The 72,089-nt window shown below is 37.6% G+C and overlaps 3 protein-coding genes across 3 annotated transcripts; 1 reads left to right on the top strand and 2 right to left on the bottom strand.

Annotated features, from left to right (window-relative positions):
- Positions 1 to 23,142: 23,142 nt before the first annotated feature.
- On the bottom strand, positions 23,143 to 32,244 carry LOC113038321 (NEDD4 family-interacting protein 1-like). The gene is made up of 8 exons (XM_026195647.1): positions 32,043 to 32,244; positions 29,651 to 29,738; positions 29,335 to 29,465; positions 25,826 to 25,913; positions 25,539 to 25,663; positions 25,188 to 25,254; positions 24,872 to 24,977; positions 23,143 to 23,735 (listed from the first exon to the last, which is right to left on the bottom strand). The coding sequence occupies exons 1-7, from the start codon at positions 32,070 to 32,072 to the stop codon at positions 24,874 to 24,876; spliced, it is 633 nt and encodes a 210-aa protein (XP_026051432.1). The 5' UTR covers positions 32,073 to 32,244; the 3' UTR covers positions 23,143 to 23,735; positions 24,872 to 24,873.
- Positions 32,245 to 36,893: 4,649 nt separating this feature from the next.
- On the bottom strand, positions 36,894 to 53,755 carry mpp1 (MAGUK p55 scaffold protein 1). The gene is made up of 12 exons (XM_026195633.1): positions 53,372 to 53,755; positions 47,208 to 47,336; positions 46,973 to 47,051; positions 46,805 to 46,890; positions 44,993 to 45,061; positions 43,174 to 43,370; positions 42,951 to 43,057; positions 42,478 to 42,558; positions 41,916 to 41,996; positions 37,897 to 38,099; positions 37,690 to 37,764; positions 36,894 to 37,565 (listed from the first exon to the last, which is right to left on the bottom strand). The coding sequence occupies exons 1-12, from the start codon at positions 53,492 to 53,494 to the stop codon at positions 37,389 to 37,391; spliced, it is 1,407 nt and encodes a 468-aa protein (XP_026051418.1). The 5' UTR covers positions 53,495 to 53,755; the 3' UTR covers positions 36,894 to 37,388.
- A 13,666-nt stretch (positions 53,756 to 67,421) lies between these two features.
- Positions 67,422 to 69,239, top strand: gpr34l (G protein-coupled receptor 34 like). The gene is made up of 2 exons (XM_026195636.1): positions 67,422 to 67,639; positions 67,774 to 69,239. The coding sequence occupies exon 2, from the start codon at positions 67,853 to 67,855 to the stop codon at positions 68,834 to 68,836; it is 984 nt and encodes a 327-aa protein (XP_026051421.1). The 5' UTR covers positions 67,422 to 67,639; positions 67,774 to 67,852; the 3' UTR covers positions 68,837 to 69,239.
- The last annotated feature ends 2,850 nt before the right edge of the window (positions 69,240 to 72,089 follow it).

Genomic DNA, 72,089 nt, shown 5'->3' with positions numbered 1-72,089 from the left:
CTCCCCCAACCCGCCTCTGACCCAGCTGTAGCCTCTGCACCGCGCCCGAGGAGGAAGAGGAAGAAGAAGGGGCCTGCCGGTCCTGTGACCCTGTCTCCTCCCGAGTCAGCAGCGGTGAGCGTGCCTGAGCCAGCAGCGGTGAGCGCTGGCGTGCCCGTGCCAGCAGCGGAGAGAGCTGGCGTGCCCGTGCCAGCAGCGGTGAGCGCTGACGTGCCCGTGCCAGCAGCGGAGAGAGCTGGCGTGCCCGAGCCAGCAGCGGTGGGCGTGCCCGAGCCAGCAGCGGTGAGCGTGCCCGAGCCAGCAACAGTGAGCGTGCCCGAGCCGGCAAAGAAGAGAGCTGCAGTCGTGAGAGCGGAGGAGAGAGCCGCGGCCGACTCTGCAGCAAAGACTCTTGTACAGTCGGTCTCATCCCATAAGGAGCTGCCTATTATCCTAGCTGCTAAAGCTTTTTCTGATTATTTGTCCCGTCTTGTCCAAATTTTAGAAGTCCCCGTCAGTCCTGTTTTGTCCCCTGACCCTGTGCCCAGAAGTCCTAAGTGTCCAGCCGTTGTCTCCCCGTGTCCCGTTGATGTGGCCCCGTGTCCCGTTGATGTGGCCCCGTGTCCAGTAGATGTTGTATCCCCGTGTCCTGCTGTCTCCCCGTGCCCTGTAGATGTAGTCGCCCCTCGTCCTGTAGATGTAGTCGCCCCTCGTCCTGTTGATGTAGTCGCCCCTCGTCCTGTTGATGTTGCCCCGCGTCCCGTAAGTGTTGCCCCGCGTCCTGTGTCTGCTCCTGTCAGTTATCCCGAGAACCCTCCCCGCCCCTCACCACCCAGACCTGCCCGTACCCCCCGTCGTCAGCCTTCGTCCTGTCCTCCTAGGATTCCTACCCCACCCACCCGCCCTGGTCTGTCCCCCATGAACTTTGTGGTCCCGCCCCCTCCCCTTCCCTGTTTGTTTTTTTTTATTTGTCACCCCAACCCTGCCGTTGTGTACTCATGTTTGCCTTTGTTGTTATTTGTCATGTCCTGTTGGTTTGTGTCTGTGTCCCAGTCTGTCATGTCAGTCGTGTCCCGTATTTGATGTTCCCTTGAGGAGCGTCTGGAAGCCGCTCCTTAAGGGAGGGGTTCTGTCATGATTCTGCCCTCGTGTCCTTGATTTTTCCTAGTCTTGAGGCAGGATCATGACAGACCCGTGTTTTGTGTACAAGCGCATGGCCTTGTCTTTGGGCCATGTGCTTGTGCTGTCTCGTTCCCTTGCCCCGCCCCCCTTGTTATCCTAGTCGTGTCGTGATTGTTCTATCTGTAACACCTGTCGTGTCTTAATTGTTCCCCCTATTTAGATCTCCTAGTGTGCTCTGTCCTGCGGCGGTTCATTGTGTTTCTCAGATGTGTTCTACTTATGTGATCGTGTGTGAGATTGTGCTGTACCTGTGATTGTGATTGTTCCTTAAGAAGTGTTTGTATTACCGTGAGTGTTTGTTTATAGTTAGTATTTAGAGTCCTTGTTTATCTTGTCAGTCCAGTCCTGTTTTAGTTATTTAGTCTTTACCTTGCTCCGTGTTTTCCCCCTCGTGGGTTTTTGTTTCCCCTTTTTGTAATAAACCCTTTGTTTGAGAATCCCTGTCTGCACCTGAGTTCCTCCCTTGCCAAGACCCTGACAGTATGCATTTGACCAATAATCATAAATGTCTTAATATATTCTAAATTCTATTCTGTCTTAATTATTAAATTATTAAATTAATGTTTTAATAATCTGAGTTTGTCAAAAATTTTCAGAAAAGTATCTTCCCTAGTAAAAGAGTAATATGTTTAAAGTACATTTACTAAATGTAGTTTAAATCTATTAACACATTTACTGACATATCACTGGAGATTAATTGATCTTAAATATTAAAACACTTTATTTAAGTTTTTTAATTTAAAACTTTATTTGGAGTACTACTTTAATACTGAACCTAAAATGTGTTTTAATGTTTTGCTCTATTGATGAGGATCATATGTTCTTTGAATAATAGCACAACCAAATACTTATTTCCAGTTTGGCAGACTTTAATAAGTACACCACACTGAAAAAAATTATACTATTGCAATCAATTTATTTTAGCTACATTTAAATAAACATATTTTCAGCAAAATGGGTTTATTTAAATGTAGCTAAAATAAATTTGTTGAATTTAAATAATATATATATATGTGCAATTTAGTACACCAAAAGTACAATTGCAGGGTATTATTATTAAGTACATAAATATGTACATGTATTTGTAGTATACTTTGCATGTAATAAATGTATTTTAATTACATTTTAGCATATTTATTTTTCACTACAGGCCATTTTCCCAATAGCAAGTTATTATAACAGTTAACATTTAAATGGATATGTAATTATGAGACCAACTAAAAGTATAAAACATATTATGACACACAGAGATTTTGGTTGGGCCATTCCCAACAAGCAACTGACCAAATGGTCTAGGAAAAAACAAAATGTTTAAGGAGGCTTTGGACAACTTTGCAAAGAAGCCATGCAAAGCAATAATGCTCCGATGCTGGCCTGCTTTGTTCTGACAGCAGGAGCGCAGGAGTGGCTGTTGAAAGCAGCTCTTTTTTGTGCTGGGTTTGTTTGTTATTTGATGTAGCTCAGTCTACAGTCTTGTCAGTTGACCATAACTCAAGTGAACGTTGCTGGGGCACTCCAGTCAATTATGTAGAGGCAGTAGACAGGGTTAGTTAGTGTTGGATAGGTGGGAGAAACTTGGGGTCAAGCCCCAATCAACACTTCCCCCCTACTGGTCTGTCAAGAGCCATTTTCTACTGACGCCAATGCCATAAAACTCAGCTGAGGTTTAGGACACACAAAATGGCTTTTATGGCTTAACAGAAATTGTTTTACAATAAGACTCAGCACTCAACATAATGACATTCCCAGCTTCTGAGATTATCTGGGGCCCAATATGGATGGCTATCAAAGGACATTTGGATAACTGTTATAAAATATACATATTCATCCGCACAGAGTTCTTACTTAAATAAGTCAAAGTAAACTCAACATTCATGCCAGCCACCACTGTGTTATTCTCTAAAAAGTCAACATTAACATAGGGCATAAACAGCTTCCTTTGGTTCCGGTGGTCTCTTCCATGTTGTCCCAGTGTCCTGGCCCCCAACAGAGAAGGCAGGCAACGGGGGCCACCATGATCCCAGCATGTTGCCGCGGGATATGAGCTGGAGCCAGCTTGGCTTGTTTAAGGCTTGTTTATGGCCTCCGAGAGGCAGGAAGTGCCACCAGGGATTCCTGTTGGACCTGTCTTGTAGTTAATTTTACAGCAACTTTTTATTTACTGATAGTTACACTTGGGCCCTTGTCATTCATAAGGAAACATGCAGAGTTTGAGCTTACGAATGACACCGCCGACCACTCTGTTCCCTCTATCCTTCCTGAACTCCTTAAAACCCTCTTCCTCTGAATAAAAAATTAAAAAACCTGTTTTTATGATGCCAATGCGGCAATATCTTTGCTTTCAATCAGTGTGTCGAGCCCAGACAGTTATTCCTGGTCATCGGAGCAGATTGTTTATTCCTGTCCTAATGTGTTTAATTCTGTGGAGGATGTTTTGATTTGCCACCAGGTCTGTTTTTCATTGGAAGTTCATCAGCTAACCACAACCCACTGCCCTGTAGATGGGATGAAGCGACTGAACAGATTCTGAGAAGTGTCCTGTTGAAAGACACAATAAAGACTATACTCCACATGTTTAACGTCCACATTTTTTAATGAAGGATCCAGAAGCTGAGTGATGATTTAGATAATTGGTCTAATGGCAACATTTACATTTTGGCAGATGAAATATTGGTTGTTTAGTGACGGAAAGCATATTCCATTTCCTTAAATCGCTTCTTTTTATAAGATGTAATATTGGTCTTGGGTGTCCCCAGAATGTGTCTATGAACTTTCAGCCCAAAATACCCAACAAATAATTTATTATAACAGCTGAAAAATGTCATTTTTGGGGTGTGTCTAAAAAAAAAGAGAGCTGTTTTGGAGTCTATGGCTTTAAATGCAAATAAGCTGCATATTCCCGGCCCACATCCAGAAGAGGGTGTCGCGAATGCAGTACGTCTCCCTGCATTGCATAGCTACAGCAATAAACAGCTGGAAGATGCAACATAACTGAGAGTGTGGGAACCGGTGTTTAGCCGTACATAAGGGAAGCCAAATACACTGAAATTGGGACCTGTCATCGGCGCAGATCTATTGAGCAAGTTGCACGACTACGCTACCGAATGAATCTCGTACTATGAATGGCACAATCTAATCTCACAAGTGCAGCGCTGATCAGTTAAAATATACTTAATGTATGCACACAAATACAGTAAAAAACGCTAAGCACTATAACGACATGGCATTCACAAAGTATTATGGAATGATACACATATTTAGGTAGATTTTGAGGTGCATTACCTTGAAAAATGAAAGCAATCCACAGCATCTTTAGCAGCTCAGATGTTGGGAGAAAATGAAGACTCTTATGTTAATTCTTACATCCGAATGCAGAACACGAATAATGATTGCTTGCAAAACATTATAAATGTTACAGCTGCTTGAGTGCAGAGAAAAAGGAGGAGAGCGTACAATACCCGACCACCTTTTGTGTGGTCATATGTTCAAAACCAGTCATTAATACATTTCCATATTTGGAATAATGGAATAATGGAACATATTTAATAAACCTCTCAGAACAGAGATTCCAAAAACAAAGCAAGCAAAAATATATTCAGTTTGAAGGGCGCTGACTTCGATGCATCACTTGATAGGAATTGGAGGGGGAACAACTGTCATTATTTTCAAAGAACTAACTGTCCAAACCACTGATCTATAATAGAGAACTAGATTTGTTTATAACGTCATAAAAGTGAAGTCACCACACCGCCATATTGGTATTCGGAAGTATTTCCAATCGTTCTATTGTAGGAAATCCTACTATTTTAATAAGAAAACGTCACCTAAGAAGTAAGGTATCCCTAAAGTATCCCTGTACATTTGTATAATGCAAACGTCCTAAGAAAGTAAATGGTTCTTTGTTTAATGTCAGGAATTTCCCCTGCTTGTTAAAGTTATGTTCATATACATTACAGAATAACGTCAGATGAATGTGAACATCAGAAAAACGAGATCCTCAACATATGTAGGCTACCTTTACAAAAAAGAAGTTAATTCAAGTGTTCTATTGGTTTACTTCTTTTAAACTAAAAATAGGAAAGTATGCTTTTAGTTTACTTTTTATGTACTTCTCAGAAATATACTTAAAATATAATTTAAGTATACTTGACTTATACAAGGCTTAAATATATTTGAGCTATACTTGCGCTCCTAGAATCCGTGTTTTCATTGTTATACAATAGAGGGCGCTAGTACACATCTTCTGCACAGAATTTCCAAAAAAACACAAATGAAGAAGAAAAAGAAACAACAGATACTAACACATGTAATCTAACACGATCATCTGACATGAAACAGCATCAAAACTAACGTTATTGAAAAAAATTAATGATGAAGAGGTAATAATTACAGTCAAGCTTTGGGGTGTTGATGGACTCCATCTACATTTTGATTATCATTCTGAATCCAATTCATAGTCTTTTTTTAAGCTTTTTGTTCAGAACGTTCTTTATTTATTTTTCTTTTTTTTATGAAATAAAAATTGTTGAGATTATAAGAATGCATGAAGCTAGAACAAAATGTTTTTTGTTAACAAGCAGATACCCTGTTTATCTTTTGATGTTTTGTATGTTCAGATATTCATAACAAAATATTTACAAATTAAAACCGAAATAGGGACATAGTAGTAATCTTAAAGTATGATGTAAAGTTCACTTAAAGAAAACTTATGAGTATACTTGCAGTATAAAACTACTAGACTTTACTGACTAGTTTACTGAGACTATACTTCAAAGTGTACAAATTATTTAATTAGTAAACTATCAGTATACCTATAAGTTCACTTTTAGTATAATTGCTGTACAAACTACAAACATAGAGGTAAACTAGTTGTGTCCTCAAAGTTTGCTACTGTTATACTTAACATATACTTAAAAGTATACTTTTATATACTATAAAGTGGGCCAATTTAGTCCCAAGGAGTATTGAAACAGTACACTTACAAGTATACTACTAGAACACTGAAATGTGTATACTTAAAGCTACATAAAGTATACTTGAAAAGTATACTTAATAAAATAAACTTGAAGTATACTACTTTTTGGTGAGGGTATTACAAATCACAAAGTACTCATTCTGAAATCTGAATAAAGATTTAGGCTTTTTTTTACACACATAACTTCATTCATCTTGTACAGTTATTCACTGTTTATGCAATTTTGTGATAGTGTTTTTATTCGTACAGTGTTTTTATTCGTACACTAATCGCAAATGTTTCAACAATGATTTTGTTGACAGTTCATTCTGAAGCAGGAGATGATTTAACGTTTGTTAAATTCATTATTCATTTAACATACGTAACATATTACGGCATATTTGTGTGATCTTGGAGAGTCTGAAATAGATGTTGCTCAAACAGAACATTAAAAATATACACATCATAACTTATTCACAGAAATAACGCTGACTACATATGGTATGGACTTGACACAAAGCTTTATTTCCAAGATGACGCATGGTAAGCCTTTCATTTCAATAAAAGAGCAATATAACAGAGATTTGTATCGTATTATTCATTGTGTATTAGAATCAATTTTTGGATACTAATACCAGATGTTCATGTTTAATTATTCCTGCATGATTACGTACATAAAGAAATATATTTTGTGTTGGATCAGTTACCTGTGTTTGCAAGTGAGCAGCTGACACACCAAACTAAACTATTTAAAAATATCACTTGTCCTGCCCAAAAAGACCAGTTTGTCCATTCATTTGAGTACAGTATTGATCAACTTTATTATTACTGTTATACAAACTAGAGTATTTATGAATGGTTATGGTGATGACTATTACATTTGCATACTCTCCTGAATAGGTATTACAAAGTAAAAGTGTCATATTTATGTTACTTAATTTACCTGTGTTTACTATGCAGCTGCACTTGGGAAAGAAAGCACATGAGATGAGATAGAAATCAATTATTGATACCATGGATTAAGAACAGATATGCACATAGTTAACCAAATCAAAATGTATTGTCATATTGCATGACGGTTACAGTACAGCTTCAAATCCGTTAATAATAGCTGCAATAGTCATACAAGTATACACATATGTGTTGACCATATTTATTAGATACACATTGTGAGTTCTGAATATGTATTGTATGTGTATTTTACATTTGAAAGTAAAGTAAATGACTATATTTATGTATGATATGTGATCTGCATGACCTTGTAGTCAGTGAAGCCCACTTGAACTGGTTTCCTGTTTATGGAGTAGAGAGCAGAGAACAGTGTGTACTAGGGACCCTGTCAACTGGAATACACCTAATGACTGTGTGTGTGTATACTAGTAGTGTTATACTGCAAGTATACTCATAAGTTTTCTTTAAGTGAACTTTACATCATACTTTAAGTATACTACTTTGTCCCTATTTAGGCTTTAATTTTTATATATTTTGTTATATGAATATCTGAAAGAACAAGGTATCACACTTTAATAACACTTTAATGTGGGTTTCATAAAAAGAATAAACAAATAACATTTTGAACAAAAAGCTGAAAAAAGACTTTAAATTGTATTCAGAATGAAAATCAAAACATAGATGGAGTCGATCAACACCTGAAAGCTTGACTGTAATTATTACCTCTTCATCGTTCAACATTTTATTCCATAACGTTACAGTTTTGATGCTGTTTCATGCCAGATGATCGTGTTAGATTACATGTGTTAGTATCTGATATTTCTTTTTTTTTGGAAATTCTGTGCAGAAGATGTGTACTAGTGCCCTCTATTGTATAACAATGAAAACACGGATTCTAGGAGCGCAAGTATAGCTATTTAAGTATAAGTCAGACATACTTAAATGTCATTCTAAGTATATTTCTGAGAAGTAAATAAAGCCCATTTCTGAGAAATACATAGAAAGTAAACTAAAAGCATACTCTCCTATATTTAGTTTAAAAGAATTATACTAATAGCACACTTTAATAAACCTATTTTTCATAAGGGTTGTGGGGAATTTTTTTTTTATGTTTTTGGAAAATCTTAAGGGGTAGGTTTAGGGTAAAGAGATAAAAAGAAATCTGTTTCTACAGTATAAACACCATTACTCCTTTTAAATGTCCCCATAAAAAACTGAATGTTTGTGGATATGTTTGTGTGTGTGTGGGGGCATGTTTTTGTGACATATCAGGACTAGAGCTGAAGATCTTTGCCCGAACCCGATGGGACCTGTTCGGTCGGGTTCAGGCTTAATTTCTATCATCTTACACGGGCTCGGGCCGGGCTCGGGCTTGCGCTCCGGTTTGTGAGGTAAACGAGCGGTCATGTGATGTGTTTCGATTAGCGCGAGAAAGATGCGAAAATGAATGCTGAGCAGGTGTAACGGAGGCTTGCCTCTGGTAATTACGTTTTGGTTGCACCAGCAACTAAAGCAAAGTCTGAGGTGTGGAAAAGTTTTGACCGTGTCTATAATGAGAATAATGAGTGAATAATGACGCACCATCAGTGAGCGCAGGAATGCGCTGAGGACATCTACACTGGATTCAATCATTTTCCTCCACAAAAACATGTAGACCTAGACTAATCTCTGTGAGTAAAGGTTTTTCAAATGATAACTAAATATTCATCGAGTCTTAAATGCATAATGTTGACAGAGTATTTACGCGAATGTTGGCATTATTCTTTTATTAAATAAAGCAAATCCGGCGGAGTCTTTATCTTAATTTCGTTATTGCCAAATACCCATCCTAATTTAAAATTTATCTTAATTTAATTTTTTTTTTTTAAATGACTCGTTTTTATTGGTGCGTTGGTCTATTTATAGTGTTACGATGTCACAGAGGACTTATTTTATTTCTTTATTCCAACTTCCAAGTGGTCTAGTCTACGTTAGTTATGAGTAAATTGTGTTAAAACATGAATTAATTACTCATTGTTGACAAAAGGCAAAAGAGCTGTGTGCGTGCGCACATTTGAATAATGTCGGGCTGTAAACGGGTTCGGGCTTTAAAAAAGCTGTCAATCAAAATATACTTGTCGGGCTCGGGCCGAAACCTGTAGGGCTCGGGTCCTGTCGGGCCTAACTTTTAAGGCCCTATTACAGCTCTAATCAGGACACAACTCTGTATAATGACATGGGTATGACACAGGTATTACAAGGAGAGGGTGACTTATGAGGACATAACCCATGTCTCCATTTTTGAAAACGCTTATAAATCATACAGAATGAGTTTTTTTGAGAAAGTAAAAATGCACAAAGTTTCCTGTGAGGGTTAGGGTTAGGGTTAGGGTTGGTGAAGGGCGATAGAATATACAGTTTCTACATTATAAAAACCATTACGCCTATGGGATGTCCCCACTTTTCACAAAAACAAACAGGTGTGTGTGTGTGTGTGTGTGTGTGTGAACTAAGTATTTATGCAGTTCTTGTGTGTTAGAGTGTTAGAGAATTAATTAAGTGAGAATTAATAAAATAATTCTACATTCTTAATTGTTGTGCATTTGTTTTTATATGCATTTTAAAGTTTAAAAGTATGATGCAAGTTGCTTTTTATGTTGTGCTCACATCTGTCCCATGATTCACTAGTCCAGGAACATGTTTATGTGACCGAATGGCCCTCATGTGACAGATAAGGGCAGGCAGGGTAAACAGGAGCTAAGATAGCATGCTGATAGAGTGTTCCTGTCCTTCCGGTGCTGCATATTTGCCATCTGATCAAGTGGGCAGTGAGTTGTATGAGTGTGTGGGAGTGTGTGGAACGAAGACTAGCAGACTTGTGTCATCTGTGCAAGGCTTCTCACCTGATAAACCCCGGCACAAACACTGTCAGATTCCAGGGCTGTGAACCATACAGAACTGAACTGTTCAATACAAAATGCACTTCCTGAATGATTCCTGTTTTAATTCTAATGCAAGTCACATGGCCAATTTAATTAAAATTCCTTCTTAGAATAAAAAAAACCCCTGGCAATTCTGAAATCTTGAAAAAGAGTCAAACTGCAACATTCCCTTCCCTCTACTCCTAAATCTGTGTTCTGGACAGTAATGTTCCCACATCCAACTGGGTCATCAATCAAGCTAAAGAACAACAGTGCAAACTGATCTCAGATCTGCTATTTCACCATCAAAAGCTGTAATTATGTGCCTCAGGTTAAACTGTGGACTACAATCCTGTCACTCCACCTGAACAAGCAGCAATAAACACCACAGCAACTAGATGTGGACCTTTAGGGCATGGGTGAGGGGAAATAGACGGTGAGATGGTGAGAAAGACAATGTAATGAAAATATTATCCCCAATAAACAATTTCGTGAAAAAAATTCCCATACGTCTGTGTATTGACAGCAAAGGTTTCTCATTGAATGCAGTAGAGTACATTGCACACTGACAAATGATGCTAAAGGTAGTGAGGATATGTTGTCATTTTTATCCAATCTGCTACTTCCAAAGAGTTGCTAAATTAGCTGGTTTTACATATTGCTGGCATCGCTTTCAGGTAAAGGGGGTTTAGTTTGTTCCTTAAAGCCACCAGCACCTCCATCACCAAGGTTCTCCTTTTGTTTTCATCCTATCGAGCCTCGGTGGAGTGTGACAGTCAAGGCGTGAAGACAGAGTTCAAAACAACAACATACCTTCAGAGTCGAGAAACAAGAGAGGATGCCCTCATAGAGCCGAGCTGAGCTGCTCCTGGGACTTCACAAAGACTTGTTTAGCTTTGGAGAGCAAGTGCAAAGATTATGAAGATTCTAGATATATCTCTGAGGATGATGTGAAATAAAATTATGGTAAAAAAAGAAAAAGAAAATAAAGCTGACTGTAGTGTTTTACTGTATAACAAAAATGATTCATCTGGTAACATCTTACTGGAATAGTTTTATTCAAGTAAAAAAAAATCCAAATACATTATCCCACACAAACAACAGTATCCGGAATAGCCACTCTTTAAGATTACAACTGCACATTTAATTTTTTTTAAATGTAGGAAACTGAAATATTGGTTCCGTTATGAAACATTTGAACTAGTTCTTTTTCACTGCGCGTTTTTATTGTATGGTCACATGTAAAAGCTTGTTTTCTTTTCCTCTTTCTGTACTAACAGCAGCATGTTCAGGATAGAGCCTTGAGGTCCTGCTGGAAGCACAGCTGAGCCGAATGGAAGGGTGGCGGATCAGTGTGGGAAATTGGGAATGTGCGGTATGCCAGATTAGAGGAAATCTGCCGGTCGTTCTGATGAGCACCGTTAGAGCTCTGCTTGGAAAGAAACAAGCAACTTTGCATGAGCAACTTTCAACATGCTCGAAAGTTTGTTTTGAGATGGGTAATGCAAAAAAATATTGTGCCCCTACTTTACTGATGTGTAGGTTCACCTGTGTAGGTGCTGTTGCCCTCAACGCACTTCTTGAAAAGCTTTATTTATGTAGTACTGCTGTTAAAATCCACCTCAGACTGTTAATCATCACTATTCTGCTGTGCTGTAAACAGACTTGACTCTAGCATGGAACATTGCACATGTAAGGCCACTCCACACAAACAACACAAAGTCACCAGGAAGTGCCAACAATACAGACAAGGCTGAAGGGGTTAAATGCCTCATTCATTCTTGCTCAAGGGAAAAAGAGAGAGAAGAAAAGGAGGGGTGGAGGGGAGAAAAAAAAAGAAAAGACAAAGAAGCAGGCACAGCCCAGCCACCTGCCACATTCCCCGACAAGAATTGAGCCAGCAGGAAGGAGCCATTTCTGCAGGAAGCCATGGCGGCTCAGGAGAGCCTCTTAAACCCATTACGGTGGCGAGAGCCAGCACGCTTGACTAGAGGATTTCAAAGCATGAAGGAGCCTCAGCCATGCCCACTCTGTCCAAAGAAAGAGAGGGAGAGATTGATTGAAGAGAGGGCTGAACTAATTAAAGAATGAGTCTAACCACCAGCAGCAGACTTCCTTACACCTCACTCCACCAAGAATGGGTTCCACCAAACAAGCTCAGGTAGTTACTAATGACACAATTTAGATAATCTTTGAAGGCAACGGCCCCATTTGTCTTCAACCTGAAACACACCAGAGCTTTTTGAACGTTGTGGAAACTCAAAGAGAACCACAATGAGATGCTTGTGTCAACTCAGACCAGTTTCCAAAAACCACTGAACCCTAATGCTCACCTCCCAACAAAGGTGTCCTCTCAGGGGTGGTACGGACATTGACATGAGCTAGTATTAATCTAAATGTATTCTGAGTAGTAGGAAAGGAGAAGAGAGGGAAAGCGAGACTGAGGGTAAGATGGAAGGGAAAAAGCACAAGCAGCATGCGAGAATGAACACTGCAACTGTAAAATGAATTGGAAAGTCCAAGCTTTTTTTAGTCTATAACTACAGCTGTCACACTCTGTTAACACTGTCAAGTTCAGGAGGCAACGTGTACATCTGACGTGCTAGGGTAATCGTATTTGTACATCTACAAAAATCATAACGTCAGAACAATTCCATGACTAATGAGGCTCAGTATCATGTTGCAATTTATGCTACCGAGGACAGTGTGCGTCCGACTATTGCCCACGTACTCCAAAGTGTCGAACACACCAATCTCCACACTAGAATCTCAATAGCCCACTAGCTGCGCTTGCCAAAAAAAGGGGAACAAAGCTCCACACAAAGTCATCCACCCCTTTCATGTTTTGTTAAGCGGTTGCCTTGTGATTGGCCTTTATTTTCAACCATTACAGTCCATTTTAAATTGAGCTTAAAAGCCTAAGAGCATTAAGCGAAGGAAGGAAGACCTGCAGGTGTGAACGGTGCAATCAAGTTGGTGCATCCATAAGCCTTAAGTTCACACCCCTTGACCCATCCACGTCACATAGACTCCCAAAAATTTGAATTCAAGAGCTGATGGCATTTACGCAAGCTGGCTAACTACAATTACCACTACCTTTCTTTCTCACTTCCCCCTTCCTCTCCTCCTCCACTCCCCTGTTCCCCTACTCCGCCTTCAGCACCTGCGTCCCTCCGGAGGGGGAGGTTTTAGAGAGGAAGCCCTGCAGGCGTTTTACAGATGGTTCCCAAATTACACCTTCATTACCCCCCCCCCCCCCTCAGCTCCCAACCCCTCCTTCACTGCTCTCCGCATCACCCCTTCCGTTTCTTCTGTTTCACACCACCTCCTCCACCCCCGCCACCACACCTCACGGTAAAGAATAGACCCATTTCTGCACAGCAGTTTTACCCTTTAAGTGAAGATGGGAATATCTTTGGGCAACCAGGTCAAGTGCTGAGTATCGTAATTTCTTTCAGTCACTTTTGTCATTATGGATATATCTATAATTTTCCGGACAAAAGCTGAGGAAAACTTATTTGCAGCCCTGTTCGCCAAATTTTAAAGTGTCACATATTCTTTATAATAGGAATCAATTGTGAGTTGAGTCTCCTTGTGGAGAACTTTTTTGATTGTTTATTTTGATTTTGCTGCCTATGCAGGCCATGCAGTAGTTAGTTGAATCCCTGTGTTTCTTCCATGTGTTATCATATTTTCTATAGCAGTGGTTCCCAACCATGTTCCTTGAGTACCCCAACACTGCACATTTTGCATTTCTTCTTTGTCTGACACACTCATTTCAGGTCTTGGAAGTCTCTATGGCCACATTTACCTACATATTTTAAGTGATCCAATTCCAACTGTCTCTGTCAATGCAAGTCGTCTATGATTGAAGAAATGACAGTGGCAACTGACTTTTCCAAGCAGTGTTGCCAAGTTCGCAGTTTTCCCATGGAGTTGGGCTACTTTTACACTGTTGACACACATTATTTTTTAGTCTTTGGGTTAAAGCGTTCTCTTCCCATGAACACGATTCTTAATGGTGGGTTTTTTGCTAGCCTTGATTAGCAATTGGGCTAATTTTATTTTGCAGACCTGGCATCCCTGTTTCTGTGTCAGTATGTCTATCATTGGTTGCTTTGCCAACTTAATTAATGTAAATGCAGATATCGGACATAGGTCACATAAGCTGATCATCAAAAACAAAACAAAAAACTGGTTATAGTCTTTGGCATCAAGTGTAAATGCAGCCTACAGAGCTGATGAGTTGAATCTGTTGTGTTTGATTAAGAAGACATGGAAAATGTGTTGAGGTACTCTAGGAGTGAGGTTATTCTATAGTTATAGGAGGTTTCTTTTTTTTTTTTGACAGCTTTTAGGAGTACACTACAACATTGATGGAATCAAAGACAATAGATATGGAGACACATACAGCCTTCATGTGTTCAAATAGTAATAATTCATTTTCGCCTGATAAAAGTTAAGTGGTTAAGAAAAAAGGTTTCATTGCATTTCATGGTATTTATGTAACCTGTCAGTGCTTTTATGGGACGTGATGCAATGCTCAAACAGGACTAGGGTCAGGCTGTAATACCTTTCTCACTCTGCTATCACCTTGGTTAAATGTGCTGCTGTCATAATAACAAGCACGAATGACCTCTTCCCACAATGCATTTTGACAGTTTAAGCTACCAGAGTTACCACATCCAGTTTCAGACTTAACCCATTAGGCAGTGATCAGGATCCTTGTGTAATGGTTCATATAACAGGGTTATGTCCCCTACTGAGAATACTGTGCCCTTTGCCTTGAGCTGTCTTGCTAGATTAAGTTAACTACTAAGTCCTACCTGCAACTCTTTTATAAAAAACTTTGCCACTGTTAAAGGGGAATGCAAAACTCCATCAGATTCTCAGGGTCGGTTGCTTTGGCCTCTTAGAGGATGATACAGTCTCTGGTCAGGATGTCATTACAAAGGAATGCATTCTGCAAAACAAGATCTATAGGTTCCATATGCGATTGCAGCTGGAGGCCAGTTTGCCGTAGAAGAGAGAGAATACTAATGTTAAGTAAACAGCCCTCTGTTTTTCCTGCTTGCTGATTAGTTATTCCTGTGCTGGAGTTGATATATTGATATTTAGATGTGTTCGGATATAAAGTTGCTCAGTTCATCTTGCGTGTTTACGGATCGAGTAGAGGGCAGAGAAATAATTTTAACTTTGTGCAAACAGACGTCATCATTAGCGCCAATTCAAGTAAAACTTATGTTTTATAAATTAATTTGCTTTGAACACAAGCCATGATTACTATCTCATAAAACAAAACAAAAACATGGTTCGTTTCATATTGTACAATGACGTTTTTTTATGCTGACAAACTTTTGTCCCGGATAATGTGAATAGACAACAGTAAGGAAGCACATAGACTTAGAAAACAACACTTTGTTTATTTTAGCGGTCCGTCATGTCAATGAACATATGTGGTCAGCTAATAATGCGTATTTGGGGTGGGACCACCTGATTGAGAACAATGAAAAAATATTTGAAATCAGATTCCATTTGGTGCTACTAGTAGTTGTATCTGACCTCCAAGAAAACACGACCTAATATTACGATACACATTGCATTCATAAGGAAACTGAATTTTATTTTCTATGTCTGGGTGTAATATGTTCAAGATGATGCATTGAAGACTCCTGTGGAGGCATGAAGACCCAACCAGAGATGGGTTAGTCAGGCAAGAATAAGTGATTCCATGGAGACTCCACTCCTGGCAGAGAGGAACAGCAGTGGGGGAGCGTATGACTCACTGTCCATCCCGGGAAGAGATTCCACACAACAGCAAACAGTGATACAGACATGATGAGTTGAGGGATATTAGTGTGACCTTAAAAATCCCAGTTAAAAGCAGGATACCATTGCATATTGAGCGCCAAAACTGTATTAAATACTATATAAACTGCTTCCTGGAAAAAACTGAAATAATTTATAATAGCTCACTATAAATAAGCATTTTAAATTGTAGGATGTGAGAATTCTCTAATAATTATGTGAAACATTTGTGCAGGACAAATCCACCTCAGGTCAGATGTAATCGTAGTCACCGGAGGTTCCTTGAAATTGCTTTGTTTGTTGGGCCGCTCTGCAGTTTTTGAACATTTAATAGCTTTGGAAAGGCAGAGAGGGGCCTCTTCTCCCACCACGAACTCACAAAAACACATTTTGTTTGGGAGTAGTTTGGGAGGACAGTCAGAAAACACACACCAGTGAGTGATTCTGGGAGGCAGCAGTAACATTCTAGGTTTACTCATTAGAGATTCCAGCCCAGCATCTATTCTTCCTTCTTTTTCTTTCCAACCATCTTTCTCTTTCTTTGTCTCAGTGGAATGGTATTCTGAAGCATTTGGTTAGATCATTCTGAGGCCATAAGTTGTGCAGGCGGCTAATTATAGGCCACACTGTAGACCTGAGGGCCGGATGTGACAGCAAGCAGTGTGTGTGTGTGTGTGTGAGAGAGAGAGAGAAATCATGCATGCGAGTATGTTTAACTGGGTTTGCAGCAGGGGATCCAACCTTAGCCCCTCCCACAGAGTACTGCAGCAGTGACTCATTCAGGATCAAGGCAGAGAGACGGCCAGGGTCTGCACACGCAAACACATTCCTCCAGCCTAACACACACAACTGATACACTCAGATACACAGTATGAAGTCATTCACAAAAATCCAATACATAGCCTTATGTTAGCAACTGAACAACTAGATCCTTCTTGGCATCTCAAGTGAACAGAATTGAATAGAATAGAATAGAATAAAAACAAGCCAAACAAAAAGAAGCAGAACATAACAGAAACATAATTGAATAAAAAAGAAGAACAGACAATAAGTATAGAACAAATCTGTGTAGAACATAATAGAGAATATTAGCAGAATAGAACAAAATACGAATCTGGTAGAACATGATAGTAGAGTAGAGCTGAATTTGAGCAGAAAAAGGTCATTGGATAAGATATATAGAATATAACAGAACAGAATGGAATAGAAACAGAACACAGGAGCAGAATAGAATGGAATAGGAATGGTATACAGAACAGAGCTAAATAGAACAAAACAGAATAGAATAGAAATAAATTTGAATATGGCAGAAAAGAGTGTGAGCAGATTAGAAGAGAACACAATAGAACAGAAACAGAATACAGCAGGACCAGAAAAAAGCAATGGAAATAGCTGGAAATGAATTGGAACAGAGTAGAATGAACAGTATAGAACTGAACTGAACAGAACAGAATAGATGTATAACTGAACAAGGTATGAGCAGAATAGAACACAAATGGAATACAAAAAAAGTAGAATCGATCACAATGGAAGGAGAAAAAGAAAATCATAGGATGAAAATTCAACTGAATAGAAAAGAAAGGGAGCAAAATAGAACACAATAGAAATAGTATGGAAGAAAATAATAGAAAATGAACAGATTGAAATAACAACAGTACATAAGAAAGCTAAGTAGAACAGAATAAGAGCAGAGCAGAACAAAAATATATTTAGCTATTTAAATCACATCTGACATTACAAATGTACAAGGTTTGTTTCTCATTACACTGTAGACATGGTTCAGTTCTGCTTCTGTATACGGTCCACTTAATAGTTGTGTTAATGCAAGTGTCTTTAATTACAATGCAATAATCATGAAACAATAGCTATTCCATTCTCATTGTCTGTAATGAATGACCATGCAGTAGTTAATGATGTATATCCACCAGCACACACACAGAATAAAAACGCTCGCTTGCTGTCACCTTTATGCACACACTGCCTACATGTGTGACAAAGAGTGAGATCAGCACGCAAACTCATTTAAGTTCTATTCAGAGCTGCTGCCAAGGAAGCCAGCAGACTTTTTTCTCCACTTCCTTTTTTTTTCTCTCAATGAACGAGTGACGTGCTTCTGCCTCTCTCCACCCAAACCCCCTCCCAACAGGGAACAGAGCGGCCCATTCATACAAGCGCTCAGCCAATCGGCTGCCAGGGAGAAGCGGGGGTGGTCTGTGACGAATAGGTCACCTGTATTACATCACTGGGCTTCAGGAGCAACGATCGAGAAAGAGGAGAAAATCAGAATGAAGAGCGAGCCCTCCCCACTCTCTCTTTCTCTCAGTTTCTCCAGCATGAGTCAGAGGCAGTCTGATTCCCTTGATGCACTGCGGAAGCGTAGCATGACGTCTCCTCGCTCTTTCTGTGTGAGTGTTTGGAGGGCGGATGGTTGAATGAGTCCTCTACAGCCAATCGCAACATCCCAGCCTTCGCTGTCTCACCTCATTCATAAAAAAATGAAATGTGGATGTAGATAGCTGGGTAATATGGCTGGCCAACATTTCAGCATCTCTTGCATCGCTGCATGATTACTGCTCCATAGAACCGATTCCCATCTAGGGGTATCATTTTTCAAATGTTTTGTAAAAGGGAAAGCTCATCCCAAAAATTATTAGCAAATCTTTTTTTTACCTTTGAAAATCTAAGTAAAATATGTTCAAATATATATCCATACACTAAAAGTCAGTTGGGTCCAATGATGTTTGGAACCACAATGACTTTAATGAACAAAACAGTTGAAATATTATTTGGCGTAAAATATCTTCACATAAAAAACTTTGGGTGAAATATAAAAATGTATATACATTACAGTGAATTTCAGACTTGCTTCTATGGTATTTAAATTCCACAGCATAAATATGTATACAACTTTTTAATTCTGTTTTAATTTCTCATTCACTTAGTGATAGTTGCCCTGTATTTTTATTATTATTATTATTTTTTTTATTAAAAAGTGAACCAATGATATACTACTACACCTTTTGTTGATATATTGTAATAGATTTGATCATATTCCAATGCTGGATGACAAAATAACCATATAAACTTCATTCACTAGACAATAGAGTACATAGTGCTTAGTGTATAGTGTTTACAACCCAATTTGGGACACATATATGGTTATTTTCATAAAAAAAAATTATGTCATATGATTTCCTGTAGAATATGACTCGAAAGTTGCACATTTCTGGTTCAGTGTTGATGAAGAGGTTCTTGAGCTTTCTTGATGGGGCTGTGGGGCCTCATAAAACCAAAAAGGTTAGGAAACACTGACCTATAGACCGTTTATATGATGGTTGCTGATTGCCAGAACAGAAGACAGGTGATATAAGATGAGCAAAAATACAGAAATCCTGAACGGCGTTCATAAACAGAGCGATGAGAGAAAGGTGCAGAAAGCAAGTGTGAGCAGAATACAGCAGCCGTCGATGAGTCACCAATCGCTCGGCCGTCACTGCCGGCGGTAACCAGTCAGCGAGAGTCCTTGCGCCGTTCGATTGACTTTATCAGCACTGAGGCAGAGACACAGACACACACACACCATCAGAACATCTATGCCAAATGTGTGTGTATGGAGAGGGGGCTGTATGAGTCATAAGTGACTAAAGCCCCCCGCCCCCACCTTTACTAAGTGCTGAGACGGTATCATGGTACAGCCATTGTATCAGATGGTAATAGCATGGTACTTTGATCCATCCCATAGTATTGGGTGATTACCATATTATATATGCTATTTACACATGTCCCTAAAAAGGTACAACCGTGGTATGAAAAAAAAATGATGGTATAACTATGATACATATTCTAAAATCCATGTTCTCACCATGGCACATTTGATGGTATTGCAAGGTACCAGAATGGTATTTATACCATTGTACTGGATGATTACCATATATCATAGTATTTACAAGTCATATGTAAATAACCACATGTGTAAAGACTGGTATTGCAACAAAACAATGTCTGAAAAACTGCACTGCCACAGAGCATGTTAAAAATAAAATAATAAAATATAATCATGGTGTTACCATGGTTCATGTGATGGTATCAGATGGTGATGGCGTGGATGGTACTAAATGATCACCAAATTTATCATCTTATTTACAAAAAAAAAAAAAAAAAAAATTGTGACCATGGTACATATGCAACAGATATAAGATGGTCCTTCCATAAAGTACCGTTATTATCATCTGATCCCATCATTGAACCCACAATAGAGTGGGGGAAATATTTATTTGATTCCCTTCTGATTTTGTAAGTTTGCCCACATACAAAGAAATGAGAGGGCTGTGATTTTTATGGTAGGTTAATTTTAATGGATGGCGACATAATATCAACCAAAAAAATCCAGAAAAACACACATTATATAAATGTTGCATTTCAGTGAGTGAAAAAAGTGTTTGATCCGTTACCAACCAGCAAGAATTCTGTCTCCCACAGATTGGTTCTGTGCCCATGTGGAACACAGATTAGTCCAGACACTTTGAGTTACTCTTCATGTCAGCTCGTTAGGTGTTTAAGACACCTGTACACAATCTGTATCTTCCATTCCAACCTCTCCCAGCACCATGGACAAGACCAAAGAGCTGTCAGAGGATGTCAGAGACAAGACTGCAGATCTGCGCAAGGCTTGAATGGGCTACAAGACCATCAGCAAGAAGCAACTGTTGGTGTGATTATCTGAAAATGGAAGAGATACAAAACAACCATCAATCGGTCTCAGTCTGGAGCTCCGACAAGATGTTGCTTCATGGGGTAAGGATGATCATGAGGAAGGTGAGGGGTCAGCCCTAAACTACACGGGAGGAGTTTGTTAATAATCTTAAGGCAGTTGGAACCACAGTCACCGAGCAAACCATTGGTAACACTACGCCGCAATGGACTGAAATCCTGCAGCGCCTGCAAGGTTCCTCTGCTCAAGAAAGCACATGTACAGGCCCGTCGAAAGTTGGCCAAATAACAGCTAAATGATTCAGAGAAGGCTTGAGAGAAAATGCTGTGGTCAGATGAGACCAAAATGTAGCTTTTTGGCTTTAACTCAACTTGCCAGTTTGGAGGGAGAGAAATGCTGACTATGACCCCAAGAACACCATCCCTACAGTCAAGCACGGAGGAGGAACCATCATGCTTCTGTTGAGGGTACAGGACGACTTCACCGTACAAAAGAGTGGCTTTCCCCCACTGTATTATGGGTTAAATGATGGGATCAGATGATAATAGGGTACTTCATGGAAGCATGGTACGTCTATGGTACATTACCCCACCCCCCACCCAAAAGAAAAAAAAAAACATTGGTAGTACCACATGTACAATGGCAGTACCGTCTTATATTGGTTGGATATGTACCATGGTAATGGAATGTTTGTGTGTGTGTGTGTATGTGTTTTACAAACTCCTTGTACTATTGTGAATAAGATGGTAAATATGGTGATCATTTAGTACCATCCACGCTATCACCATCTGATACCATCACATGAAGCATGGTAACACCATGATTTTATTTTTAATATGCTCTATGGGAGTGCAGTTTTTCAGACATTGTTTTGTTGTAATACCGGTCTTAAAAAAAAATTCCCCCACTGTATTGTTATGGTACACGCTAAAATAAAAAAAGGTTAATATTTCCATTGCACCATGGTTATTAGTTACCTTAGAAAAAGAGATATAAACTAAACTTATTTTATATCTTGTCCACTGTATATTTTTGGTTTAGTTTAAGTACAAAAAAAAAAAAAAACCTCTTGTAAACTAAATAGATATAAATAATTATTAAAATGACAATGTCTGAAGCTTTACAATTATAACAAAATATTGCTTATATATTAAAGTTAATACTAGAAAATAAGTTCATTGGGGAACCCAAAATGGCTCTTCTATGGCATTCCTGCAAAAACCTCCTTTTGGAACCTATTTTGTAGAATGTATGATCAGATTAACATGAACAAATATCAACTTTTCCCCCACTCGTCTGTCACAGTCACACTCCACCTCCCTCCGTATTCAAAAAGGACTCTGGTCCCCTTCTTGGAAAGCCATCCTGGATATATTTAGGTCTCCAGAGCATGAATGTGTTTGCGTTTGCGGAGATGATTGTCGGTGGTAGGAGAGTGTTAGGTTATTAAATGCTGTGCGCTTCCCCCAGGAAGTCACACCAGAAGGAGGAAAGAGAGCTGCTGGTTTCACACCTCGAATGGACGGCACAAACAGGCAATAACAGGAGACAGCCTGTGCCTGCTCCTCAAACCCACACTCACATACACACAACTGCACTGAGCTCAGGAGCTATTAGATGGGCAAAACCCTTCTGTTTAATATTTTACATTCCATATGATTCATTACTTTCATTTCACTGACATGATATATTGCCCGTCGATAGATTCCAGCCGCAACCACAACAGAAATTTGCCCTTGTTGACATGAATATTTTCCCTCTACATCCAACCAATGAAATCAGGTCAGACTAGTTTTATTGGTTCAACGACTTCAGGAAGGGCTAACAGTCGAAAACAACCCTTCAGTAACAGATGATTCTTTCTCAAAGGCTTTTGCTGTTAGAAAAACGGTCAAAGACACTTAAGAGCGCAAGAAATCAAAATCAAAAATCTAGTTGAAAATGCAAGTAACAGGTGCTTAGAAACATTTATTTGTATTGATATTATCCTCATGTGGTTTTAAAAGTATTTTATTATTTTATATTATATTATTCTGTATAAAGTGTAACTGCTAATAATGTTTACTCAAATTTCTTATATATATATATACTGCACCCTTACGAGAAAGATGCACTTTTCCAGTAGTCGTTGAACGCCAGAGACGTTTAATAGCAGTATCTTATTCACAAGCAAATGCATGTGCACAGCCGCTGGAATTCAAAGGGCGACCGCAAAGCTGCATGAAAAACTGAACACAAAAGACTAACTTCCTGTGTCATGGACGAGACCCAAGGTGACAAGAGCAGACAAGCCACGGCAAAATCATGCATGATTAGACAGCGAGAGATCAAACAGGCCCCTATCACGGCCACTGCACAAGGTGAGGGAGAGGCATCCGGCTTAATGTATATTCAAAGGACGGAAAAATGTGCAGTGCCATCAGCCGCGTTGTATAAAAGAAGAAACGTTCAACTGCAAATATTAACGTTTCCTTCAATTAAAAAGTTGCAAGTACTCAAACATGAGGCCAAATGTTGAGTGCAAAGAAACTAATTAGCTAATGACCCCATTCATGTACCTTCTAGATCCTTTTACAAATATTCAATGATTTGAAGTTATTAATGCTATTAATAAGCCACTCGAAAATCTACATGGCCAATGAAACATCAAAACTGATAACTTAAAAACAGCAACTTTAATTTCAGGTCATGTAGGGAGCAAGAGAGAAACAGTAGAAGAGAATAGAAGAAAAGCATCGTCCGTTTTAGATTCACTTCATTTCACACTGCCATTCACAAAGAGAAAAGCTCTTCATGAATGGAGACCAGCAGTGACTGGTTGCTTCACTGAATGAGATACGGAGACACAGATCAAAACGCAAGACTTCCCCCTACTGGTTAACAGGGAGGACAGTGCATGCCTTTACTATAAACAACATCTCATACATAAGGCTTTTTTAATACATTACAGACTTGAAAAGAGCAAATAGCACTTGACATCAAACCACTAATGGTGTGGGACAGTTAGCATCCACTACTTTACATTAAGAAACGTAAAAACAGTATCTTGTTATCTGGCTCCCAACCTGCTTTTTCAAAAGCAGAGGGTGGAAAAAACGCTCTTCCTCCATCGCTCTGGAATTCTGTGGTCTTCCTTTTCGATGAGTAGATAACAGACGGAAGGATTTTTTTTTTCTCGTAGATATATTTTCACTGCTGGTTCAACGGCTCAATGCAGGCCTGTGAATGTGTTTTCAGTTCCAGCAAGTGACTAGAGCAGATTGAGAAAAAAAAAAAAAAAAAAAGCATTATTCATGTGTTCATTTTTTTGCTGGACAGTCATAATTATAAACTCTTCCATAGCTGTTCCAAAACGCATGCTTGCTTCTTTTTTTCTTTATGGTCATTGCTGTATTTAACCTATATGGCATGTGCCATTAAATGGCACACACACACCCCCCCACCCCCAAATGCAGGTGTCTCGGCGGAAGAGAGGGGCAAATCTTGTTCAGTCCATGAGGATGAGTTCATGGTGTGAAAAATGTAGGGCTGAATTATATTAGGTTTTTACAATTAATTCTTGCTAAAACTGTTTTTGGCTAACTCTCACAGGGTTAAAACATGCTTTAGGGTTAACAGGTTTTGGCAGAGAGAACATGCCGGAGGATCTTCTCCCTGTATTAAAAACTTGCGCGTCATCCTGGAATGACTTATTCTACAGCTAAATTCTATTTCAATAAATAATCTGGTCCCTTCAGTTGGAAAATTGACAGAAATGTCTTTTTAAAACAAACAGGCCAGAGTTGACGGAGTTTATTCAATGTATATAGATCACACTCTGTTTGCCATTTGTTATTAACACAGGAACAAGTGATTGGTTTTAAATCCATTCCAGGTCTGCCAATAATGCATCTTTTGCCCCTGAGGATGGGATGCACTGTGGTACTTAAAAGCAGCTGGTGGCCACATAAAATACTCAACTCAACTTTTGATATTAACCCCCGGTTTGTTCAATGCCTCATTATTCCATTTCAGTTCGTTAAAAAAGCCTGAGTAACCTTTTCAGTTTGTCTAAGTTGTTTAACTACGCTAATACTAATATTTACATGTTAAGATATATTGCTGGAAATAAAAGCAGTTGAATGTTAGAGGACTTTTTTTTTTATTTTAGGCTGAATAATATAATTCATTGTATCCTGAAAAGAGGTTGTTGATAGTGGGCTTTTAATGTAACCTTGCATACATTTTTAAATATTCATTTTTTAAAACATTAAGCTCACAAGGGAATCATTATATGATCATAATCATCAATTGAAGGCAAACCTGGAGACAATTACGCTTTAGAGCTTCATTTAATAAACACAAAATAGCTTTGTATTCATATAGAAGAGGCTCAGAAATATCAACCTTTAATAGATGAAGAGAACTCTGGTCCGTGGAAGAGTAGAAACAGAGTCTGCCATTTTTCGGATCTTGGCATAGTTAATAAAGCCTCTGAGGAAGAGCAGGAAGCCTGCAGGTCATACAAATTCATTTCAGTGCTCTTATTTCTAACTGGGCCGACAACATACAATGTTATTCATGCATACGATGCGCTTAAAATTAAGAATGCCATTGTACTAGATAAACATCAAACTAATGCTTAAGAATCTACTTAGACGGATCATAAACCTGTTTGACAAGTGAAACATTTCACTCAGGGAACTTCAGTTGTGATACGTACCGAGCACCAGGAACACCCACCATAACCAGTACTGTCCCTCAAAGTACCCAGGGAAATAAGCAGAAAACTGGGAATGAAAAGAGAGAGGAAGAGTGAGAAAGAGATGCACGGATAAAGCACCGATCGTGTCCGGGCTTGTAATGTCTTGAAGAAAACACATTACATTACATGACAGCATGTTCGAATCATTTAGTCAGATTTGAGCAGTTGTGGTGATTACTAATGTGGGGTAATGTGCGTCTGGAATGTTCTCACTAACCCAGCCAAGCCAAAATGGTTAACCAGTTGATATGTTATCTAAATAAATCATAATGTGTCAGATTAGCTGCGGATGTCTAGGTGGGAGCGTACCCGTACGATGAGAATCCATTTGATGATGGACAGACCAAACCCAGATATGGCGCCATATCGCCCAGCCGCTGAGGTTGTGAGGCAGAATGACAGAAAGAAGCCAATCCAGTTGAAGAGGAATGCCACTGAGGAAAAAGAGATTTTCATATCTAAATATCTGATTTTATGATTTATTTGTTTGGTAACATTCATACTTTATGTTTGGAAAGTCCTGCTTGACGGGAAGGACATAAAGGAACACGGGCATGCAAAAACTGTAAAAAAACTGAATTCCTGAAAACACTTACTGAAACATGTCAACATGAAAATGCCGTCATTGCCTATCTGCAGCTGGTCAGCATCCTCAAAGTCATCTCTGGCCACAAAGTCATCATCCTGCAGGAAAATATACAGACACAGAGAGCCCATCAACTCTAAATGTGTAACAGAGACAGAAAGAGGGAAGCGAGGTTAAAACACAACAACCGTGGGGTCGATTAAAGGGGTCATTACATGAGAAATCCCATCTTCAATGTGCTTGAGCTACTCCAGTCAAGAGAAAAAAAGGAAGTACAGACCCCAGAAGGACCCCAGCATAAGGAACAAGTGGAGGGTGTCAGGAGGAGTACAGGATGTTTGTTTGGAGCATTTGACTGCATATTATGCAAATGAAGCACAGTAATAGAGAGTTTGAAAAAGCCACTTTTTGTGGAAAGATGAAGCAGCCAACTGTATTGGATCTGACAGCAGCTGCATCGCAAACCAATACATCATAAACAATTTGACAAACATTGGTTTGTCTGTTAATAGTGGTTTTATATAGATCGTGATCATGCAAAAGCAGGGGTCATTGATACTATTTCCTATGCAATGATGTTAGTCAACAATTACAGTTGCATTTCCTAATAAACCTGCTCTTTAAAAAACAAATAATTTCAGACAGAGGATCAGAATCATGCCTTGACCCCTTTAAATGAGAAAAACGAGAATTTGATAATGGTAGGAGAAAGTGTGAATGGATGCATTGGGCCTCATATAATTCACAGAAACATAAACCAAAAACACTAAAGTAACAATAAAGCAACACTTTAAGAGCAGACTTGGTAGACATGTAGCTTCATGGTGCTTTCACACTTGCTTTGATTGCTTGGTCTCAACTATACTAGGATTGTTTACCCGTCCCCATGCTGTCTATGGATTCTGTTAAATTTTATGGGAAAAGCACATCTGGAAAACAGCAGAGGATGTAAAGTGAGCTGCTGCAGGAATATTGCATGACTTAAGGCCGTTTCACACTGAATGCAATGCAGAAAAGTGAGGCGAATCGCTGACGAACGGTGTATTCACACCAAGCACGAAACGAGTGATCCCCTTCTGCTAATTCACGCCTGCACGCTAGGTGGCGCGGACCAACAATGCATTTTTCCTCAGATATGTATCTCATATATGGATTAAACATTGTCCGCTGCTCAATATACAGCATTAAATTAAAACAAAGTTTGGTAATGCTTATTTTTTATAATGCTTAAAAGAATGCATCGTAAAAATTACTTAAAAGCACAATTAGCATCAAGCTACACTTGAAAATGTACTTATTAATGTATTTATATTCAAAGATGGAAAGTAATGAATTACATTTACTTGTGTTAGTGTAATTGAGTAGCTTTGTGTACTTTGTTTTGTGTACTTATTTTACTTTGACTCAAATATATTTAGTTTGAAGTATTGTACTTTGCTACATTTTAAAACACATTAATGAGTAAAAAAAATATAAAAAAATAAATAAAAAATAGACAGGCGTTATGGTGCAGATGATAATGGTGAAAAAGAAACCCCGTCGTATTCTGCTGGAGTTGAACTCAAAGGAAATGATTTTATGCTCTATTATGCAGTGCAGCCTAAGCTGTGTTTGCCTAGGGAGACCAAACTAATAATCATTTTATCATCACATCGCAGCCCTCTGAATTATTAAAGATTACTACCCCTAGGACATGCTGAGATCAGATCACATGATGCATTGTAGAATTAAAATTAATTATATTAAGAAAATGAGAATGAATCTGTCCTCAGATACCAACAAGAACTCATCATCCACTCTCTTCTGACTTGCAGGATGCTCTTCTTCGGTGCTTGTTTGTTTACAGTGATTTTCGAAACAGCGCCACCATTCTAGCTGATCCAGACATGTGATCTTAGCTCAAATCTGATTGAATGGCCCGTTTCATTGCTGAGGGATGAAAAAATTTAAATAAATTGACAGACAGACAAATAAATTTTTTGTTATGCCTCTAAATAGTTCAGCACAGAGTCACATTTTGTGTAATACCACCCCTTTTTGGGGCGATTTCTGTCAGACTGAGAATTACCCGGGCGCTCTCATTGAATTCCATTCCATTTGTCCGTGTTCACTCCATCTCAAATCACACTTATGGAAAGTGTTTGAGAAATTTTGTCTCTTCCGCAGCTTCATTCAACTAGTTTTTTATTTTGTCTCGAGTAAGAGACTGTATAACATTCACATTACATGATTTGACTGATTTATATGTAGAAGAAATGGGATAAGCGGTTTTCATAACGGCTGGCCGAATTAAAAAATGTACTAAAATTAATAAATCCTTGAGAGCAAGAGGGTTCCCTTGGTGTTTCTGGGGACATATGCAGCTTTCGTAATTTGCATATAGGGAGGTCAGACAGTTAAGATTTTGTTTGCTTGCTTTTGTTTTTCTTTATCATTTTAATTCAGCAATTTTTACTTTTACTTTCAAATAGTAAGCCAACATCTTATATTTTAACTTCTTTTTGCAATCTTTATTTGCACAATGCCTTTCTAACATTCACTATAAAATGTATCCCATAGTGTAAATTCACTAGATTTCTTTTTACTGCTTTCAAATTACACATCATTTTGAGGACAACAATGGGCAGGATGTGGAATAACTATTTAGTAAATTATGGATTTTTCTTTCTTTTTTTTTTTCTCTTTTGATCAAGATTTTTGATGGTTAAAGAAATAACGAACAGATTAGTTTAATTGTCAAACTTGTTAGCTGCAGTCCTAATTACACATGATTCAATTTCTGCTGGAAGGAGGCAGATTCATGCACTCAGGTTCCCATAACCCGTACCCCAGACCAGCTTTTAAAACTGGACTCATGCACAGCTCACGGGTGCACACCCAAGTTTGGGAAACAAACCGAACTCTGCCATCAAATGAACCCCAGTGTCTATTAAAAGTGCTTGTGTGAAAGTACCATAAGGCAGAACAAGTTCTTAAATCAGTCAACATAAAAAGTACTAGGAAGTGACATTTCTCTGGATTTTTTTAGGGGTGCTCCGATCACGATCGGCCGATCGTTATGCGCATCTCGTCAAGCCGGTTCTCTAATCAGGGGTTAATTCCATCAGGTGCGTGATTTCACATAGAGCAGCTGTTACTACACAGAGCCGTTGTTAATAGAGAAGATGCGCAAATCCACTTCATTTTCAGCGTTTTTTGGCGCATTTTCTCAGTTAACAACGGCTCTGTGTAGTAACAGCTGCTCTATGTGAAATCACGCACCTGATGGAATTAACCGCTGATTAGAGAACCGGCTTTACTGACGAGATGCGCATTAACGATCGGCAGATCGTGATCGGAGCACCCCTAGATTTTTTGCTGACTTTTAAACAACAAAAGTTAAAATTTTGACATCACATGAGTCTCATCCTAAAATTTCTGCTAGCACTGGGATACTAAAGTTACAAAAATAAATATACAACTATATCGTAACGGGTTCAAGCCAGGTTGGAATTAGTGGCTGAGATTTGCGATACTTACTCGGCCTGAGACGAGTGGGACAGTCGCCTCTGCTTTGGTTCGCTCTGCCTCATCGTACGAGGGTAGAGATGTGGCTACGTTGTAAGATGGGGGCTTGGGAAATGCTGCATCATCTTTGTAATCAAAATATGCTGAGAAGAGTGGAAAAAAAATGTTGATTGCTATCTCATAATATGGTTTGAACAAACAAATAAAAAAAAATGTTGTGCACAATGATTTCCATGTTCATTTAAATTCAATATTAACCTTTAAAATACAACCCAGAATAATTAAAAAGGAAAACACAGGAAAAATAAAAAGATTTTACATACAGTACCTGTGCTGTCAGCTGTGATGCTACTGTAAGGGGGCGGAGCATCACTGGCCACCTGAGCTCCCTCCTCTGGCTCCTCTTCATTGGGAAGCTGGTGACACAAGAGAATTAATTGACTGCATGAAATCTTTAACTTTGACTCCCCAGTTTGACTGTGACATGGTTGCAAATACAATTCTAACAAAGGCAAGTGGAAATATGAGATGATCTGGTACAAGTACAACCTTGGTGTCAATGTAAATGCATACACCATGACAGTGTAAATCCATCACAAATGTAACTAAGTTTAAACTCACGTGACTTTTCATACACTCATCACATTGCCACGCACTAAACACTCACATCTGTTCCAGCAGTGTTCATCTTCATCATTACACAAATCAGGAACAAAAAAAGGGCTGCCAAACTGCCCTTTATTAAAGGGGTCACATGATGCGTTTTCATTTTTCCCTTTCTCTTTGGAGTGTTACAAGCTCTTGGTGCATAAAGACAATCTAGAAAGTAAACTTGATAAAAGTTAAGACTCGTCCTACACCCCCCCTTAAAACTTGCTCTAACACGCCCCCACATGGTGGGAAGATTTGCATAACGCGGCCCAGATGTTCACGCACAGAAAGAAGGTGTACCCTTTATTCTCGGTGTACCAACCATGTGGTATAGACGGTGTGTGAATCACTGTGAAAGCGAAACTACTTTATTTGGCCTTCCAAAAGAGGACACGACTAGAAATCATGTTTAATTACGTTTATAATGAGTTTTAGTTTTATGTCTCGTCGCTCCGGCCAGACAGGGGATCACAATATGTAAAGGGGCGTAACATTTCCGTCACACGCTTGAGGTATTCGGCCAATCACAATGCACTGGATAACTGGCCAATCAGAGCACACCTCGATTTTCAGACCGATGAGCTTTGTAAAAAATTTACGCATTTCAGAAGGCGGGGCATAGAGGAGAAACATTAATGCACAGTCTGTGGAAAATAATGTTCTTTTAACCTTAAAACGCATAAACATTTCATTACACCAAATAATGTTCTTTTAGCAGCATCATATGACCCCTTTAATGATGAGCAGATGTACTCACACTACATAAAACAACTTCAATGAAAAAAGTTTTATTCATTAAATGAAAAATTAAACAGCCACATAATAGGGATGGAATAAAATTACACCATTCTGTAAATGCAGTATTATTACTACCCCTAAATATTACTGCATTAAATCTGACATGCATTTCTAATGGTCAAAACTTTACTTCTACTACATGTACTACATGTCTTCTGCTCGCTGATGGATAGTTTATAGTTAAATTCCCTTTTAGTATAACATCTGGTCAAAATCAAACTGATTTACATTAGAAGCTATAACAATTTCTTATTTTTCAACTATGTAAATAACAACATATGTACCAAATTGCATATTAGCACTCAATTTGGGCCTCTGAGAAAAAAAGAAAAAAAAACTGTGATGCATTTTATTAAAATAAGCTCCACATTCTCTCTAATATTACAGAATATTATTTCAGGTTTTATATCAGGCGTAACAGAAATTTATGTAACATGGTTATATACTTCAATACCATACATGGTTACATTATGTACATCTATTTATTATTACATTATTTTATCTTTTAAACATATTTTATGGTTGACCATGTCTCCAGACACTCATCATTGTAATGCCATGGTTTATGGGACGCTGTATGTCCAGAATCGTAGTTTTATCATAGTTTTACCTCGCCAGAAACAGTTTTTGAAGTAGATTGTACATGCAGTTCTATAGCAGTTGATCAAATTACCATGGTATTACCATCTGATATCAAAACTGTACCATATAAAGGTTAACGTTAGTGTAATAACCTTGAAGATGTAACCAAATAGGATGTTTCTTAAAACAATATAATAATAATCAAACATACTTCTGCTAACATGTTTGCTGTAGGGTAGTATTACATTACAAAAGCCTCTACTAACGTTAATTCAGTGTTCTAACCAAATATATATATAACGTTATTTTATTTATTTTTTTGTCAATTTACATGTCTACATAAACATCTGCAATATATTTTACTCTTCTTGCATGGGTAACTTACTGTAAAAGAGTTAAGTAAATTATATTGTATAAATAAAAACTTTGACGTAAGCAAGAAACAACTGCATTAGCAAGCATTCTTAAATAACGAACTGGTTAAACGCTATATGTTCACAGGGGAGCGCAATTTAAACGTTATGTCATGCCGCTGTCATTTAAATGGACGTGTATTTAATTTCAAAACATTGCGGCCCGCATCCTGTCAGAGCCTCGGTGTTTCCCGACAACATTCCCCGCCGTGGAGGCGTCTGCCTCGGGTCTGCTTTCCTAAAGAACCGTGCCGAGTTACAGTGGAGTTCACTCACCTGCTGATATCCCCCACTTGGCTCCGCCATCGTCAGCGAGATTAAAAAATTAAGGATGATCCCAGTATAGAAACAATTCAAACAGCAGACTGTCTAAATAAAATTCTATATCTAGTTGATGTCAAAGCCACAGCCCTCATCAGATCAGATTTGTCTTGAGCTTCCTGTGATGTCAGTCAGACAGTTGTGAACTTTAGCGCTCTCACAGGACGAAACCAGCACTACATTCACATCAACACGACATTATATATACTTATTACATATTATATGCATTGGTTTAAGAAGCTGCTTCGAAACGCCCGTATAAAGCGTTATATAAATAAACGTTCCATGACCTTAACATTTTCATACTACTGCAAAGGTGCTGAAATGTCTTTTATTTGTTTTAACATTCCTTCTTTATTGATTTCAAGCATCATTTTGATTAAGATGTTTTTTCTGAAGTAGGCCTATTTGCTAAAATTATTTAGTTAAAGACTTCATCTATATATTGCCTACACAGGCCTACAATGTGTCTGTGTCAATGGAACTAAATGAAGTGCATTTACAAGAGAGAATCTATGAAAGAGAGCAAAACTGATGTGTCAGGAACACTTAATGAGGTCCCATTAGTTAATGTTAGCTAACAAAACTATTTGCACTCCCATCGGCACTTTAATGGATTTGCAGTCTTATTTGCCCTGTTTAGTAATTCTGGTCCCTTGTCTGTACTATATTAATTTTTTTTTAAATCATCATGGATGTACAGATCAGGGTAGTTTTGAATGTGACAGAACATAACACAGGCTTCCTTCAGGGGTTTATTCCAGGTGCTTTGGAGCCGTGGAAGGAAATATGTAGAAACTCATCATCTACGCTCTGCATACATGACGTGAGAAATATTAATGCATGACATGACAGATATCTGATACAGCTGAAAGATGTGTCCTTTCCAGCAAAATCCATGTTTATCATACCGACGACCTTAACATAATAACAGAGCGGCCGAAGAGCTATCACACAATACGAACACAAATATTTATTTCACATAATATTTACAGCAATAATAAGAAAAATGAATTATAAATATATAGATAAAAAAGTCTTGCTATACATTAAATATGTAATCTTGTTAAATGTAAGTAAATTAAAATTAAATTAAATGTATTTAAATATCATGCCGCCTACTTCCTGCCTAAACAAACAAGCAAACAAACAAACAAAAACATTCCTCGTGATAGCTATGCCTGCTTTTATAATTTCTTGATTGGTCTATTGTGATTCTCTGTGTTGTCCCATGTTGCTTGTTTACAACTGGTTCAAAAGAAAGGTCACAAGGTCATGCCATTCCCTTTTTACGAGCTCTTCATTGGCTTCCAGTTCACACAGGATTCATTTCAAAATGCTCCCGTTTGTGTATAAATGTTTACACCACATGCCTTGCTACCCATCTGAATTGCTGCTTCTCTACGGTCCTTCCAGACACTTAAAATTAAGTATTCAAAACCTATTTCTGGTTCCCTGCAGGAGGCTGGGATCTAGATTGTGGAACAGCCTGCAGCCAACAAAACCCAGTCTCAAGTTGCTCCTTCCCCATCTGTTTTTAAATCTCTCATGTAAAAACACCTGTTTTCTGTAGCTTTCAAAAGATGCCGATGCTCTCATTTTTTGTATGCTATTTCCTGTTTTGACTGTCTTTGAACAGTGCTTTGGTCTGTCCTGTGACTCTTTTTGAATGTGCTTTATAAGTAAAGAACTAGAACTAGATGATAATATGTAATGTGTGAAGCAGGGACTTCTGGGAAGTTACATAATTTGAACATTGCTTTACAGTGAAACTAATAATGCAGTGTTAAAACATTTTTCACCTTTTTTTTCTCCATAGATTTCCATAGAGATCCCACAGGGCCCTCTAGTGGCAATAATTATAAAATGCAATTGAACGTAGTTTTTTTCCTCACAAGAGGTCAGCGGAGACACACAATGTATAATAATCTATTATTATGTAAAAAATAACTTAGAAGTAAGTAAATAAATAAATAACAAAAATAGAGAGGATGAGGGTTTAAAATGAAGCATATGCAATTTTTTTAAAGATTATATTAGCCAAGTAATCCGCTGAAGATGTCGTGTCGCATTCAATTACAATTTTATTCTATGAAATATGAAAGTAGTTTAATAAATGCTGTGTATTTCTCTGAAATCCCTCTTTAAAAAGACTTGGTTTCTAGTTAAACATTCAGTATAGTGAAATATTTGCCATTTAAATGTTGAATGCAAAAAATAAATAAAAAAATAAATAAATAAAATAAAAAAAACTTAACAGAATACATAGCCACTTTTAAATAAGCATCAATGGAGAGATAGCTGTGGCTCAAATTACGCCTCAAAGGTAGACAAAAGTACTTCTGAAGTGCTTCAGAAATAAACATAAAGACAATTAGACACAGATAGATAGACTTCCAATCTTTACTATCTCTGAAAGGCAGAATAGTAAGAGTAATATGTAAACCATAAATCCAAATTCCTTGCCCTGTGGAAGAGTTTTTGTTGGTTCTCTTCCCAGATTTTCATTTGAACTAAAGTGGAATGCAAAGCCATTATTATTAAACTTTTACTAAAAGATACAGTACAGACCAAAAGTTTGGAAACATTACTATTTTTAATGTTTTTGAAAGAAGTTTCTTCTGCTTATCAAGCCTGCATTTATTTGATCAAAAATACAGAAAAAAATGTAATACTGTGATATATTATTACAATTTAAAATAATTGTTTTTAAATGTATTATACTTTAAATGATCATTTATTTCTGTGATGCAAAGCTGAATTTTTAGGATCATTATCACATGATCCTTTAGAAATTATTCTAATATGATGATTCATTATCAAAGTTGGAAACAGTTCTGCTGCTTAATATTTTTTCAGAACATGTGATACTTTTTTAGGATATTTGATGAATAAAAAGTAAAAAAAAAAAAAAAAAGCTATGTTTTTAAAATATAAATATTTTGTAATAACAATATGCACTACTGGTCAGTAATTTGGGGTCAGTATTTTTTTTCTTTTTTTATAAAATCAAAAAAGTGATAGTAAAGAAAATATATTATTAGAATATATATTATTATAATTTTTTTTCTTTTGAATAAATGCAGTTTTAACCTTTTATTGATCAAATATATTAGACAGGAGAACTGTTTCCAACACTCATAATAAATCAGAATATTAGAATAATTTCTAAATGATCATGTGATCGACTGATGTTACATGTGACACTGAAGGCTGGAGTAATGATGCAGAAAATTCAGCTTTGCATCACAGGAATAATTTTTTTAAAAAGTATATTCAAATAGAAAACTATTATTTTAAGTTGTAATAATATTTCACAATATTACAGTTTTTTTCTGTATTTTTGATCAAATAAATTCAGGCTTGATGAGCAGAAGAAACTTCTTTCTAAAACATTAAAAATAGTAATGGTTCCAAACTTTTGGTCTGTACTGTATATAATATTTTACAAATATAATGACTTTAGCAACATGCTAACACTTATATGGAATCATTAAATCTAGGAATTTATGATTGTAACGATTGAAAAATGAAAAAAAAAAAGAAGTATAGTGACTACAAAACAAAAATGGAGAAATCTAAATTAGGCAGTGTAGTAATATTGCCCCAGTCCATCTGGAAAGGTCTGTTTTGGGCACATTAGCTTATTGTGTATGCATGTCATATTTAGCATAATGTTTGTTTCATTATGAGTTAAGATGAAGTTTACCATGATTTTAAACTGTTTAAAGGGCATTAAAGGTTATGCAAATCTGTCACTCATAATTCAGGACAGAAACTTTATTAGTTTAATACATTTGACTTTACATGAAAACTTTTTTAGAATAGACCTAGCACTGTGATTAAATATCAGTGTGTACATTATCAGGAGAAATATATATTGAGGCACACTGAAGGCCAGACTTCAGCTTCTATCATCTGTATAAGTGTGCATTTTCATTACAGATTAAAAGGGATTCAATGAAAGAAGTCAATAAATGTGTGTATATATATATCATCTGTAACCTCATCAGCTCATTGTTTGGTGTTTCAAGACAACAGACTGTGTTCACACAAAAACCAAGCAAAGCCAACTTCACACATCCATGAAAGAGCTGAAACTTATGGAAGCCCGTTTCTGCCACTGAATAAAAAAAAAGTATTGCACAATTTTTTTTAAGAAGAATTGCGAGTTCATATTTTGAAATTCTGACTTTATAACACACAATTTTTATATCTCGCAATTCTGACTTTCTTTTTCTCTCACAATTGCAAATTCATATCTTGCAATTATTACTTTTATTTCTCAGAATAGCGAACCCTATCTCACAGCAATTCGTACATTTTTCACGAGGTGGCTTATTCATTCGAATTCGTATGACCACACTCGTACAAATTAATTAGATTTTTGCCACATCGTACGTATTTTACGAGTTGCACAATTCGTATGAATTTGTACGAATGACCTACACCTAACCCCGCCCCTAAACCTAACTGTCACTCGTAGACAAATCGTATAAAATTGTACGAGTGAGGTCGTACAAATTCGTACGAATAAGCCACCTCGTAAAATACGTACGAATTGGTCGTGAGATAATGTTGGAATTGCGAGTTAAAAAGACAGAATTGCGCAAACTCACAATTCGGAGAAAAAAAAGTCATAATTGCGAGATAAAAAGTCGCAATTACCTTATTTTATTTTTTATTTAGTGGTGGAAACGGGCTTCTATAGAAACTGCCCGTCAGACACCAGTGCTAAAACGTGAAAAAGATGTTGTAGCTAGTCGCAGTAACAGTTTTCCACACTTTAACACAGAGAGTCACAAGTTGGAGTGTAGGGAGAGGTTTATTCAGTTCTTTTAAAAGTGCCTTACATTAAGACTTGAGGTAAATCCATATGTAATGATGAAGAACATTTCAGGACTGCCTTTAAATATCGACTGATACAATTTCCCTGTGTTTTTGACAAGGTTTTTTTTTTTTTAATACTCTTTAAGAAGAACATGGCACATTACAAAATAAACCACACTGAAACTTCAGGGAAGATCGAAAACCAACAGACCTTAATGAACTGAGTGCTATCTTGAATCACAGTAGAGGTCCTTTTTGCATCGCTAACAATGTCATCGCTTAATGCTATAGCGCTATGTAATTTGAAAATTATTCACATATTAAACAAAAAAGAACAAACTTATTGCTTTTCTGCCAAACATTCTATAAAACACTTATTTCTGTGCAAACGGTCTTGATAACGACTGTATTAGGCAGGGCACTGTGTGAGTGGGATTTACGGAGGGGCGACAGGAGAAAGGGATTGGGGTTTTAGTAGACCCAGGAGATCGGTACCCACTGCGGGGTTGAGGAGGCTCTCTCGATGGCCTCCTCCACACCCTTAACACTCTCATCTACATCGTTGTTGACGAGCATTTCGTCGAAGAAGTGGCGGTATGCACCGAGGATGCTGTCGGATTCCTTCTGGATGCTCTGCACTGCCTCTGACTGAAAAGCAGAATGGAAACTTTGGTTGTAAAAATGAAAGACTGTTGATTTATAGCCTTCGGGTCATAAGCATGAGTAGAAATTAACATATGGGGTTTAAAGTTTGAAGGAATCAGTTTCTAACCTGATTGGCAGTGTTTGTAGGAGCAACGAACACCACGAGAGGAGCGAACTCTGCCATTCTGAGCACTTTCAGCGTCTGGAAAAAAACATTGATTGTCAAAGCAGGAATTAGTGATACGGGAAGAATTAGGTTAATTGAAATTGCAAAATACAGGGCTCAAATGCTATGTTAATTACATTGATGTCTGACTTGAGAACGTTTCATTACCTGCGGTTCCACGTCCAGCACAGCAATTTTCCCTTGCTCGTGAATCTTGTGCACCGTTTCGATCTTAGTCCCAAACATGTGTCCCTGGTGACTGCCGTATTCAAGGAGCTCGTTCCCGATGATACATTTGGTCATTTCATCATTGGAAATAAAGTAATATTCTTTGCCATTTTCCTCGTCCTTCTTCTGGGGTCTAGTGGTGTCTACAAAGACAAATGGTATGTTTTTATGATTCATTATTTAGTTTGTCTTGCCTTTTGGTAAATATATCCTCTGAAAAGAGGTCTTTTTTTGAGAATATCTTAAATTTAGCTCTAAAAATCATCTATAAATAATAAAAAATACATAAAAAAGATATATCTTAAAGTCTCAGGGGCTGTTTACATGACAAAGTTTTTTTTAGCCAAAAAGGGATTTTTTTATTGCGTTTTGACTGTTCGTTTACACGACAACAATCGTTTTGGGGACTTAAAATGCATATTTTTGAAAACGGCACCGTTTATCGTTTCCGTGTAAACACCCAATACGGGAATCTTTGAAAACGCTTATGTCATGCGCAGGCATTGGACGTTTTAGGTATGTAGACATGCGTATTACGTGTCGATTTTTAAGGCAAGTGCGAACAAACATACATAACAATGGCGGAGTATATGTTACTGTTGATGCTCAAGAGTTTGCTAACACTTCTTCAGCAAAGTCTGGATTTAATTCACCAATATTACAACCAACAGCAGAGAAACAACATATACAACATATAATAATACTGATCATGTTCTGGTTACTCCACTGCACACGTCGGATCACTTCCTCATCACTCTTAACCTTAACATGATCTCTGACACATCACTTACCCCTCCACATGTCATCTTTCGACGTAACCTACGCACAGTTTCACCCTCCCGGCTATCTGCAATGGTTTCATCTTCACTTCCTTCCCTTAAACTGTTTGCATCTTTGGATGCTAACAATGCTACGGATATTTTCTGCTCCACTCTTACATCTTGTTTAGACACTGTTGGCCCCTTATCTTCCAGGCCAGCCCGTAACACCCCTTCTGCCCCTTGGTTATCTGATGTTCTACGCGAACACCGTTCTAAGCTTAGAGCTGCTGAAAGGGTGTGGCGCAAGTCCAAAAATACTACTGATCTTATTGTGTATCAGCCACTCCTATCTTCTTTCTCTGCTAATATCTCCTCTGCTAAAAGGACATACTACCATAACAAAATTAACAATTCATCTAACTCTCGCATGCTTTTTAAAACATTTTCCTGACTTCTCTGTCCTCCTCCTACTTCATCTCTAATAGCTGACGACTTTGCAACGTTTTTCATTAATAAAATTAAACACATTAGTGCACAATTTTCCACACCACAATCAGTCAAGCTCATATCACCAGCAAATTTACACTCATTTACATCCTTCTCTTCACTCTCTGAGGCAGAAGTGTCAAAACCCATCCTTTCTAATCACCCTACTACTTGCTCGCTTGATCCAATTCCATCTCATCTCCTTCAAGCCATTTCTCATGAAGTTGTACCTGCACTCACTCACATCATCAACACTTCCCTCCACACTGGTGTTTTTCCCTCATCATTTAGACAGGCACGTATAACTCCACTACTTAAGAAACCCAAACTCAACCCATCTCTTTTAGAAAACTACAGACCAGTTTCCCTTCTTCCTTTTATTGCAAAAAACACTTGAACGAGCTGTGTTCAAACAAGTCTCTACATTTCTCACACAAAACAATCTCCTTGACAGCAACCAATCTGGCTTCAGAAGTGGACATTCAACTGAGACGGCCTTGCTCTCAGTTGTTGAAGCTCTAAGACTGGCAAGAGCAGAATCCAAATCTTCAGTACTTATCCTGCTTGATCTGTCCGCTGCTTTTGACACGGTTAATCACCAGATCCTCCTATCAACGCTACTGGCGAAAGGCATCTCAGGAACAACACTTCAATGGTTTGAGTCTTACCTATCAGATAGGTCCTTCAAAGTATCTTGGTGAGGTGAGGTGTCCAAGTTTCAACATCTAACTACTGGGGTGCCTCAGGGCTCAGTTCTTGGACCACTTCTCTTCTCTGTCTACATGGCATCATTAGGTTCTGTCATTCAGAAACATGGCTTTTCATACCACTGCTATGCTGATGACACTCAACTCTACCTCTCATTCCATCCTGATGATCCGACGGTAGCTATTCGCATCTCAGCTTGTCTAACAGACATTTCTTCCTGGATGATGGACCATCACCTTCAAATCAACCTTGCCAAGACAGAACTGCTTGTGATTCCAGCAAACCCATCGTTCCATCACAATTTCACCATCAAGTGAGGCTCATCAACCATAACTCCTTCAAAAACAGCTAGAAGCCTTGGAGTTATGATTGATGATCAGCTGACTTTTTCAGACCACATTGCTAAAACTGTCCGATCCTGCAGATTTGCTTTATTCAACATCAAGAAGATCAAGCCCTTTCTTTGGGAACATGCTGCACAACACCTTGTTCAAGCTCTTGTTCTGTCCAGGCTGGACTATTGCAATGCCCTCTTGGCAGGTCTTCCAGCCAGTTCTATCAAACCTTTACAATTAATTCAGAATGCGGCAGCAAGATAAATTTTTAATGAGCCAAAAAGAATACACGTCACACCTCTGTTTATCAATTTGCACTGGCTTCCAATAGCTGCTCGCATAAAATTCAAGGCATTGATGTTTGCCTACAAAACTACCACTGGCTCTGCACCCATTTACCTAAATTCGTTACTTCAGACTTATGTGCCCTCTAGAAGCTTGCGTTCTGCAAGTGAACGTCGCTTGATTGTGCCATCCCAAAGAAGCACAAAGTCACTTTTACGGACTTTTAAATTAAATGTTCCCTTCTAGTGGAATGAACTCCCCAACTCAATCCGAATAGCTGAGTCCTTAGCCATCTTCAAGAATCGGCTTAAAACATATCTCTTCCATCTTTATTTGACCCTCTAACTTTAACACTCACTATTCTAATTCTATTCTTTAAAAAATCTAACTACCTTTCTAATCTTTTTGTATTCTACTTTCTTTTCATTTATTATGCAGTTGTATATGTATGTTTCCTACAGGAACTGTTTACTAACAAAGTACCACCGAAAACTTGTGGCTTGGCATTCGTAATGCAGCATTGCTGGCAATTTTCGCAAATATGTGTAAATCATTTAGAAAATGTTGTCATGTATACGTGAAAATGTAAAAAAATGCAAGGGATAAACTTTTCAGTTTTTGACAAAATCGTTGTCGTGTAAACGTAGCCTAAATATCTTATGCATTCTTTTTTTAAGGATGACAATATAATCTCAGTGGAAAACCAACAAAAAAAATGAATAAAACTTATTTTGAAGCGAAAATCCGTCTTAAATTTTTTTTTAAAGCATTCAAAAATTGAAAAAAAAAAAAAAAAAACTAGTTAGTTACTTGTTTTTTAAAAGTTGAACTAAAATAAGTCAGTCTACAATATGTTTACACAGAAAAACAATGGAGAATCAATGGAGTGGAATGGAGTGTTTTTTCTAAGGATTTCACTCAGTGGTAAGAGCAGTGGTTTCTACCATAGCTGCTTGTTTGTGAACACCGTCTGCACTGCTGGATGTGGTCTTTAGATGAGTATGTAAACTAGTGTTAGCTCGGAGATTTTTAACAGCCAGCATTTTCCAAAAATACAAATAAAACGTTCACGCTGGCAAGCTATTTTAAACTATAACAAACTCTAAACAAACTTAGATCTTCTTAGAGATGACGTCACATTTGATTGTTTTTTGTAAAAAATACTTCTGTGCCTTTATAGTATACAAAATGCAATTTGCAATAGAGTAAATATGATGCAGCATGTCAACTTGACAAATTATAAAAAATGGCAAGATTGTAATATTTGGGTAAACTATGTACACATAGATTTAAGACTGTATATGATTCAGATTGGCTCTCAGAGGTGGAAGAGTTCATGGTTAAGTAATGAATAAGAGCAGGCACGCAGCTGGACGGTACATACGTGGTGCTGGGTAAGCAAACTTCTCCGGATATTTACTCAGCAGGGAATTTTTTATATGGCTCCTTCCGACTCCATGTGCACCTTTAAACAATAGCAAAAGAGCAAATAACACATTTTAGCCTGTACACTTCTAATTAACTGTGCATTTTCAAATGTTAAGATCATCGTTGTGGATCTATATTTTATCAAGGTACTCTTTTTTATATTCCCATTCTGTGCAGAAATGGAAGTTGTCATAATTGGTTAAACGTCTGACACATTACAACAAATATATATATTTGCATTCTCATTTGCTCCAATGGACCCTTTAATGGTCATCAGCATTGTAATACCTGCAAAATGTGTATTTCATCTTCCTTCAAATATAGAAAATATATCTAATACTTTGAACTCAGAGACTGAGTATGGTTGTCAGAAGAGAGAATGATATGGTCACGCCCTCAATTTGTATTTTTTTAACTACAATGTAAAAAAAATTAAAAAAATAATAACTGTGGACTTCCATTCCTAATAATTCCCTGCTGGTCTGAGCGGTGTCTAAGATAGCTATGGCGATGCTTACCGATGAGAACCAGAGTTTTTCTGTTGAATGCAGGCAGTCTCACTACCTCCTCATAGGATATTACATCAAGCTGGTCAAAGACTAAGGAAGAAACACAAATTATTTAGTTAATGCATGACAAGAGCAATGTCTGAGGCCTGCTTCTACAACAGCAGACATATGTTGCACTTTAACACAGACACCGTTTGTGCTTCATAAAGAAAATAAAGTGATTTCTGGGTTATTACATTGAGTATTTTCTTTTAATTACAGCCATAAACTGGTGATTCGGAGGTGGCATTTGAGAATTATTACAATTTATCATTGCAAAATCTAATTTTCATTGGTAGAAGTGTCACCTTCACATCCAAAAAGTAATTAATTAATCTAAAGTATATGCATGTATTTTTCAAAAGATAGTTATTAGATAATTTTTTCATAAATATGCATAAATATGAGTTCACATACAAGCCTTAGAGGTAAGCTTTACTTACTTGAGCTATGTTTGGCAAGGTATTTGTCTTTGCATTTCTTTTTCTTGCCAAAAGGACTGCAGGACTGACCGGCTTCTCGTGTTGCTTTGCTTTTGCTTGCTACTCGCCTGAAAAAAAAAAATGACAGAGAGATTGTACATGTACATTACTAATCTCTCCATAACTTCAAAGAAAGTCAATCTGTCACCAAATATACAAAAGATGAACGCATGTCAGAACGTACCATTCCTGAAGTTCTGGAGAAGGGAGGAGTCCTGCGAAGTCTGTGGAGGAGTTGTCCACCTTTCCTTGCCACCAATTGGGATCCTTCTTATTGATAATTTGAATGATGTCACCCGTTTGGAATTTCAGGCCAGCTTCTTTGCATGGGATGAGGTCATCTTTGGTAGGGTCATAGTCGAATTGGGCTCTCATATACGTCTGCAAAAACATTATTTAAAAAACATTAGTCCCTCATAAAACCATTGTATGCACTTCATAAAGATGACTTATCAGCCAATCACTGATTTCTAAATTTAGAGACAGGCTTCTTCATGATCAACAAAAGATGTCAGGAACATGTATTAAAAAAAAAGAAACATTACTATTTTTAATGTTTTGAAATAATTTTCTTCTGTTCATCAAGCCTGCATTTATTTGATCAAAAATACAGAAAAAAAAATGTCATATTGTGATATATTATTACAATTTAAAACAATTCTTTTTAAATGTATTATACTTTAAATGATCATTTATTTCTGTGATGCAAAGCTGAATTTTTAGGATCACTATCGCATGATCCTTTAGAAATCATTCTAATATGATGATTCATTATCAAAGTTGGAAACAGTTCTGCTGCTTAATATTTTTTCAGAACATGTGATACTTTTTTAGGATACTTTGATGAATAAAAAGTACAAAAAAGAAGCTATGTTTTTAAAATATAAATATTTTGTAATAACAATATACACTACTGGTCAGTAATTTGGGGTCAGTATTTTTATTTTCTTTCTTTTTTTAAAATAAAATCAATAGTTTTATTCAGCAAGGATGTGTTAAATTGATAAAAAGTGATAGTATAGAAAATATATTATTAGAATATATATTATTAGATTTTTTTTTCTTTTGAATAAATGCAGTTTTAACATTTTCTTCATCAAATATATAAGACAGCAGAACTGTTTCCAACAATAATAATATTTCACAATATTACTGTTTTTTTCTGTATTTTTGATCAAATTAATGCAGGCTTGATGAGCAGAAGAAACTTCTTACAAAAACGTTAAAAATAAAAATATTTCCAAACTTTTGGTCTGTAATATATATATATATATATATATATATATATATATATATATATATATATATATATATATACATTTTCTTTTTTTTTTACTTACTGTAGAAGTTGTAACTAGCATCTTCAAAGAACCCCTCCCACTAAAAATCCCTTCATGAGATACTTTCAGGTTTGCCTAATCTATTATTTTCGATAGATAGATAGATAGATAGATAGATAGATAGATAGATAGATAGATAGATAGATAGATAGATCGATAATATCTACAGCTAGAACTAGTTACAGGCTAAAGATGGTAAGAAAGGCTCTAGATGGACCTACATGTTTAATCTTTACAGCAGCACAATGGTTACTTGTAAAAGGTGAATGAGGACTGCCATCGCTCTACACAACATCAAAACATGTCTAATACATTTTAATCATCTGCAGTTCAGTTTGATGCTGTGTGGCCAGCAGATGGCAGAAGAAAGTTTGTAGTTACTTCATCTAAAGAGAAAAGTAAGTGTAGTTATCTGCTATTGATGCTTTAAATAGTCACCTGTGTCTTTCAATCAGTTTCCCATTCCCAAGATAAACACCAAACCTTAATTTAACCAAGGATACAGGATAGACAGACAAAGAAAGAAGTAATAAACTTTAAGTGTGTTTTTACTGATCAAAGGAAAAAAGCGGGTTGAGTAGACTGAGATCAATAATAATAAAAGCAAGAAACTGGTAAGACGTGACACTGGTTTCACTATTTATTCTTTTTTTTTTTACTCACCTCACATGCCACGGGGCGACTTGGCTGATTGGGGATGATTTTCAATGTGACTACACCATTTGTGTCTTTCTGTAATGTTGAACAGCATCCAACAACGTTAAATCGAAAGCAACACAACCACAGAAACATCTTGAAGTGATGATTACCCCATCTGTGCAAGTGCTCAGGAAGCTATAGCTAATCAAACATCAAGCTACCCACTAGTTACACAACAGAAACTTGAACTGAAGCTTTATCTTCATACGAAAGTCTAATTATACATATATACAGCGGGGATCGAAAGTTTGGGCACCCCTTGCAGAATCTTTGAAAATATGAGTAAATTTCAAAAAATAAGAGAGATTATTCTAAATGCATGTTATTTTTTATTTAGTACTGTCCTGAGTAAGATATTGTACATAAAATATATTAACATTTAGTCCACAAGACAAAAGAATTGCTGAAATTATTAAAATAACCCCACTCAAAAGTTTGGGAACCCTTGGTTCTTAATACTGTGTTCTGTTACCTGATGATCCTCGACTGTCTTTCTGTTTTGTGATGGTTGTGCATGAGTCCCTTGTTTGTTCTGAACAGTTAAACTGAGCAGCGTTCTTCAGAAAAATCTGTAAGGTCCTGCAGATTCTTCAGTTTTCCAGCATCTTCGCATATTTGAACCCTTTCAAGCAGTGACTGTATGATTTTGAGATGCATCTTTTCAGACTGAGGACATTTCAGGGACTCAAACACAACTATTTAAAAAGATTCAAACATTCACTGATGCTCCAGAAGGAAACAAGATGCATTAAGAGCTGGGGGGTGAAAACTTTTGAACACGATGAAGATGGCCAAATTTGTCTTATTTTGATGAAATATAATTTTTTCCCATTTAGTTCTGCCCTTCGTAAGCAACAGAAGATACTTGTATGTTTCCCGGTACACAAATTAAGTACAATTTACATTGATCTTCAAATTCCAAAAGTTTTCACCCCCCAGCTCTTAATGCATCTTGTTTCCTTCTGGAGCATCAGTGAATGTTTGAATCTTTTTAAATAGTTGTGTTTGAGTCCCTCAAATGTCCTCAGTCTGAAAAGATGCATCTCAAAATCATACAGTCACTGCTGGAAAGGGTTCAAATATGTAAAGATGTTGGAAAACTGAAGAATCTGCAGGACCTTACAGATTTTTCTGAAGAACGCTGCTCAGTTTAACCGCTCACAAAAATTAATAGCACCAATAGAAAAAAATGGTTGCAAAATGTTGCAAAACATTAAGATATATTTTAGCCAATTAATGAATACTGTCAAGAGAGCAGTCTTACGATACATTTCACATATACGCAACAACAGTAATATGTACGCCGTCTTTATTGAGTATGTTTGTTCGCGCTTGCCTTTAAAATCGACACATACTGTCTACATCCCTAAAACAGACTACTCACCCTTCAATACTGGTCATACGTCACTATTTTCAAAGATTCCCGTATTGAGTGTTTACACACAAACGATAGCTTGCACTATATGTGTTTTCAGTCCTCAAAACTCTGCTGTCGTGTAAACGAACAGGCAAAACGCATAAAAAGTTTCCCGTTTGTGGCTGAAAACGTTGTCGTGTAAACTTCCCCTTACACTAAACTAACTGCATTTAAGATAAGACTCATACATTTTGGTTGATTACAACATAACATACAATTAAATGTCCAAAAATATTAAATTCAGTTCGCACTTAAAGTATATTTTATTAATAATAGGTGCTCTTTTTTAAAAGTATGCTAAAATGTACTATTCTCAATAGACAGTGTAAAGTGTGTCCAAAGACGAAAGCACAACCCACCAGAATCTTCTGTAGCTGGTCTACACTTTGATTAGCAACACTTTTCCCATTAATCTCAGTGATTTCATCACCTTCTTGTAAAGAACCTGTTAGAAAATAAATAAAAGGTTTGTCATTCGCAATTTTTCATTGAGCTGTATGGAAACTGATTATTATTCACAAACGAACCTTGTTTGTGTATCATCCCTCCGTGCAATATTCTCGCTACTGTGCACCTCTGTCTTTCATTCAGCTTAAGAGTTACACCCTGAACAAACACAAAACCCAAATTTAGACTGTAATACTTCTTTTGAATGACTCAAGTAAATTAGACATCATTTGAAATGTTAGGATGAATCATTAATTTGAGTTAGTCACTTTGAAACATTAAATGAAATGCATAAATGAAACAAAAAGTGTCTACCAGTGGCTCAGAGGGGTTCTTCTCAAAGGCCACTTCTCGCATCCTGCTCGCGTCTTTGCCGTTCATATGACCAGCGCTGCCGTTGGAGAACACTTCCTGTCCTTTGCAGTCGTAACTCTGCATAGCGGCCTGGGAATGCAAACGTGACGCACATTAAGATCTGTATTACAGGTTTTGTATTAGATGAATCCCTATAACTTAGACAAGATATCAGACAGGAACCATAGATGATTTTATAAACGTTTTACTTGTTTTGTTCGTTGTGGTAAAATGAAATGGTATGATAAAGGATTAGAATTAAATAGTCAGTGTGGACATCTGTCCTGGGTTAACGATTAAACGGTTACATCTTAACACTTCATTAAATCTCGCAGTGCTGGGAACTGGTTGGCATGGTTATGTTATCTTGATCTCAGCTGACATGACTAAACAAGCTTCCTCTGAAAGTATAATGGTAGATTTTATTTAATATCATGTTAAACTGAGTGCCCCAATGCATAAGTTCTTATGGAGAAAGAGTGTTGCAGAAATGGCTTGATCCTACCAGTATTGTTTTGTTTTTTGTCTTTATCTAACTTTTTATTAGTGATTTAAAATCTACTTTCAGTCTGAAATGTATAAAGTGGCTTAATTATAATTTTTTGTTACATTTTTTTTTCATACATATAGGACCAGATTTAGCACCAACACAAACCTTTGGCAAAACAAAACAAAAAACAATGCTGTCAAGATTTGGAAAGTGTGAAAACATATTGTATGCATATGCTATGATTATAGGGTTACCATGCCAGGGTAAATCTGGTAATCTCAAGCATTATTTATGAGCAAAATATGAAGGAGATGCTCAGGTGGTCAATCTTCTGCTTTCACAGACACAGCAGTCAGTCATTTCAATAATAAATTGATGAATGAATAATGAAATAATGCTTTTACAGTGATCTTCACAGAAAAGATCTTACTTACACGTCTTGATGTTCAGTAAATGCGTGACAATGCATGAATGCTCAGGACAAAGTTTACACCACATTACTAGACGATCAGGACTTTAGACCTCAGCTCTTGAGTTGAATCTGATGACGCCATGACTAACATGATGGGTTTACTGATCAGCACAATCCAGTGTCAGCTAGATATGATGATGAAGTATGCTCTTTTCATACATTATGAAATCCACAAAGCATTCATATTGGGCAATAAGGACAAGCTGTGCCACAAAACGCTGAAACATTATATCTTGTGTTCCTTTAAAAAGCCATACGGTTTAGAACAACATGAAGGTGAATGAATGTCGATGGAGGTGAGCTGTCCTTTCAAGCTGTCCTCTAAAAAATGAAACAGAACTAGCGAAATATATTTTCCTCACTGAGTGTCATTATTAAGCAATAAACGATACAATAAAACTATATCAGAAGAAAAATGCAGTCCCATTCCACTGTATATTTTTTGCTGAACAATAAATAAATGTTTTAAACTAGCCAGAAAAGGTTTGTAATAATCTGAAAAGTGCTTTTGGATGCAAAGCTTCCTATCACTATTAGTTGAGTCACTGGCACACTTTACCCCAAAGCTATTCCTCATTTCATAATTTTTAGCAAAAATAACAGCACGGTTTTATACTTTGGCAGTTCAACAACATGTTTTATATCAGGCCCTTTCCACTGGACCATGGATCTTAAATGATTAGAAACAGAAGATTAGACTATACGTATTAGATTACTGCAAATGTCATGTTCAAAACCATAAGCAATCAATAACCTTTCTTCTGAAAGAGGTTGTTTTGAAAGCAAAGAATGAGACAAACCATGCTTGTCTTGAGCAATGAATCATTTCACTGATTTCACTTGACACCTAAAGTTTTCGTGTGAAAAGGAAAAACATTCTTTGAAACCCTCAATCTAGTTTTGTCTGTAAACTGGTTAACGAAGGGAAGCCATTAGTCTGTGATAAAGTAAGAGCATGCACATTTGACACAGTCCTTTCATATTTTAGATGATTTAAGTTATACTTAATTAAATAAAACTGAAATGTTGCATTGTAACTGCACTACAGAATCAACAAACATATTAAGATACGATTAACATCAGAACATTAACATCATGCTACACACATGAAACACTTTTTCAGATCTACAAATAAAATTGATGTTGCACATTATATGATCATCGGATACTTTAACCAAACCTCCATGAGAAAAAATACATCTCATGATTCGTTTTAAAATGAGATTGTCTGTATTTGAGTTAGCATAAGGGAGAGTAAGGGTAACGGGTTTTAAGACCGAGTCCATCAGTGTAAGTGAAGATAACCGGTCGAATGGGGAGACCCAGGTCTGAGTGACTACATTAAGGTAATCAAATCACTGCTTTTGTGTTTCCTGCTCATATGGATTCTCTGAAGAAAGCCATGTACACACACACACATACAGTATGATAATCCTGAAACGCATATTTACTGACATCTGTTTACATGTAATTCAATCTGGTATAAAAATAGAGTCTGTCTGGACACATTAAGACCAGAGGCAGAAGTGCAAACTTAAAAAAAATTCAAATTGTGACATATTGAGATATTTATATAATTTTTAGACGATGCAAAATCTAAAATGATTGTACAAAGACCCCACGGAGCCCAAAGGGTGATCTTATGCAGAATTTATATAAAACCTTTGTAGAAAAAAAAACATTCTGTAACAGCTTTAGGCCTATAAAATAAATCTCAGAAGAGGCTTGACTCCTTTGGTATATGAACCAGTCATGAACAGAGACATTTTTTGTGTGATATTAGTCAAGCTTACAAGCTTCCAGTTGAGCAGCCGTCTCCTTAACTACTATGTACTTACATATAGATTTGATATAATGCAGTTATCGTGCATTAGATGTTTTTACATTGTACTTATATTGGAAAATACAGTCTTTTAATTACAGTGTTGACCCTTTAAACCACCAAATCTGCCCCTAAGCTTACCCATATCCCACCTAAGATCCCCAGTTGGAGATCAGGCCTCAGTAAAAGCCTCACTGAACTCGCTCGTACTGCTGACAGCACTGTCCTCATCAGAGGGAAGTCACATGTCGGTAGGAAACAGCCAAACATCCCGAGCAAAGGTTGCGTGCCACGATTACGCTGATAAATCATCAATGCTTGGGTCAGCTAAACAGAACCTACGAATGTGTGTCCATGCAGAAAGACATGTCGACTAAGGTCTTGTGAAATCAGCACTTCAGCTCTGAAATATGAAGAGTTCAGTGTTGGCATAACTGAAGCTATTGCAGTTTACAGAGGTCATATCCTCCTGCAGTAAATCCTGTATCAGACCCACGACTGTAATGCTAAAAGAGTACTTCATTTGTACAGTACACTCCCAAAAGTTTGCAGTGTGTATGCAACCAATTCTATAACTGTGGGAGGCCCTAACACATCCTCATTCCCAAGAGCAAAAGAACAGTCTGCGACGCGATCTCCTTACATACACTTCCTACTTTGGAGTTTCACTGAGTCAGGACTATCATGTGACTCAACAGACAAAGAAAAACCACCTCTGATTTCAGGGAAGTGTCATCGCATGGCTTAAGATGTTGAAACTATCACCTGATTCTCAGTGCTGAACACACACACACACACACACACACACAATAAACAGCAACAATAACCAACACAGTCCTCTAAATGCTGGGAATGATTTCTGTTCAAACACCTCCGTTTGAAACTCGATGGTCTTTTTTTTTTCATCTGAAGACACAGCTCTGTCGTTTGAGGAGATATGTACTGCAGTGCGCTTCACCAAAACAAGTGTGATAGAGTCGGTGACTCCTGCTGATACCTGCAGTATTTGGAGTCTTGTCTCATGCCCTGGGGAACAAAACACACCCCTGATCCATGAAGACTGCACCGAGCAACACGAGCCAAAACAGCCCTAGTGAGTTTAAAAATGAACCCAGACCTAATCTGCACTGTTACTATCTACTTATCTTGACTGACTGGACTGATATGTGTTCAAAATATAATTGTGTCTCTGCAGAACAAATATGAATGCAATGTATTATTCACATGCTATATGTTTTCAAGCTGGAAAGGGGTATGATAAACATTTATGACCTTGGACCACAAAACCAGACATAAGGGTAAATTAGAGACTTATACATCATTTTACATTTAACTTTATTTGTTTGCATGATTTGTGTGATGGTAATGCTGAAGGTTTACTGTTAATAAGCACATTTTCATGGGGAATATCCTTCTCTGGTGTAGACCAGCTACACACACACGTGCTACGGTCAATGTGCTTACAATCAGCCATGTGTGAACAGGGAAGCAACATGTCTTGTGCTTTTATCTAAAGCAAACACAATGCTGGGACACTGTGTTATACACAAGCAGCTCCAAACTGTTCTCCAGACTCCCACCTTTATCTGCAGAGAAAATGACGGCTTCTATTTATAGACAGCTCGAGCTTTCCAGTTTGACTAGTGAAGCACCCCTGTCTGCAATCGTAAAAACCTTAGTATTCTGCAGGTAGAAGGTTTAGTATCAGACCGAGATGATGGAGATGATCGAGTTTACTGGCCCAAAATCTGAAAATCATTCCATTGGACAATGTACTGAGCATAGAGTTATCAGCCAATAATAACAACGACTGCACTGACCAATAATGGAAGCAAATAATATCAAGACATTGGAACATTAGATTTTAGAATTGATTTATTAACCATCACGTTGGTATGGCAAACCAAAGTTAACACGTCTATTGTGGCTCCTAACGCTAATCTAATCTTTACCACAGAATACTATTGTTTCCATCTCATCATCAATGAGTTTATCATTAACCTTACACTTCACAACTGAAAACGTCTTAACCATGTTTGAACATAATGTCCCATGTACTGCTGGTTACACGAAGAAAAGGAGTTAATGACATTAACCCATGAAAGTGAAGAGCAGAGAGACTGATAACATTACTACTTTGATTAATTCAATTATCATTACAGCTATACAGGCTTCTAAACCAACATGATAACAGCTTAGAAGAATGATAGTTGAGATGTCGTCAGTCTCTAATAATTCAGAGAAATAATTCAATTGAGCCTTTAACTGGAAGTTTCTGGTATTTTAGGATGACATCAGCAAAAAGTAGAATCAGTTTCTATTAAATCATCTTAGAGTAAAGGAATATTTTCCAAGCACAGACACACAAAAAATTAAAATACAAAATCAAAAATCCCCACCACAATATATGAAATACTATAAATATTTAATAAGTGATTCAGAGCAGTTCACTAAACGATTCTCCAGAGGATTTGACTGATAGGACGAAAGTTACTTGAACATCAAAACACAAGAAGCACAACACATAAAACTAAATGGAAATAAAGTTATGCATTGATTGCGTATATTTAGCTATAACTCATTTAAATGCATTTATGACATGATTTTATTGAAGATTTACCTCACATGGACTGCAAGGACATATGAAATCACAAAGTGTCCTTGTTACATGTACTAATTATTCTTATCATAACAATTAATTATGCACAGTTAAACAAATTATAATCCAAACCCTAATCATATAGGCAAGTAAGTAGATTACATGTAAATAATACTAAGTAGAAATGTATAATTACACTGTAACAATGACACTTTAAAATAAAGTAACCATAGTTTTTTAGTACATATCTCATAAAAGGAAGTGACCATTTGATAAAAGAATCACCGAATTATTAAAAAATAACTGTTCGAAAGAACCGTTTTACGGAAATGAGTTCCCCACTACCATTATGACGTCACGACGATGCGTCATTCCAAAATAATATTCGATATTCTATTCAACGCCTTTATATGGGACTCGTGTGAATTTAATTCTAGATATGTTGAAAACTATACCGACGACCTGAAATCGTCAACATATCTTATGGTATGACGAGGAAAGTTGTTGTGAGAAAGCAGAGTGATGCTAATCTCAAACCGGGCTGCACCAGTCTGGACCAGTACATCTTTATCCTCCTTAGAGTAACTCTTAAATCTGTGACACTGATTAAATAATAATAATAAAACTATCCACACACACTGTCAGCATGCGATTGTCAAATGTAAATGCTGAAATGAAGAAACGAGTCGTCTTCGTCTTGTGTGATCGTGAGAACAGTGGTTTGTTTGGCGAATCCTCTTACCTTGTCTGACTTGGGTTTATTCTGCAGCAGATGTTCCAGATAGAGATCGGAGAGAGCCGTTCGCGCGCTGTTCACACGCTCCAGAATGACTGCAGGTTCATTTTTATTGGAATTTAATGTCATGTTTCACAGTTAGAGGGGGAGGGCGTAGTAAAAGAGAAAAAAAAATAGTCTGGACCGAGTTGAGTCTGCTCAAGGTCCGACAGGGGTTGGTCAGAAGAGCGATACGGCTTGATAAGAAAGCTTGAGATAGTTGAAGATAAAGGTTGAAGGATTATGGCTCGAAGTCCAGAGTTTGCGCAAGAGACAGGACACAGCTGACAAAGCACATAAACATTAGTGTGAGGAGGGGGCTGGAACGCTGCAGCTTCCTTTTAGAGTGCGCACTTACGTAGTTGCTCTCTCTGACAGACCGCGGATCTGCGAGCGATTTCTACTATGGCGAAGACTAAGCTCATGAATATTAATCACGTAGCAGCAGTAGTCCAAATTGATTGGCTGAAAGACAGAAGTTGGTAGGCGGGCGCTAGACATTTTTATCCAAAGCGACTTACAAAAATGAGGACGATTGAAGCAGTCAAAATCAACAAAAGAGTAGTGATATACAATGCCATAACAATTCTCAGGTAGCTTAACACAGTAGGCTACACATATTTTATTTTATTTTATTATTTTGGCTTTTGTTAATTGTATAATAATAAAAATAAAACAAATAAAATAGAATAGGATTAGAAAAACTAGTTTTTTTTTATTTTTTTAATAAAAAAAATCTAGCGAATTAATGGAATGCTGCTATTTAAGGAGTGGTTCATGAATATAAATCCTGTAATGTAATGGTTAGCCATCTGCTGGAGAGGGCTTGCCAATCATTAGAAGGCACTCCTCTAGACTGTTGTGTGTGTTGTACTGGACTTCAGTTCCCATCACCCCTAGCACTTATTAGTTCTCATGTTTCCCAGCTGTGTGTAATTTAGTCTTGTTAGTTACCATGTCATGTTAACCTGTTAACCCTTGTTTGCTTCAGTGTTGTTTTCCGTTACTCTGTTTGTGGATTACCTTTTGCTTTCGTGTTTTTAGGATCTTAGATTTTTTTTGTGGATTAAATAAACTGCACTTGGATCTTATGTTTTCCACGAGTGATCTATGACCGAATTATGAAGCCAACATCAGATCCAGCAGATGAGCGGCATTCTCTGTTTTTCTTTAGGACCATGGGTATTCATATTCTTCATCGAGCCACTAAAAAGGATTTCAGTTCTTATTGGCTCTGTGCCAGCAAGGGATGGAGGTTGGAGGTTTCACACAGTTTTCTTGGACTTTAGCGGTGGGGCTGTATTAAAATGATGTGGCACTCAATTATTTTTTTAATGGTTGCCTGGATGAACCTTGGCCCCAGTGTGAGATGAAATCTCTGTTTCCAAAGTTTAGTGGCATCACCAGGTCAGTCTGAAACATTGCAGTGCCCCTGGAGATGCCAAAATCCACCCTAAATTCTCCAGGGAACAGTGAAGTTTCCCTATCACTGCTCTGTAAATGTAGGGTGAAAAGGAGGAAGGCAGCTAAGTCTGCTCCTGTGGTCCCAAATCCGGTGGTTCTGGAGGTGCGGGATGCACCAATACCAATTTTCCAGTACTCGCCCGGTACCGATACTTTTATTTTTGGTACCTGCCGACAGTGGCATGCACAGACTTCCCGAGGGGAAGGGGCGAAATGGTGATACGAGGACACAATTGTAGCCCGGGAGCAGGGGTTTGGAGTCTGTATGGGTTTGTTCCCCCTAGGCTAGGCTCGCACTTTAGCGTCGAACCTCAAAGAGGAGGGGCTTGACCCCCAAATGTGTACGCCACTGCTTGCCGATATCAAGTACCGATATTTTTATTGCATTTGTAAAAAAAAATTAATATTGGGTACATAAACCCAAAAATATGTACTGTATAATGTTAGCTGGTTAACATAATTTATTAAATAGATACAGTCAAACCTAAATTTATGTAGACACCTTCAACCTTTCTCACATTATCACAGTTTATTCTCTATGGTTTAGAAGATATTAAATATGACAAGAACTCCGTTAAACTGTGTCAGAACAAATTCAGCTTGATAATGTTAGATAACTTTCAAAGGAAAGTATGTAATGGATTACAATCAACCAAAAATTATTCAGACAGCTGTTAGTATAACAGTAATTCCACAACTCTCAATACTTAGTCGTGCAACCCTCAGCCTTTTTCCTGGAAAGACACGACCGACTGGAGGCGTGGCGTGTCGGCGGAGCTAAAGAATCATGAGGGCCAGTAAGGTTTTGCATTGAGAGCATGTGGAAGCTGTCACATTACCGTGAGGGAAAAACCATCAACCAAAACAAACCATGGCTAACAGTCAGATTCAGCCGTTTATTTATGATCCAGAATCAGATCCCGAGGCTGAAACTGAACGAGAGCAGCAGCAGCAACGACTCGCTCCAAGCAGGGCTCGAACCCAGGTCTCCAGCATGGGAGGGGACGCACTTACAAGGAGGCAGAGATATTTGAAGCAGTTTTACTCACCGCCTGCGGTTCCAACACACGATCGTGACCCTTTTTCGTTGGGATTGCATCATCCTTAAGAAAGAAATGATATGCAAATCCATCGTCAAACTGGGCCTTGTTTGTAAAACTGGTCCCTTAATGCTGTTTTTTTTTTTGGTAATCTGTGCAGGGTTGTCTTGCCCTGGCAACCAAAAACACACTCCTTTTGTGACATTTGGCGACGCTCTCGCTCTGATCAGTGAAGTCTGTTGTGCTCTCTCTGCTCTGCTATACGGGAGCGCGCGCTCTTCCGGCAAACGTGCACTTAGGACCCATATAAGGAAATTCCGCTCCATCTAACGTCACACAGAGCCATATCCGAAAAAAACTTTCCGAAACTTGTGACAAACCGGAAGGAGTATTTTGGGAACAAAAATACTCCTTCAAACGTACAACTTAATTTTTGAAACTTTGTCCATGTTTAGCATGGGAATCCAACTCTTTAACAGTGTAAAAAACTCAATATGCATGAAATAGCATCCCCCCCCCCTTTAATGACTGCCTGTAGTCTCCTGGGCATGCCGTTACCCAGCTTTATGCAAACCAGAAGTTTTTTTTTTTTTTTTTTTTTCAGAACTGGTCTGAATAATTTTTGGTCCTACTGTATGAAGATTTTTAGGGTATAAATTTGTCACAGTTTATTTTGTTATCCTCACTTACATAAATGAACTATAGTTCCTGCACAATCTAACTGGTAGAAAATAAAGTATTTATTGTTGGTTTCCTGTAGCTGTATCCCTTCTAGCTATAACTGTGAATATAACACTATTACTGTATTTGCATTACTCTAAGGTTTAGGGTTGTGGTTAGTGTAGACATTAATAAACCATAACTTTACAGTAGCATTTTTCATTGTCGAATTGTACTACCCACTGTTTTAGTGGGAGGTAGGAAAATCTGACAGGGTAGGACAAATTGACAGAACACCAGGCGTTATGAGTTTACTCCTGATCCCAGTCAAGTTTGAGTTCATTCTAGAGCTCACTTCAGTCCATGAGTCCACTCCTAAGACTGCTTCAGTTCGTCCCCGTGTGACGGCGTCTACTGCAGAGCCTCCAGAGGAGGAAGGGGTGTTCACATCAGCTCCTCTCAAAACCAGGGTGTTCATGTTCTTTTATGAACGAGGTCATGTCATCCTAGTCTCGGCCCTAAAAGCCAGTCATGATCTTTTAGCCCTGCCTATTGCAGACACAAGACTGTCTCTGAATTCACTCATTACCCTGTTACGGTCAAGGAGGTCAGAGCATCGCTGGTTCGCCTGCCAGCTCTACCTCTGTGTCCAGGCCCTCTGCCACTACATGGGCCTGGCCTGCCATCCCTCCAAATCCACCTCCGTTCCGCTTCCCTCCTGGATTTCTTTGACTTTATTTGGAGCGTCTGGAATCCACTCTTTAACCCTCTGAAGTCGATTAACGCGTATAAGTGTTATGAGGCATTTTCGCTTGATAACCCTGAAAAGAACTTAAATTACAGTTTTGATCGTACAGATAAGAGCAATACATCAATCGAATCTGTAAAGGGTCTTATTTTTTTGTAAACAGACATAATAACAACACAACTGTGTGCATTTATAAAATAAAGATAACAAACAAGGTGTGCTGTCTGCAGCCTTTATCTGCAGTGATCTTCATTTAGAAACGTGTCATTGAAATGAACTGTAACTCAGTGAATACTCAATGAAGAGACATGAGAGAGATATCTATAGAAAGCCTGACATGTCTACTTTTAAACTAAACAAGTGCTGCCGAAAACAAATATTCTGTGATAAGAAATCCATATGAAAACAAAGTGATGTCCGTTTTTCACGTCTCTCTTCATTATCTTTTAATGTGACCACAACCCCGCGCTGAACGCTCTATTCAGATTCTAATGTTTCACTGAAGCGTGTGGATTGAATATGCCACACAACAGAAGACAACGCAGCCAGACTGTTCAAGTTCTTTTTATTTTACTGTTTGCTTCGAGATGAGAGGAATAAGACATAATTCACCCCAAAAATATGTGATGTGGTTTTTCCTCAGAAAAAAAGAATGAAGCACTTTATTCAGCAGAGATCATAAACATGAGCAAGTCTCTTTTTATTTATTTATATACTTGTACTAGTTTTCAAATAACGTGTAAAAAATTTAATAGTTAGACTTTTTCCAAAGACTTTTTACAAACTATAATTCCTGACTAAATGTATAAGCAAGTGAAATATTATGAAGTTTCAATGTCAATATACACTACTATACACTTCTAAAGCTTGTTGTAATTAATATAAACATAACAAATGTAACTGTAACAAATGTAACAAACAGTGCTGTTCTTTTAATTTATCCCCCCTAAAAAAACCTGAAAGTCAGCTTTGATTGTTCCTAATAAACTGTTTAACTGCACTCCCAAGTGGATTTTAAATTATTTTGTGGAATAATTAAATATATTCTAAATATACTACAAACATAAAATTATATACATTTATTTTGTCCTCACATTCTTTCTTGTAACTCCTCCCTCTCAGTGGCACAGATGACTGAGAGGCTCATTATGCAGCTCATTATGCAGCTCATTATGCAGCTCATTATCCGGGCCTTTGTCTTCTCAGGTGTAAATCACATATTCATGATAGTTGACGCCTACTCACATATGACTTTTACAAAAAAAAAGTGTCTTTTAAATCAATATATTGTTTTCTGTGAGTGAGTAAACAAGATGATTTTCACATAATTTAGAAAGAAAAATTCTAGGCTACAAGCTCCAGTTCTCAAAAGTCCTGGGAACCAATGTTCTGTATGTGCTTTATTGCATTATTCAAGTGATTTAACATTTTTAGATTTTTCTTAAAAACATACATGCTTCTCACATATTATTATAACCCAGTTTGTGCTGATTACACTGAGATTAGCCATTTATATGTTTATAAGAAACAAATTTTAGGGGCATGACAAAACTTCTCCAGGCCCCAAAAATACCTTTAGTCTCCAGAGGGTGTTGGTCATGTCACAGCCATCTGCAGTGCCCTTGCCATTCATCAGAGGGCACTCTTCAGGACTGAAGTTTGTGTTGTTCTAGACTTCGGTTCCCTTCACCCCTTGCACTTATCTTATTGTTTCCAGTGTGTTATTTTATTCTTATTAGTTCCCATATATATATACCATGTTATGTTAGCCCTTGTTTGCTTCAGTATTGTTTTCTCATACACTGTTTGTGGATGACCTTTTCCCTTTGTTTTCTGCTCGTTGCTTTCTCTTTGGATCTTTTTTTTTTTTTGTGGATTAATAAACTGCACGTGGATCTTATGTGTTCATAACTGTATTCTCAGGGAAGGTTTGATCAATATTAATGAGCACAGCCTTCATCACAGTATGGTTTTAAAATTAGTTAATGTTTTGGCGACTCACAGTTGTTAACCACTTGCTGATAGATGCTGTTTCGTTTCCCTGTGAAACTGAAAATGTCATAAGATGCCGAACAGCGGTTTTGTGCTCTTTTCAGCTGATTATTCAATTTTGCTTTTTATAAGTTATATAGTATATGAATGATTAATGAAGAAAAAAGAACAACTTATGAGAAAGTTAAGTAATCCTCCTGTATATTATTGCAACTGAAATGTTGAACGAAAACGTTTCTTGTTCTCAGTGAATGTGCATTCAGTCAGTGCAGTGAAGACAAGCTCGAGTAAATATCAAAGAGCATGTACGCCCCCTCGTGTTCCACACAGAAACTTTTTTTTTTTTTTCCAGTAGTGAAAGTTTTACAGTTGGTGTTCTAGTTTGAACGACATTCTCTAAAAAAAGACCTCCTGAATATATTTTAGTTTAATCACAGTCATTATCACACACAATCACAAAAATGGACGTACATTCAGTTATATTCAGTCATCATGCTGAGTGAAATCATTTTGAATAATATTGCTATTATGACATAAGCCTACATTTTAAAATATTGGCAATTAAATATGTATATGTTCATAAGTATATAATTACATTTATATATACAGGTGCATAATAAATCAGAAGGTCATGGAAAAGTTGATTTATTTCAGTAATTCAACTCAAATTGTGAAACTCGTGTCTTAAATAAATTCATTGCACAGAGACTGAAGTAGTTCAAGTCTTTGGTTCTTTCAGTTGTGATGATTTTGGCTCACATTTAACAAAAACCCACCAGTTCACTATCTCAACAAATTAGAATACTTCATAAGACAAACAAACAAACAACAACAAAAAAACATTTAGTGAATTGTTGGCCTTCTGGAAAGTCTGTTCATTTACTGTACATGTACTCAATACTTGGTAAGGGCTGCTTTTGCTTTAATTACTTCCTCAATTCAGCATGGCATGGAGGTGATCAGTTTGTGGCACTGCTGAGGTGTCCGAAGCCCAGGTTTCTTTGACTGTGGCCTTCAGCTCATCTGCATTGTTTGGTCTCTTGTTTCTCATCTTCCTCTGGCAATAGCCCATAGATTCTCTCTGGGGTTCAGGTCTGGTGAGTTTACTGGCCAGTCAAGTACACCAACACCATGGTCATTTAACCAACTTTTGGTGCTTTTGGCAGTGTGGGCAGGTGCCAAATCCTGCTGGAAAATGAAATCAGCATCTTTAAAAAGCTGGTCAGCAGAAGGAAGCATGAAGTGCTTCAAAATGTCTTAGTAAACTGGTGCCGTGACTTTGGTTTCCAAAAAAAAAACAATGGACCAACACCAGCAGATGACATTGCACCCAAAATCATCACAGACTGTGAAAACACCAGACTTCAAGCAACTTGGGCTATGAGCTTCTCCACCCTTCCTCCAGACTCTAGAAACTTGGTTTCCAAATGAAATACAAAACTTGCTCTCTGTGACTTTGGACCACTGGGCACCAGTCCAGTTCTTCTTCTCCTAAGTCCAGGTAAGACGCCTCAGGAGTGGCTTAACAAAAAGGGATATGGCTACTGTATGCCTTGACCCCAGCCTCAGTCCATTCCTTGTGAAATTCACTCAAATTCTTGAATTGATTTTGCTTGACATTCCTCATAATGTAATGATTCTGCCCTCGTGTCCTTGATTTTTCTATAGTCTTGAGGCAGGATCATGACAGTCCCGTGTTTTGTGTGGCTTGGTCATTGGGCCATGTGCTTGTGTTGTCTCGTTCCCTTGCCCCGCCCCCCTTGTTATCCTAGTTTTGTCATTATTGCTTTACCTGTGTCACCTGTTTCGTTATGATCAGTCTCCCTATTTCTATCCCCTTGTGTTCACTGTCCTGTGCAGTTCATTGTTATATTGTTACACTTTGTTACCCACTGAAGAGTTGTTGTATTTCCTGTGAGTGTTTACCTGTAGTCAGAGTCTTGTGTTAAGAGTCTTTTGTTTATTGCTTGTTTCTAGTATTGTTAAACCATCTTGTCTTTGCCCTAGTCATTGCTTTCCCCCTCTCGGGTTTTGTTTTCCCCTTTTTGTCTATAATAAATCCTGTGTGTTGTGCATCCTGTCTGCGATTGAGTTCATCTCAACCCCCCACATGACACATAAGGCTGCGGTTCTCTCGGTTGGTTGTGCATCTTTTTCTTCCACACTTTTTCCTTCCACTCAACTTCCTGTTAACATGCTTTGATACAGCACTCTATGAACAGCCCGCTTCTTTGGCAATGAATGTTTGTGGCTTCCCCTCCTTGTGAAGGATGTCAATGATTGTCTTCTGGACAACTGTCAGATCAAACTTCCCCATGATTGTGTAGCCTAGTGAACAAAACTGAGAGATCATTTTGATGGCTCAGGAAACCTTTGAAGGTGTTTTGAGTTGATTAGCTGACTGGCATGTCACCATATTCTAATTGGTTAAGAAAGTGAATTGGTGTTTTTATTTTTTTTAATGTGAGCCAAAATCATCACAATTAAAATAACCAAAGACTTAAAGGGGGGGTGAAATGCTATTTTCATGCATACTGAGTTTTTTACACTGTTAAAGAGTTGGATTCCCATGCTAAACATGGACAAAGTTTAAAAAATTAAGTTGTACGTTTGAAGGAGTATTTCTGTTCCAAAAATACTCTTTCCGGTTTGTCACAAGTTTCGGAAAGTTTTTTTAGAGTATGGCTCTGTGTGACGTTAGATGGAGCGGAATTTCCTTATATGGGTGCTGAGGCACTTCTGCCTGAAGAGCGCGCTCCCGTATAGCAGAGCACTGAGAGCACAACAGACTTCACTGATCAGAGCGAGAGCGTCGCGAAATGTCACAAAAGAAGTGTGTTTTTGGTTGCAAGGGCAAGACAACCCTGCACAGATTACCAAAGAAAAAACAGCATTAAGGGACCAGTGGATGGAGTTTATTTTTACAGAGCATCAACGGAGTGTAAAGTGCAAGTGTTTGTGTTTGTTCCCTGCATTTCGAAGATGCTTGTTTTACAAACAAGGCCCAGTTTGACGACGGATTTGCGTATCGTTTATTTCTTAAGGATGATGCAATCCCAACGAAAAAGGGTCACGATCGTGTGTTGGAACCGCAGGCGGTGAGTAAAACTGCTTCAAATATCTCTGCTTCCTTGTTAGTTTAGCTCCGCCCACATGTCACGCCTTTCAGTCGGTCGTGTTTTTCCGGGAAAAATCGGTACAGACTATCTTTCTCTTATGAATATAATAAAACTAAAGACTTTTTGGAGTTATGAAGGATGCAGTACTACTCTATAGGTACTCAAGATTAACAGGATATTGAGTGAAAACGAGCATTTCACCCCCCCTTTAAACAAATTCAATGCACACAGACTGAAGTAGTTTAATTCATGAATTTTCACGATTTGAGTTGAATTACTAAAATAAATGAACTTTTCCCCAACATTTTAATTTACTGAGATACAGCTGTATATACACCTTTAAGATAAATCTGTTTAGGATTCCGCTTTACTACTGGGCACCTTTACATTTAGTGCTGCAAATGACTAATTAGCAAAATGTTTATTAATTTCCCTAAAAACACTTGGCTGATGCATCATCACTATACACTTATATCAAAGTATGTTACAATTTCGAATTAAATGCCCATTGTTCTTGTCTTATGTAAGAGAGTTCACGAGGCTCCATTGTGGGTTTGTACCTTTTAGCTCCCACCTTTCAGATATTTACAAGAGGACTAAACCACTCATTTATATTAATAATAAAGCATTACAAATATTACAAGGGCAGATGCAGGCTTTATGTTTGTTTTGCTTCCTCTTCATCTCATTTGATGTTGCTGATTCAGGTCGAAACAAAGTGATTCATCTAGATGAAAAGAATTGTAAGCTTCTCTTTGTCGCTCCCTAAATGTCCTAACATCAGACACACACAAAAAAGAAAGGAAAAATAAATAAAAATACAACAGGAACAGAGTAAGACTCTTTTCTTTGCTGACCTGCTGCTAGTTATCAAAGGAGTCTCTTGATTTGAATGATTATTAGTATTTGAAAAAAGTATATTTTTTATCATAATATACAGACAATTGACTGTAAATACAAAATGAAACTATTTTTAAAGGATGTTTGTTCTTTTTACCCCATTGTGTTTTTGTATTATTTTCCTCAGGCCTAGTAAAAAAATGATCTGCACATGAAACACCATCCAAGAAACAAAAACAGGTCACAGGCTCTACTTCAGCATATTTATTTGAATAAATGATTAAGGAAGGACACATATTTATTCAGTAAACCGAATGGTTTGTTGTACCGTATGTGGATATTTGGGTTTTCTCTAGTGTGAAATCCCTACTTTTACTAACACTTCATCTGATCTGTCTTACCAGAATGTCTTTGCTGCTAGTTCTCTGCAAGTGTCGTAAGTGAAACTGGGGAGTTTGGTAGCGTGGGCTGGAAAGGTTTCGGTGACCTGTTCATCATTTTCTAGCAGTGAGCTGCAGATTTAAGAGTTACAGGGCTCAGAGATTATTATGGCTGCATTTGTGGTTTGTCTGGCATGCAAAACATGAGTTTAGAAACCAGCTCGTCACTTCCTGTGGAGGCAATGATAGCAGTCATGGACAGCCTTGAGCAGTAAATGTTTGAGAAATAATTCTGGTTTAAATTAGTTTGAATCAGGTCAGGTCTTTAAAAAAAATCCTAGTCTGTAAAAAATAAATAAATTGTTAATTGTTTCATCCTGTTCTCTTTATTGGATGTATAGTGGAAGCATAGTTTAAAGCACATGAACTTTATTTGGAAGTCAGTTTGTACTTAATTTCACCTTACATGAAATGTTACACACATTTATCTCCTTTTGACATCTGGAGAGAACTGTGGTTCAAGTTTACTTGTTGCATGTCCAGAAGAGGTGAAAAGCTGGATGTTTCACAATTTGGTTCAGTTAAATCAAAGTAAAACAGATATTATGATTTTTGCCCAACAAGAGGATGCTCAGACATTAACACTTATTTAGGTCTATTGTCAGCAAAAACAAGAAGAAGAAGATATATAGGAGTTGCGTTTGATCACTTGATATTTGGCAAGCAGATTAATGCTGTGTTTAATAGTTGTTTCTACTTCTGCTTCTTCTTCTTCTTCCAGACTAGGTCTCTTATTCAATTAAAATCTATTTTTGTCAAGGAAAGATTAAAAAAAAAGGTTATTAATGCCTTTATTTAGTCTTGTCTGGACTATTGCAAGTTCATTTTTTATTTTATTTTTTATGTCAGACCATTATTTCACACTTACAGTTAGTTCAGAATGCAGCAGAGAGTCTGTTTGTGCGCTCTGAGAAGAGTCAACATATCTCTTCTATTTTGGCCTCTTGTTACATGTCTGTGGTTTTCTATATTGACTTTCCTTTTACCTACTTTAGTTGTCCTATATGTTACTCTGTTAATCTGTGTTGCATTCATTAAGTCATTAGTCCCTCAGTTGCTTTTGTTCCTATACATTTATGTAATTCATTAAAGCCCTGTTCATATGGGATTAATATTACCTGTAGCATGAAGTGAGATGAACAAACTCAAGAGTTGGAGAGTAAGTTTTGAGTTGACTAAAGCCATCCTGATCTCATGGCAATTCGTATATATTTTATGAGTTGCACAATTCGTATGAATTTCTGTGCATGACCTACACCTAACCCCGCCCCTAACCCTACCCACCAGTGGGGTCTAAACAAACCACTGAGTAGTGACTGTGTTTCTCAGCAATAGTGTGCACCCTTAATTTACAGAGAAAAGAAGGTCAGGGAAAAATCTGTAGATGATTTTTTTTCTACTTGTTACTTTGCACTTTTTGTTACTATTTATTCAGGTTTTTTAAGGTATCTAATATTTTGATACTTAATTTCCATGATCTAAATAATGTTTTTTTTTTTTTTTTACTTTTTTTTTTAGTCATTTAGAAGTGTGTAGGCCTTCTTGCATTATTTCGCTGTAACATTATGATTATACAGTATATTCAGTTGCATAAAATGGTCTTTAAAATGACAATAATATCACTTATTTGCTTGGGCAATATATCACACAACAAAAAATTGTTATCGTGACAGGTCTATGTACGAATTGGTCGTTTGAATGCGTTGCAAAACCCAATAAAGCCAAACTGGTTTAGATCAGTTTCACCAGGCCCACAAAGCGTGATATAAAGATTCTCTGTCAACTCAGAGTTTGGACCAGAGTTTGTCATTATCTCTGGAGTGTGTGCACCTGACAGTGTGACACTTGCAGCAAACAAGATATGTCAACATTAAACATTTTATAAATTTAAATGCATTTTCAAAGAAACTTCAATATCCAAGTAGAATTTTATTTTCGCATAATATCACGGCAGTGCAGCATAAGCGGAAATCCCAGGGGGGTCGGGGGAGACAGGACCCCTCCATCTAAGAGTTGACCACCTAAAAATATTATTAAAAACAACTCTGTGCATTTATAATTAAATAACAATGTTTTATATTTTAATCTATTGTGTAAGTAAAACAACACAAACGGGACAATCATTTTAGAGTCTACCGTACCTTGCCTCACAGTGCTTTGGTCCGAATGCCTTGTTTCCTCTTTTACATCACCTACACACACAGTCCAGTGAAACAGAGAACAAAGCCAATAGTTGTGGAATTCCAGTAAGTAAGGCTGTCAATGCTATTTTATTCACTTAAATATCGGATGAAGTGATTTTTTTTCTTTAATACAGATCTACCAGAGCTGTTGAAAATTCATTTCTCTACCATAAGCCGTCTCCAAAGGCGTTCCAGCGAATCTGGCAGTGCATCCAACCGGCCTCACAAACACAGACCACCTGTAACCACACCAGCCCAGCACCTCCACATCCAGTATCTTCACCTTCAAGATCGTCTGACACGGTTTACAATCGGTTTACATAACCAAAGAATTTCTGCACAAACTGTCAGAAACCATCCCAGGGGAGCTCATCTGCATGCTCGTCGACTGTAGTTTGTTGTCATTACCGACTCGAGTGGGCAAATGCTCACATTTGATGGCGTCTGGCACTTTGGAGAGAATCCTGAATCCTGGTTTTCACTGTACATGGCAGATGGCAGACAGCGTGTATGGTGTCGTGATGCTGAGCGGTTTGCAGAGATACCGTGACGAGATCCTGAGGCCCGTTGTTGTGCCATTCATCCACGACCATCACCTCATGTTGCAGCATGATAATGCACGGCCCCATGCAAGGATCTGTACACTATTCCTGGAAGCTGAAAACATCCCAGTTCTTTTATGGCCAGCATACTCACCGGACATGTCACCCACTGAGCATGTTTGGGATGCTCTGGATCGGTGTATACTACAGCGTGTTCAAGTTCCTCCCAATATCCAGCAACTTCACACAGACAATGAAGAGTAGACCAACATCCCACAGGCCACAATCAACAACCTGATCAACTCTATGTGAAGGAGACGTGTTGCACTGTGTGATGCAAATGGCAGTTTTACCTCACGCAGTGCAGCAAAACCCCCAATACAATATAACTACACATTTTAGAGTGGCCTTTTATTGTGGCCAGCCTAAACCTTGCTATGTGCACTGTGCTAGACAAAGACTAGTGAGACTCGTCACAGCAAGTATATTGTTGCTCACTCGATGGTCTGATTGCTTCTACTTTGTAAGTCGCTTTGGATAAAAGCATCTGCTAAATGACCAGGCCTAAAAGTAAATGTAACTCATCAGTTCTGTACATGGCTTTGAACATGGTATTATATCCAATGCTAGTAAGAAGGTTTTTATGATCTGAAGGCCTAAAGAGAATAAAAAAAATTTCTGGCTTTATATTGTCTAATAAGGATCATGCTGTTTGTGTTAAATTGAAATATACTGGACATTTTGTTACAGAGCACGTGACAGTACATTAAGTCACCGAAAGGCAATTTTTAATGCGGAAATATATATTTATGTTTTGGTACTTGTAAGGTTGTTTAGGTTGTTAAAAGTCAAAGAGCTTTAAAACAGAGGTCTTAGACCATAATCCTGGAGACCCACGGTCTTGAAGAGTTTAGTTCCAAACTTAGTGGGTCTAAAGTATATGTTCCTCAAGCCTCCTGTCTGTTTTGTTCGGGGTAAAAACCCAATTTTAGGCAACCAGATATTTCCTGTGCTCTGAGAATGGAAGCGAGTTTTGCTCGATTTATCTGACTCTCCTCTGCTTTTCTGCTGAGGTTAGCAGTTATGTCAACCTCAGCAACCAGGATCCAACGTCACATGCGAGCAGAGTTTCCTGTATAGGTACTGGAGTTTCTGAACAGTCATGTATCTAGTCAATTGCCCCAGCACAAGCAAACCAGCCAAACAGGTAAGAGTGCTATTCTTCTCTTGGGGTCTTAGAATTTATTCAAAAGCAATATAACAAGTTTTAAAAATAGATCAAGGGAGAACCTGTCATCATATTGCCAATTTTTTTGACTTTGTCCTCCCTTGCCCCATTAGGACAACCAAAAATCACTGTATGTCTAGATTTTGAGGAGCAGCGGTCAGCAAGTGTACACCAATTGTTTTGGCTGTCACAATGTTGCAGGAAGGAAATTCAACCAACAATGAGTCCTGTCAGATTCATGATGGCTTTCTGTGGCCCGTCTTGCCCATTGGCTACATTCTCATCTGTTGCATTGGTCTGCTCTGTAACACCGTCACCCTCTACATATTTTTCCTTCGGCGGCATGCAGACTCTTCCATGGCTGTGTACATGCGACACCTTGCCCTGGCGGACACACTCCTGGTCATGTGTTTGCCCCTGCGAGTGTACTACCACAACAAAGAAGGTCCCTTCTACTTGTGCAAGGTGGTGGGCATCTTCTTCTACATCAACATGTATTCCAGCATCCTGTTCCTCAGCCTCATCAGTCTAGATCGCTATTTGAAAATCATCAAGCCTGTTTGGGTCTTTCGAATCCAAAAGACAAAGTGGAGCCACACGGCAAGCTACATCATCTGGGCGATCCTCATTTCTGGAATGATTCCCTTTTTTTCAAGCAACAGTCAACGAAATCCCTGTGACAAGGTCTGCTTCCACTTCCACAGCAAGGGACCTGTCGGTGGGACCATAAACCTGACAACAGTGGTTCTCTTCCTTGTTTTTTATGTAGCCTTTCTTTGTTTTTATGTGAAGATCACTAAGAAACTCAAGACTATGACCATGGGTAATGGTGACCCTAAGGCACAGAGTCGCAAAAAGAGGGTCATCATCAAGACTTTCTTAGTGCCAGCCATTTTTACATTGTGTTTCTTGCCGTACCATGCAGTACGCATACCATACGTTCTGGCTCAGCTGAACGTGATCGGAGATCTTCATAGCCAACAATTGTTGCACATCTTAAATGAGAGTACTTTGCTATTGTCTGCTCTAAATAGCTGCCTAGACCCAATTATCTATTACTTCTTATCCAGTGCATACAGGAAAACAATACTGTGTGCCATTCAGGGCAAGTTTAAAAACATGTATGCTTTAAACAGAAGGAGGATCAGCATAAACCGCTCACTCACTGAAATTTAGCATTAAAGGATGACTTTTTCAATTGTGACTTGTCTAGATGAATCACTTTTTTTATTCAACAAATTGAAAATATTTAGTTTTAAATTATGTTTACTATTGGTCACAGCTTGGGTTCACATGACTTAATATAATATTCAGATTCAGATTCAGATTCAGATGGCTTTATTAGTCCCCAATGAGGCAATTCAGTTCTACAGCCAATAAATGTAAAAAATTTAAAAAATGTTTATACCTTATTTGTATAAACATGTAAGGCATATGTGTGTGTGTATGACGGTTCTAACATTGCTTTTCTGTAAATAATGAATATGTAGCTGCAATTTCTCTAAAGCAGTGGTTCTCAAATTATTTTTCTTTGATGTAAATTTTTTGGCGGTGCCCAAAAACTATATATATATATATATATCATATCATCAGTGTAAAATTGTTCATATATATTTATATTTATCTGTGGTTATTTGTGTGCACACTCACAAACAAACACACACACACGCACGCACGCACACACACACACAGTTTGCACTTAGCATTGTATTTTCTTATTTCATTTTCCTTTGGTGTCTGTGACCCAGATCTGACATGGAGCCAACCAGTTGAGATCCACTGAGCTGCAGTGCTCTGAGTGTACATTTGTGGATAGACTTTTTACATTTTCTTCATGGCTTTATTTAACTGAGAGAATTACCTATATTTATGATAGTTATAATATGTGAAAAAAATACTGTAAATGTTATGGATTTCCCCTATTGCAATAGATCGCATGTGGTTGACATGGGGGCTGTTGTGCTATGAGTGTAACCCATGTTTGTGGTGGTAGATTTTGTAAGTGTAACGTGGGAAAATACTAAATGTTGTTCAAAAAAATAAATAATAATTATTATTATTATATATCCACAATATATATATGTACACACATTTGCACTTTTTATTATTTAATTATTTAAACAATTTCTACTTTTTATTTTATTATTATTTTTTATTTGGTTGAAGGTTTGATTTGATTTTGTTGACTAGTAACTGAAAGCTGAATGAGATGCATTAGTAACCTAAAAAATACAAATAATATAATGAGTATATATTTTTTTCTGTTATAAAATGCATTACTGTTTGCATGCCTTTCTTCATGTTCTTTATAAACAGTGTATGTACATATTTATACATGCCTGCAATTTGGCTAAAGCCATTACTGTAACAATTCATGGTAATATAATGCAAAAGAATGATTTAAATAAAGTTTGCATTGTTTGTTGCAAAAACTGCAGTTCTCAGCTGATTTCTTAGATAGGTTTAGGGAGCTTGACATGATGCTCAAAGCTGCTGTGTGGGTTTGATGTTGTCGTTCGATTCTGATTAACAGATTGGAGAGAGCATCGATGAACTGACTTTTTTTCTGCAGATTGTGGGTGACTTGCAGGATCCTGTTGGTGACTTGAGTTTCAAGTTTAGATAATTTTCCACTTGCACACCATTTTGCATTTAATACATCCTTATGTATACGTGCGCACTCACACACACACACACACACACACACACACACACACACACACACACTTTGTGTATTCCTTTTGTATTTCAGAAGGTTTAGTGCAACATGGAGTGTGGGTGAGTAAATGATGAATGGAATTTCAGTTTAACACAAAAAAAAAAATGTTCTTAGAGACAGTGTTTCGTTTCATCCAGATTTAGTTAAATGAAGTGAAAGGTCACCACTACATCTGCTCTCATGACCTAGTTGCATAGACCTTGCACCATAACCAGTTATGATCATAAAAGTTAAGCAGCAGTAAACCTGAACTGCTCACACTTTTTACGTGCTTTTTGTGGATTTATTTGCATCGTTTTCTGAATTACATTATATGAAATTAATAATATAATGATTAAAAATTAGTACAACATAAAGTAAGGGTGGGCAGACATGTCTCACACTCAGCGCAATACCTGTGTATACCCTTGGTACAATTTTTATTTATTTTTTTTTGCTTTGAAAGTCGGTAATCTGCTGTCATGTTAGCTACCCCTGTGTGTTCCCCAACTGTGTCCCATGTTGTGAAGCTCATTATTCATTGTTATAATTGGTGCATTACCACTACCATTCTACCATTTCCTACCCATCATTGACTGATGACCTGAGGTCGTAGTGCAGCCACGACACAAAAAACGTTTTTTTTTTCACATTGTTTCATCTGAACAATGCACTAAGATGTTTGCTTTGTAGTTTAATTCTCTCTCACTGGCTCTATACAATCTGCATTTAGCATGACATTTTCAATGCCGTCTGTGACCCAGAACGGATTGTACATTTGTGGGCAGACTTTTTAGATTTCCTTCATGACTTTATTTAACTGAGAATGACCTGTATTTGTGAAACAAGAAGAAAAGAAAATACTTTTGTAATTGTTATGGATTTACCTTATTGCAATAGATCGCATGTGGTTGACATGGGTGCTGTTGTGTTATGAGTGTAACACATGTTTGTGGTGGTAGATTCTCTACATGTGTTAGCCACATTCCACTTTTCAGACCGGCTGACTAAAATGAGACTGCAGCAGCAGATATATGAGCTGTCTGAAAACAAACAAAGTGGTGTAGACAATATATCTGTTGGCCATCCTAAATATGGTAGCAATAGCTTACCACAGCTATTGTCAGTATACATTGTCAGAATTATTTCAAAAGTTTTAGAAAAGACTTTGCTGCCTAGAATAAATAATTAACTGGTTTGGTTCTAATGCTAACCATGGAAGTGACCTGTTTATGTATGCTTTACAGGAAATGGGAAACAAGTATATAACTCATTCGTTCTTAGGTGTTATGTTGATGTATTTAAGGGTGTTTTTTTTGCACATAGTGGTATAGCTCATACAGGCTATTTGAACAAACCAAGTGACGTCACCTCAGAGACCCCTAAAGTACACAAAAGCGAATCATAGTCAGACTACCTCCATGGGTGGTTCGACTTCCTCATGATTTGTGAAAGCAATGAAGTCCCAGTACACTTTGTATGGACCCACATGACAGTGATGCTTCAGATTGAACTAAGCAGTTTATTGTGTCTCATGTTATATCGTGTAGTTGTAATCTATGGCCAACTGTGCATTAAATAATTTTAATGCATGATGGAGGCAACGGACCACCCGACATATCTCCGTTACCCTTAATGCAAGAAGTCTGAAACAATCAGGACTCTTCTTGGCCTCCTGGCCCAACTGAGCAATTGATGGAGAAGGGCTTTGGTTAGAGTGGTGACCAAGAA

The sequence above is a fragment of the Carassius auratus genome, chromosome 21 (genome assembly GCF_003368295.1).
Source record: "Carassius auratus strain Wakin chromosome 21, ASM336829v1, whole genome shotgun sequence".
Classification (NCBI taxonomy): Eukaryota; Metazoa; Chordata; class Actinopteri; order Cypriniformes; family Cyprinidae; genus Carassius; species Carassius auratus.
This window is presented reverse-complemented; position numbering and strand designations above follow the sequence as displayed.

What these genes read in the sequence shown, in the direction of transcription:
- LOC113038321 (XM_026195647.1), bottom strand. Translation starts at nt 32,072, where the DNA reads ATGGCGGAGCCAAGTGGGGGATATCAGCAG. An exon ending in TCCCACTCGTCTCAGGCCGA is followed by an intron (nt 25,914 to 29,334) that starts GTAAGTATCGCA and finishes ATTTTCCTGCAG; the next exon opens with GATGATGACTTTGTGGCCAG. An exon ending in TTTCATGTTGACATGTTTCA is followed by an intron (nt 25,664 to 25,825) that starts GTAAGTGTTTTC and finishes CTTTTTCCTCAG; the next exon opens with TGGCATTCCTCTTCAACTGG.
- mpp1 (XM_026195633.1), bottom strand. Translation starts at nt 53,494, where the DNA reads ATGACATTAAATTCCAATAAAAATGAACCTGCAGTCATTCTGGAGCGT. An exon ending in ACCAGCTACAGAAGATTCTG is followed by an intron (nt 45,062 to 46,804) that starts GTGGGTTGTGCT and finishes TCAACATTACAG; the next exon opens with AAAGACACAAATGGTGTAGT. An exon ending in TCTCCAGAACTTCAGGAATG is followed by an intron (nt 43,058 to 43,173) that starts GTACGTTCTGAC and finishes TTTTTTTTTCAG; the next exon opens with GCGAGTAGCAAGCAAAAGCA.
- gpr34l (XM_026195636.1), top strand. Translation starts at nt 67,853, where the DNA reads ATGTTGCAGGAAGGAAATTCAACCAACAATGAGTCCTGTCAGATTCAT.